The 72,089-nt window shown below is 50.1% G+C and overlaps 1 protein-coding gene and 2 long non-coding RNA genes across 4 annotated transcripts in view; 1 reads left to right on the top strand and 2 right to left on the bottom strand.

Annotated features, from left to right (window-relative positions):
- Positions 1-158, top strand: part of LOC122923301 — a 1,918-nt gene extending 1,760 nt beyond the window's left edge. The window contains exon 2 of the long non-coding RNA XR_006387266.1: positions 1-158. This exon is cut by the window's left edge and continues 53 nt beyond it. This is a non-coding gene — a long non-coding RNA (uncharacterized LOC122923301).
- Positions 159-962: 804 nt separating this feature from the next.
- Positions 963-10,186, bottom strand: LOC122923305. The gene is made up of 3 exons (XR_006387267.1): positions 10,048-10,186; positions 5,657-5,749; positions 963-1,154 (listed from the first exon to the last, which is right to left on the bottom strand). It is a non-coding gene; the product is annotated as an uncharacterized LOC122923305 (long non-coding RNA).
- A 5,714-nt stretch (positions 10,187-15,900) lies between these two features.
- On the bottom strand, positions 15,901-31,127 carry PPP1R35 (protein phosphatase 1 regulatory subunit 35). Of its 2 annotated transcripts, none has more exons than XM_044274085.1 (5): positions 30,971-31,127; positions 21,230-21,407; positions 20,566-20,755; positions 16,244-16,356; positions 15,901-16,147 (listed from the first exon to the last, which is right to left on the bottom strand). In XM_044274085.1, the coding sequence occupies exons 2-5, from the start codon at positions 21,404-21,406 to the stop codon at positions 15,974-15,976; spliced, it is 654 nt and encodes a 217-aa protein (XP_044130020.1). In that variant the 5' UTR covers position 21,407; positions 30,971-31,127; the 3' UTR covers positions 15,901-15,973. The 2 variants fall into 2 exon arrangements, with proteins under 2 accessions (XP_044130020.1, XP_044130021.1); XM_044274086.1 differs by having other exon boundaries at positions 30,966-31,094.
- Between the last annotated feature and the right edge of the window lie 40,962 nt (positions 31,128-72,089).

Here is a 72,089-nt window from a genome sequence, read left to right as displayed (position 1 = left end):
CCGCCATCCGCGCCTCTCCAGGGTTAGAGGACTTTGTTTTTTTTACCGCGCTCCCCTTTTATTTTGTATTGTTTCGGTGGGTGGGACAGAGTTTATTTTTTTGCATTTTCTGGGGTTTTGACCTTTGCCTGTTGCAGAATACAAGCTGTTATATGATGCTGGCTCGTCTCTTTATTGTCTCCTCTTCTGGCTTGTCAATAAAGTTTATTGAAATGCAGCAGAGTAGTGAGTGCTCTGCACACGCCTCCTTTCTTCAATAAGCTTTATTGACAAAAAAACAGACACTTGTGTGAGAATTAGTATCAGGAGTTTCCAGTGCCCTAAAGCATGCTGGGATACATGACCCCAAATGGCTCTGGGTACTGAGCGCGCCTCAACCAGTGTGCGATGTAAGCGGCTGATAACTGCGCACACTAGCGGAGCGGTAAGTGCACCGCCCCGGCGGCCATCTTTCTTGGAAAGGGAATGTCATGTGTATATGAGGCTGTAACGTTCTGTGTGCCTCTTCAATCTCAATATTACTGCTTGCTGTCAGGTAATGGAGGCATGTCCTGTTCACACAGCTGAGGGTTTGTTACATAGTATTAATTTTCAGCAGCACAAATCCCTGTTTTGTGCTGACAGTTTGTTACAGTGTATCAGTTGGAAGCCCAGGAGGTGTGCACTGGAAACAGACTCTCAGCAGTGAGAAGTATTAGGCTGGTCGAAGGTACCAGTCACTGACAGGAAGCAGAGATCTGAGCCAGTCAGGGGGTGGCGCATGTCCACAGCTGCTGTACACCGCCATCTGGAGCCCAGGAGGGAGAACTGCAGCTGTGGGACCATGTGCACAGGGTGTTGTCTGGTCAGCAGGGTGTGCTGCTGCTGACATCTGGTGGCCGCTGTGAGAACTACATCTACTGCTCCAGACACGTGGAAAGCAGCTGGTAACGTAGAGCAGAGACAAGTGCAGCAGACAGGGGTGCAGCAGGATCAACTTTATTACTGTCCGGTGCCGCAATCCAGCCCCAGCCCTGCCCCCGCACTGACGGATCCAATCCACTGCAAACCATTTCATGTTCAGTACGACACCCCAAACCGGGCCGGGGTCACTGAGTACACCCCGCAAAAGCTTCAGACAAGAGGGCGAGACGACACTGGAACTGCATCCACACCTGCAGAGAGACAAACACCCGTCAGAACACCCCCGACAAGTAAACGACCCACAGCATAACATGTACGACCCTGCAGGGGGCGGAGCAGGCTCATAGCTCTCTTCTGTCTGTATCACCCTGCAGGAGGAGGGGCAGGCTCATAGCTCTCTTCTGTCTGTATCACCCTGCAGGGGGAGGGGCAGGCTCATAGCTCTCTTCTGTCTGTATCACCCTGCAGGGGGCGGGGCAGGCTCATAGCTCTCTTCTGTCTGTATCACCCTGCAGGAGGAGGGGCAGGCTCATAGCTCTCCTCTGTCTGTATCACCCTGCAGGGGGCGGAGCAGGCTCATAGCTCTCTTCTGTCTGTATCACCCTGCAGGAGGAGGGGCAGGCTCATAGCTATCCTCTGTCTGTATCACCCTGCAGGGGGAGGGGCAGGCTCATAGCTCTCTTCTGTCTGTATCACCCTGCAGGAGGAGGGGCAGGCTCATAGCTCTCTTCTGTCTGTATCACCCTGCAGGGGGAGGGGCAGGCTCGTAGCTCTCTTCTGTCTGTATCACCCTGCAGGGGGAGGGGCAGGCTCATAGCTCTCTTCTGTCTGTATCACCCTGCAGGAGGAGGGGCAGGCTCATAGCTCTCTTCTGTCTGTATCACCCTGCAGGGGGTGGGGCAGGCACATAGCGCTCCTCTGTCTGTATCACCCTGCAGGAGGAGGGGCAGGCTCATAGCTCTCTTCTGTCTGTATCACCCTGCAGGAGGAGGGGCAGGCTCATAGCTATCTTCTGTCTGTATCACCCTGCAGGAGGAGGGGCAGGCTCATAGCTCTCTTCTGTCTGTATCACCCTGCAGGGGGCGGGGCAGGCTCATAGCTCTCTTCTGTCTGTATCACCCTGCAGGAGGAGGGGCAGGCTCATAGCTCTCTTCTGTCTGTATCACCCTGCAGGGGGCGGGACAGGCACATAGATCTCTTCTGTCTGTATCGCCCTGCAGGCGGAGGGGCAGGCTCATAGCTCTCTTCTGTCTGTGTCACCCTGCAGGAGGAGGGGCAGGCTCATAGCTCTCTTCTGTCTGTATCACCCTGCAGGAGGAGGGGCAGGCTCATAGCTCTCTTCTGTCTGTATCACACTGCAGGGGGAGGGGCAGGCTTATAGCTCTCTTCTATCTGTATCACCCTGCAGGGGGAGGGGCAGGCTCATAGCTCCCCTCTGTATCACCATGCAGGAGGAGGGGCAGGCTCATAGCTCTCTTCTGTCTGTATCACCCTGCAAGGGGCGGGGCAGTCTCATAGCTCTCTTCTGTCTGTACCACCCTGCAGGGGGCAGGCTCATAGCTCTCTTCTGTCTGTATCACCCTGCAGGAGGATGGGCAGGCTCATAGCTCTCTTCTGTCTGTATCACCCTGCAGGAGGAGGGGCAGGCTCATAGCTCTCCTCTGTCTGTATCACCCTGCAGGGAGAGGGGCAGGCTCATAGCTCTCTTCTGCCTGTATCACCCTGCAGGAGGAGGGGCAGGCTCATAGCTCTCTTCTGTCTGTATCACCCTGCAGGAGGAGGGGCAGGCTCATAGCTCTCCTCTGTCTGTATCACCCTGCAGGGGGCGGGGCAGGCTCATAGCTCTCTTCTGTCTGTATCACCCTGCAGGAGGAGGGGCAGGCTCATAGCTCTCTTCTGTCTGTATCACCCTGCAGGAGGAGGAGGGGCAGGCTCATAGCTCTCTTCTGTCTGTATCACCCTGCAGGTGGCGGGGCAGGCTCATAGCTCTCTTCTGCCTGTATCACCCTGCAGGAGGAGGGGCAGGCTCATAGCTCTCTTCTGTCTGTATCACCCTGCAGGAGGAGGAGGGGCAGGCTCATAGCTCTCTTCTGTCTGTATCACCCTACAGGAGGAGGGGCAGGCTCATAGCTCTCTTCTGTCTGTATCACCCTGCAGAGGGAGGGGCAGGCTTATAGCTCTCTTCTGTCTGTATCACCCTGCAGGCGGAGGGGCAGGCTCATAGCTCTCTTCTGTCTGTATCACCCTGCAGGAGGAGGAGGGGCAGGCTCATAGCTCTCTTCTGTCTGTATCACCCTGCAGGAGGAGGAGGGGCAGGCTTATAGCTCTCTTCTGTCTGTATCACCCTGCAGGCGGAGGGGCAGGCTCATAGCTCTCTTCTGTCTGTATCACCCTGCAGGAGGAGGAGGGGCAGGCTCATAGCTCTCTTCTGTCTGTATCACCCTGCAGGAGGAGGAGGGGCAGGCTCATAGCTCTCTTCTGTCTGTATCACCCTGCAGGGGGAGGGGCAGGCTCATAGCTCTCCTCTGTCTGTATCACACTGCAGGGGGAGGGGCAGGCTCATAGCTCTCTTCTGTCTGTATCACCCTGCAGGGGGCGGGGCAGGCACATAGATCTCTTCTGTCTGTATCACCCTGCAGGAAGGGGGGCAGGCTCATAGCTCTCCTCTGTCTGTATCACCCTGCAGGGGGAGGGGCAGGCTCATAGCTCTCTTCTGTCTGTATCACCCTGCAGGAGGAGGGGCAGGCTCATAGCTCTCTTCTGTCTGTATCACCCTGCAGGTGGCGGGACAGGCACATAGCTCTCTTCTGTCTGTATCACCCTGCAGGGGGCGGGGCAGGCTCATAGCTCTCTTCTGTCTGTATCACCCTGCAGGAGGAGGGGCAGGCTCATAGCTCTCTTCTGGCTGTATCACCCTGCAGGAGGAGGAGGGGCAGGCTCATAGCTCTCTTCTGTCTGTATCACCCTACAGGAGGAGGGGCAGGCTCATAGCTCTCTTCTGTCTGTATCACCCTGCAGGGGGAGGGGCAGGCTTATAGCTCTCTTCTGTCTGTATCACCCTGCAGGGGGAGGGGCAGGCTCATAGCTCTCTTCTGTCTGTATCACCCTGCAGGAGGAGGGGCAGGCTCATAGCTCTCTTCTGTCTGTATCACCCTGTAGGAGGAGGGGCAGGCTCATAGCTCTCTTCTGTCTGTATCACCCTGCAGGAGGAGGGGCAGGCTCATAGCTCTCTTCTGTCTGTATCACCCTGCTGGAGGAGGGGCAGGCTCATAGCTCTCTTCTGTCTGTATCACCCTGCTGGAGGAGGGGCAGGCTCCTAATTCTCTTCTGTCTGTATCACCCTGCAGGGGGCGGGGCAGGTTCATAGCTCTCTTCTGTCTGTATCACCCTGCAGGAGGAGGGGCAGGCTCATAGCTCTGTACTGTCTGTATCACCCTGCAGGGGGAGGGGCAGGCTCATTGCTCTCTTCTGTCTGTATCACCCTGCAGGGGGAGGGGCAGGCTCAGAACTCTCCTCTGTCTGTATCACCCTGCAGGAGGAGGGGCAGGCTCAGAACTCTCCTCTGTCTGTATCACCCTGCAGGAGGAGGGACAGGCTCATAGCTCGCTTCTGTCTGTATCACCCTGCAGGAGGAGGGGCAGGCTCATAGCTCTCTTCTGTCTGTATCACCCTGCAGGAGGAGGGGCAGGCTCATAGCTCTCTTCTGTCTGTGTCACCCTGCAGGAGGAGGGGCGGGCTCATAGCTCTCTTCTGTCTGTATCACCCTGCAGGAGGAGGGGCAGGCTCATAGCTCGCTTCTGTCTGTATCACCCTGCAGGGGGAGGGGCAGGCTCATAGCTCTCCTCTGTCTGTATCACCCTGCAGGAGGAGGGGCGGGCTCATAGCTCTCTTCTGTCTGTATCACCCTGCAGGGGGAGGGGCAGGCTCATAGCTCTCTTCTGTCTGTATCACCCTGCAGGGGGAGGGGCAGGCTCATAGCTCTCCTCTGTCTGTATCACCCTGCAGGAGGAGGGGCGGGCTCATAGCTCTCTTCTGTCTGTATCACCCTGCAGGGGGCGGGGCAGGCTCATAGCTCTCTTCTGTCTGTATCCCCCTGCAGGGGGAGGGGCAGGCTCATAGCTCTCTTCTGTCTGTATCCCCCTGCAGGAGGAGGGGCAGGCTCATAGCTCTCTTCTGTCTGTATCACCCTGCAGGAGGAGGGGCAGGCTCATAGCTCTCTTCTGTCTGTATCACCCTGCAGGGGGAGGGGCAGGCTCATAGCTCTCCTCTGTCTGTATCACCCTGCAGGGGGAGGGGCAGGCTCATAGCTCTCTTCTGTCTGTATCACCCTGCAGGAGGAGGGGCAGGCTCATAGCTCTCTTCTGTCTGTATCACCCTGCAGGGGGAGGGGCAGGCTCATAGCTCTCTTCTGTCTGTATCACCCTGCAGGAGGAGGGGCAGGCTCATAGCTCTCCTCTGTCTGTATCACCCTGCAGGGGGAGGGGCAGGCTCATAGCTCTCTTCTGTCTGTATCACCCTGCAGGAGGAGGGGCAGGCTCATAGCTCTCTTCTGTCTGTATCACCCTGCAGGGGGAGGGGCAGGCTCATAGCTCTCTTCTGTCTGTATCACCCTGCAGGGGGCGGGGCAGGCTCATAGCTCTCTTCTGTCTGTATCACCCTGCAGGGGGAGGGGCAGGCTCATAGCTCTCTTCTGTCTGTATCACCCTGCAGGAGGAGGGGCAGGCTCACAGCTCTTCTGTCCGGTGGTACCTACCTCTGAAACTTTCTCCGTCTCTCTGGTCGTCTCTCCCCAGGCTTGCAGGTTGCGGTTTAGGGTGGACATAAGTTTAGCGGCTTCCTCCAGACCCTGACAAAGGATACACAGATTAATGGGAAGAGCATTCTATACTACAGGAGGTTGGGGTGACATGTAGCGCAGCAGTGTATCCTATAGCACCAGGGTGACATGTAGTGCAGCAGTGTATCCTATAGCACCAGGGTGACATGTAGCGCAGCAGTATATCCTATAGCACCGGGGTGACATGTAGTGCAGCAGTGTATCCTATAGCACCGGGGTGACATGTAGCGCAGCAGTGTATCCTATAGCACCGGGGTGACATGTAGTGCAGCAGTGTATCCTATAGCACCGGGGTGACATGTAGTGCAGCAGTGTATCCTATAGCACCAGGGTGACATGTAGTGCAGCAGTGTATCCTATAGCACCGGGGTGACATGTAGCGCAGCAGTGTATCCTATAGCACCGGGGTGACATGTAGCGCAGCAGTGTATCCTATAGCACCGGGGTGACATGTAGTGCAGCAGTGTGACATGTAGTGCAGCAGTGTATCCTAGCACCGGGGTGACATGTAGTGCAGCAGTGTATCCTATAGCACCGGGGTGACATGTAGTGCAGCAGTATATCCTATAGCACCAGGGTGACATGTAGTGCAGCAGTGTATCCTATAGCACCGGGGTGACATGTAGTGCAGCAGTGTATCCTATAGCACCGGGGTGACATGTAGTGCAGCAGTGTATCCTATAGCACCGGGGTGACATGTAGTGCAGCAGTGTATCCTATAGCACCGGGGTGACATGTAGTGCAGCAGTGTATCCTATAGCACCGGGGTGACATGTAGTGCAGCAGTGTATCCTATAGCACCAGGGTGACATGTAGTGCAGCAGTGTATCGTATAGCACCGGGGTGACATGTAGTGCAGCAGTGTATCCTATAGCACCGGGGTGACATGTAGTGCAGCAGTGTATCCTATAGCACCGGGTGACATGTAGCGCAGCAGTGTATCCTATAGCACCGGGGTGACATGTAGCGCAGCAGTGTATCCTATAGCACCAGGGTGACATGTAGTGCAGCAGTGTATCCTATAGCACCAGGGTGACATGTAGTGCAGCAGTGTATCCTATAGCACCAGGGTGACATGTAGTGCAGCAGTGTATCCTATAGCACCGGGGTGACATGTAGTGCAGCAGTGTATCCTATAGCACCGGGGTGACATGTAGCGCAGCAGTGTATCCTATAGCACCGGGGTGACATGTAGTGCAGCAGTGTATCCTATAGCACCGGGGTGACATGTAGTGCAGCAGTGTATCCTATAGCACCAGGGTGACATGTAGTGCAGCAGTGTATCCTATAGCACCGGGGTGACATGTAGCGCAGCAGTGTATCCTATAGCACCGGGGTGACATGTAGCGCAGCAGTGTATCCTATAGCACCGGGGTGACATGTAGTGCAGCAGTGTATCCTATAGCACCGGGGTGACATGTAGTGCAGCAGTGTATCCTATAGCACCGGGGTGACATGTAGTGCAGCAGTGTATCCTATAGCACCGGGGTGACATGTAGTGCAGCAGTATATCCTATAGCACCAGGGTGACATGTAGTGCAGCAGTGTATCCTATAGCACCGGGGTGACATGTAGTGCAGCAGTGTATCCTATAGCACCGGGGTGACATGTAGTGCAGCAGTGTATCCTATAGCACCGGGGTGACATGTAGTGCAGCAGTGTATCCTATAGCACCAGGGTGACATGTAGTGCAGCAGTGTATCCTATAGCACCGGGGTGACATGTAGTGCAGCAGTGTATCCTATAGCACCGGGGTGACATGTAGTGCAGCAGTGTATCCTATAGCACCGGGGTGACATGTAGTGCAGCAGTGTATCCTATAGCACCGGGGTGACATGTAGTGCAGCAGTGTATCCTATAGCACCAGGGTGACATGTAGTGCAGCAGTGTATCCTATAGCACCAGGGTGACATGTAGTGCAGCAGTGTATCCTATAGCACCAGGGTGACATGTAGTGCAGCGGTGTATCCTATGTCACCGGGGTGACATGTAGCGCAGCAGTGTATCCTATAGCACCGGGGTGACATGTAGTGCAGCAGTGTATCCTATAGCACCAGGGTGACATGTAGTGCAGCAGTGTATCCTATAGCACCAGGGTGACATGTAGTGCAGCAGTGTATCCTATAGCACCGGGGTGACATGTAGTGCAGCAGTGTATCCTATAGCACCGGGGTGACATGTAGTGCAGCAGTGTATCCTATAGCACCAGGGTGACATGTAGCGCAGCAGTGTATCCTATAGCACCGGGGTGACATGTAGCGCAGCAGTGTATCCTATAGCACCGGGGTGACATGTAGTGCAGCAGTGTATCCTATAGCACCGGGGTGACATGTAGTGCAGCAGTGTATCCTATAGCACCGGGGTGACATGTAGTGCAGCAGTGTATCCTATAGCACCGGGGTGACATGTAGTGCAGCAGTGTATCCTATAGCACCGGGGTGACATGTAGTGCAGCAGTGTATCCTATAGCACCGGGGTGACATGTAGTGCAGCAGTGTATCCTATAGCACCGGGGTGACATGTAGTGCAGCAGTATATCCTATAGCACCGGGGTGACATGTAGCGCAGCAGTGTATCCTATAGCACCAGGGTGACATGTAGTGCAGCAGTGTATCCTATAGCACCGGGGTGACATGTAGCGCAGCAGTATATCCTATAGCACCGGGGTGACATGTAGTGCAGCAGTGTATCCTATAGCACCAGGGTGACATGTAGTGCAGCAGTGTATCCTATAGCACCGGGGTGACATGTAGTGCAGCAGTGTATCCTATAGCACCGGGGTGACATGTAGTGCAGCAGTGTATCCTATAGCACCAGGGTGACATGTAGTGCAGCAGTGTATCCTATAGCACCAGGGTGACATGTAGCGCAGCAGTGTATCCTATAGCACCAGGGTGACATGTAGTGCAGCAGTGTATCCTATAGCACCAGGGTGGCATGTAGCGCAGCAGTGTATCCTATAGCACCAGGGTGACATGTAGTGCAGCAGTGTATCCTATAGCACCGGGGTGACATGTAGTGCAGCAGTGTATCCTATAGCACCGGGGGTGACATGTAGTGCAGCAGTGTATCCTATAGCACCGGGGTGACATGTAGTGCAGCAGTGTATCCTATAGCACCGGGGTGACATGTAGTGCAGCAGTGTATCCTATAGCACCAGGGTGACATGTAGTGCAGCAGTGTATCCTATAGCACCGGGGTGACATGTAGTGCAGCAGTATATCCTATAGCACCGGGGTGACATGTAGTGCAGCAGTGTATCCTATAGCACCGGGTGACATGTAGTGCAGCAGTGTATCCTATAGCACCGGGGTGACATGTAGTGCAGCAGTGTATCCTATAGCACCAGGGTGACATGTAGCGCAGCAGTGTATCCTATAGCACCAGGGTGACATGTAGTGCAGCAGTGTATCGTATAGCACCGGGGTGACATGTAGTGCAGCAGTGTATACTATAGCACCAGGGTGACATGTAGTGCAGCAGTGTATCCTATAGCACCAGGGTGGCATGTAGTGCAGCAGTGTATCCTATAGCACCAGGGTGGCATGTAGTGCAGCAGTGTATCCTATAGCACCAGGGTGACATGTAGTGCAGCAGTGTATCCTATAGCACCGGGGTGACATGTAGTGCAGCAGTGTATCCTATAGCACCGGGGTGACATGTAGTGCAGCAGTGTATCCTATAGCACCGGGGTGACATGTAGTGCAGCAGTGTATCCTATAGCACCGGGGTGACATGTAGCGCAGCAGTGTATCCTATAGCACCAGGGTGACATGTAGTGCAGCAGTGTATCCTATAGCACCAGGGTGACATGTAGTGCAGCAGTGTATCCTATAGCACCAGGGTGGCATGTAGTGCAGCAGTGTATCCTATAGCACCAGGGTGACATGTAGTGCAGCAGTGTATCCTATAGCACCAGGGTGACATGTAGTGCAGCAGTGTATCCTATAGCACCGGGGTGACATGTAGTGCAGCAGTGTATCCTATAGCACCGGGGTGACATGTAGTGCAGCAGTATATCCTATAGCACCAGGGTGACATGTAGTGCAGCAGTATATCCTATAGCACCAGGGTGACATGTAGTGCAGCAGTATATCCTATAGCACCGGGGTGACATGTAGTGCAGCAGTGTATCCTATAGCACCGGGGTGACATGTAGTGCAGCAGTGTATCCTATAGCACCGGGGTGACATGTAGTGCAGCAGTGTATCCTATAGCACCGGGGTGACATGTAGTGCAGGGCGCTGCATTGCACAGGAGAGCAGAATGTGGTGCAGCAGTACATTACATCCCGTCACGTGATTCACCTCCCGGATCCTGTCCACGTGATTCTCCCGCTGGGTCTCGTAGTCGCCGCGCTCCATCTTTCCCGCCAAACCACAACTCTCGGCGCTCAGCCGCACACTGACTGGAGGCGTACTGACGCAGGCGCAGTCAGGACCAAGTGTCAACACGATATAACTCCCTGCTCCCTCTAGCGGCTGCTGGGAGGTAATACAGTGTCTATAAGTAATACCTAATATGTGCTCTTCTGTCACCTAGTGGCCGGCCGAGGGTACTGCTACTTGTACATCCTTTCCTTACAGGGTCTGTACAGTTCCTCTATCCTCAGTGTTGCCTTCCATTAAAAAGAATGGGAGGGCTGCCCGCGTCATTTTAGAGCAGTGTCCACAGTAAGGCCTCATGCACACGACCGTTGTGTGCTTCCGTGGCCGTTGTTCTGTTTTCCGTGATTTTCTGCGGACCCATTGACTTTCAATAGGTCCGTTGAATACTCGGAAGATGCACCGTTTGTCATCTGTGTCCGAGATCCGTGTTTCCTGTCCGTCCAAAAAATATGACCTCTCCTATTTTTTTGACAGACAGCGGTTCACGTACCTATTCAAGTCAATGGGTCCGTGAAAAAACACGGATGCACACAAGATTGCCGTCCGTGGCCGTAGGCTACTTTAGCACAGACGGATCCGCAGGTCCGCTGCATACAGCTTTTTCAGAGCTCAGTTTTCACATCGTGAAAACTCAGATCCGACAGTATATTCTAACACAGAGGCGTTCCCATGGTGATGGGGACGCTTCAAGTTAGAATATACTAAGAACTGTGTACATGACTGCCCCCTGCTGCCTGGCAGCACCTGATCTCTTACAGGGGGCTGTGATCCGCACAATTAACCCCTCAGGTGCCACACAATTAACCCCCCCCCCCATCATTAGTGGCAGTGGAGAGTTCCGATTGGAGTCCCAGTTTAATCGCTGGGGCGCCGATCGGTAACCATGGCAACCAGGACGCTACTGCAGTCTTGGCTGCCATGGTTTCTTAGCAATATGAGAAGCATTATACTTACCTGCGCTGTCTGGGACCGGCTGGGCGCTCCTCTTACTGGTAAGTGACAGGTCTGTGCGGCGCATTGCTTATAGCACAGACCTGTCACTTACCCGTTGGAGGAGCGCCCGGCCGGTCACAGACATCGCAGCTCGCAGGTAAGTATAATGCTTCTGGCCACCAATGAATGTAATACTGGGGAGGGAGGGGGGCCGCACTGGCCACCAATGAATGTAATACTGGGGAGGGAGGGAGGGAGGGGGGGCCGCACACTGGCCACCAATGAATTTAAAACTGGGGAGGGAGGGGGGGTCTGCCCCCTGCTGCCTGACAGCACCTGATCTCTTACAGGGGGCTATGATACGCACAATTAACCCCTCAAGTGCGGCACCTGAGGGGTTAATTGTGCTGATCACAGCCCCCTGTAAGAGATCGGGTGCTGCCAGGCAGCAGGGGGCAGTCATGTACACAGTTCTTAGTATAGTCTAACTTGAAGCGTCCCCATCACCATGGGAACGCCTCTGTGTTAGAATATACTGTTGGATCTGAGTTTTCACGATGTAACGCAAATCCAATGGTATATTCTAACAGAGGCGTTCCCATGGTGATGGGGACGCTTCAAGGTAAAATATACCATTGGATTGGAGAAAACTCCGATAGGGACTCCTGACTTTACATTGAAAGTCAATGGGGGACGGATCCGTTTGCAGTTGCACCATATTGTCATCGGCACAGGCGCATTGAGGGAGTGCTGAGGAGGCGAGCCTCCTTCTCACAGAGCGCCTGCGCCGAATCAACCCAGGCACGTGATTTTTGAAATGCTGACAGGGCCGGCCGGAGGAGGAGATCGCGGCTGCCCCTGTCAATCAATAGGAGGAGGGGGCGGTTTTCTGCGGCTGCTACCAGCAAGTAGACGCCCTACTTGCTGGTAGACAGGGAATTAGCATATTATAAAAGTACGTTTTTTGCTAAATCTACTGAATGAAAATTATTAATAACATAATGTATGGCAATATGGCAGGATCGGGATTATAAGTAGACAAAAAAATAATGAGTTTAGTGGGTGACGGGAGCCCTTTAAGGGCCTTATCCAGAGTGTTGCTGAGAGGGGGCGGAGTCTGATTAACCAATACCCGATCACTCCGGTGTTTTACACCTTACCAAAAGTACACAATTCTACGACCACCCCCCCCAGGGCGTCCCATTGTGGCGTCGACTGACTCCATCCTCTCTCGCCCAGCAGTCTTTTAGAAGGTATTGACCCCTCTGACCCAGACATCACCATCATACATACGTGACAGCTGATAGGACGCACACGTGTGCAGTCTCTATACTTCCATAACGCATGAGAAGGGACTTGCAGCGGTTGCAGAACTGTTAGGCCCCTTTCACACGGGCGAGTATTCCGCGCGGATGCGATGCGTGAGGTGAACGCATTGCACCCGCACTACATCCCGACCCATTCATTTCTATGGGGCTCTGCACACGAGCAGTGATTTTTACGCATCACTTATGCGCTGCGTGAAAATCGCAGCACGCTCTATATTATCCGATTTTCACGTAACGCAGGCCCCATAGAAATGAATGGGGCTGCGTGAAAATCGCAAGCGTGCGGATGCGGTGCGATTTTCACGCACGGTTGCTAGGAGACGATCGGGATGGGGACCCGACCATTATTATTTTCCCTTATACCATGGTTATAAGGGGAAATAATAGCATTCTGAATATAGAATGCATAGTACAATAGCGCTGGAGGGGTTAAAAAAATAAAAATTATAATTTGACTCCCCTTAGTCCACTTGATCGCGCAGCCGGCATCTCCTTCTGTCTCTTTGCTGAACAGGACCTGTGGTGACGTCACTCCGGTCATCACATGGTCTGTCACATGATCTTTTACCATGGTTATGGACCATGTGCTGACCGGAGTGACGTCACCACAGGTCCTGTTCCTGCACACAGCACAGAAGAGATGCCGGCTGCGCGATCAAGTGGACTAAGGGGAGTCAAATTATTATTATTATTTTTAACCCCTCCAGCGCTGTTGTACTATGTATTCTGTATTCAGGATGCTATTCTTTCCCCTTAAAACCATGTTATAAGGGAAAATAATACAATCTACACAACACCGATCCCAGACCTGAACTTCTGTGAAGAAGTTCGGGTTTGGGTACCAAACATGCGCGATTTTTCTCACGCGAGTGCAACGCATGACAATGTTTTGCACTCGCGCTGAAAAATCGCGCATGTTCCCGCAACGCACCAGCGCTTTTTCCCGCAACGCCCGTGTGAAAGAGGCCTTAGTGGTTAGTTCATATGAAGCTAAAGAAAATAATTTTCCCATCACTTGAGTGTAGTACTTGAAGAGAACTATTTTCTATTCCAAGATTCCTTTTACCAACAGCGCCGCGGGACCGCGATGGGATGGAATGTCGCACCGCCGTGCGCCAATAGCTATATGTCATATTTTGAGAGTCATTTTGTTTATTCTGACCCATTGTACACGCAGCATAGTATCTTCTGGCGTCGTTTTATCGACGACGTTTTTTGCGTAGTGCAGGGCGACATTCCATCCCTCACGGAGTTTGCTACGCACCTGAACTCAATCTGGGCGGAGCTACAGTTGGTCACGCACCATGACAGGGATAGCATTTCCTTTCTAGACACATGGGTGGGTTGTGTACTGACGAGACGGATCGCGGTAGCCTTCTCGCATTCTCCCGCAGTCATCCGGTCCCTACAAAAATATCCATCCCCTTCTCTCAATTTCAGCGAGTCAGGAAAATTGTCAGCGATACGGCGGTCCGTGAAACCAGGTTACAGGAAAAGGAGGATACGTTTCTAGCCAGAGGATATCCTAGGCCACTTCTACAAGAACAGGAACTATCAGGACAGAGAAGCCACCGCGCATCCCACCGGTGGTCAAACATCACCCACTGGGGGGCACGGTCAATAAACACTGGCACACGGTGTCCAAAGCCTATCCTCAGACTGAGGAGTTCCAGAGACCCCCAGCAGTACACGGGATGTGAGACAGAGGGCTATCCTCTCCCAGGCGGGGCACATTCCCCCGTCTGAACTGTGTGATCAGGGGACTCATTCCTCACACCCGCATTCCGGGGAGAGAACCCCCATAAGAGGCGCATTCACGTGCAACAGCAGATTTTTCGCTTACATTTTGAAATGTCCGTGTGGACTGTTATACGGGGGGGGGGGAACCTCTATGAGGATAAAGGACACAGATCTATTACTGCTGACAACCTGCCTGTATATCCTGTCTGAGAGGTAGTCACAGCCCCGCCCCCTGCTGATGACATCACTGATATAATGCCATGTGATCATACATGAGATCACACACCTTATACTACAGGAACATCTATTACTGCTGACAACCTGCCTGTATATACTGTCTGAGAGGTAGTCACAGCCCCGCCCCCTGCTGATGACATCACTGATATAATGACATGTGATTAGACATGAGATCACACACCTTATACTACAGGAACATCTATTACTGCTGACAACCTGCCTGTATATCCTGTCTGAGAGGTTGTCACAGCCCCGCCCCCTGCTGATGACATCACTGATATAATGACATGTGATCAGACATGAGATCACACACCTTATACTACAGGAACATCTATTACTGCTGACAACCTGCCTGTGTATCCTGTCTGAGAGGTAGTCACAGCCCCGCCCCCTGCTGATGACATCACTGATATAATGACATGTGATCAGACATGAGGTCACACACCTTATACTACAGGAACATCTATCACTGCTGACAACCTGCCTGTGTATCCTGTCTGAGAGGTAGTCACAGCCCCGCCCCCTGCTGATGACATCACTGATATAATGACATGTGATCAGACATGAGATCCACACCTTATACTACAGGAACATCTATTACTGCTGACAACCTGCCTGTATATCCTGTCTGAGAGGTAGTCACAGCCCCGCCCCCTGCTGATGACATCACTGATATAATGACATGTGATCAGACATGAGCTCACACACCTTATACTACAGGAACATCTATTACTGCTGACAACCTGCCTGTGTATCCTGTCTGAGAGGTAGTCACAGCCCCGCCCCCTGCTGATGACATCACTGATATAATGACATGTGATCAGACATGAGATCACACCTTATACTACAGGAACATCTATTACTGCTGACAACCTGCCTGTATATCCTGTCTGAGAGGTTGTCACAGCCCCGCCCCCTGCTGATGACATCACTGATATACTGACATGTGATCAGACATGAGATCACACACCTTATACTACAGGAACATCTATTACTGCTGACAACCTGCCTGTATAGCCTGTCTGAGGGGTAGTCACAGCCCCGCCCCCTGCTGATGACATCACTGATATAATGACATGTGATCAGACATGAGATCCACACCTTATACTACAGGAGCATCTATTACTGCTGACAACCTGCCTGTGTATCCTGTCTGAGAGGTAGTCACAGCCCCGCCCCCTGCTGATGACATCACTGATATGACATGTGATCAGACATGAGATCACACACCTTATACTACAGGAACATCTATTACTGCTGACAACCTGCCTGTATATCCTGTCTGAGAGGTAGTCACAGCCCCGCCCCCTGCTGATGACATCACTGATATAATGCCATGTGATCAGACATGAGATCACACACCTTATACTACAGGAACATCTATTACTGCTGACAACCTGCCTGTATATCCTGTCTGAGAGGTAGTCACAGCCCCGCCCCCTGCTGACAACCTGCTTGTGTATCCTGTCTGAGAGGTTGTCACAGCCCCGCCCCTTGTCACTGACAACCCGTTTCTGACTTTCTCCTCATGGAGTCGGAGGTTATAAATATCTTTATTTATTGTGTCCTGTACAGATTCCCCTCCCCCGCTCCTGGTTTCGGAGTCACTAGGACGCCCACTGTCCCAGCTTATGGAACATGTCAAACACAGTATGAGCGGGCCGGGATCGTGGCCGGAGGGGGAGGGGCGGCAGTCCTTCTACTTTCAGGTGGGGGGTCTCTGTGTATCTTTCACAAGGATCTGAGAAAGCGAAGACATCAGGTCCCTCTATGTGCGGCACCTGTGATGGGGGAGGGGAAAGAAAAGTCATGTGATCCATATACAGTCAGCAGGGGATGGTACCCCCAATCTCTGCATGTACCCCCATCATCCTCACCTCTCTGTGCTCAGGCCGCCTCTGCCGCGCTGTAAGCCTCTGCATCTGCTCAGCCGGGGGCTCCACACTCACAAGACCCCGATACAGGTTGTGCACCCGGCACACATTGAGCGCTGCGGAGGGAGCAAAGAATCAGTAGCTATTCTCACCTGTCCACAGCAGCCATCCTCCTCCTCACCTGTCCACAGCAGCCATCCTCCTCCTCACCTGTCCACAGCAGCCATCCTCCTCCTCCTCCTCACCTGTCCACAGCAGCCATCCTCCTCCTCCTCCTTCTCACCTTTACACAGCAGCCATCCTCCTCCTCCTCCTTCTCACCTTTACACAGCAGCCATCCTCCTCCTCCTCCTCCTTCTCACCTTTACACAGCAGCCATCCTCCTCCTCCTCCTTCTCACCTTTACACAGCAGCCATCCTCCTCCTCCTCCTCCTCACCTTTACACAGCAGCCATCCTCCTCCTCCTCCTCACCTTTACACAGCAGCCATCCTCCTCCTCCTCACCTGTACACAGCAGCCATTCTCCTACTCACCTGTACACAGCAGCCATTCTCCTCCTCACCTGTACACAGCAGCCATTCTCCTCCTCACCTGTACACAGCAGCCATTCTCCTCCTCACCTGTACACAGCAGCCATTCTCCTCCTCCTCCTCACCTGTACACAGCAGCCATCCTCCTCCTCACCTGTACACAGCAGCCATCCTCCTCCTCACCTGTACACAGCAGCCATCCTCCTCCTCACCTGTACACAGCAGCCATCCTCCTCCTCACCATGATCACAGCAGCCATCCTCCTCCTCACCTGTACACAGCAGCCATCCTCCTCCTCACCTGTACACAGCAGCCATCCTCCTCCTCCTCCTCCTCACCTGTACACAGCAGCCATCCTCCTCCTCCTCCTCCTCACCTGTACACAGCAGCCATCCTCCTCCTCCTCCTCACCTGTACACAGCAGCCATCCTCCTCCTCACCTGTACACAGCAGCCATCCTCCTCCTCCTCCTCACCTGTACACAGCAGCCATCCTCCTCCTCACCTGTACACAGCAGCCATCCTCCTCCTCACCTGTACACAGCAGCCACCCTCCTCCTCCTCCTTCTCACCTTTACACAGCAGCCACCCTCCTCCTCCTCCTTCTCACCTGTACACAGCAGCCACCCTCCTCCTCCTCCTTCTCACCTTTACACAGCAGCCATCCTCCTCCTCCTCCTCACCTGTCCACAGCAGCCATCCTCCTCCTCCTCCTCACCTGTACACAGCAGCCATCCTCCTCCTCACCTGTCCACAGCAGCCATTCTCCTCCTCACCTGTACACAGCAGCCATCCTCCTCCTCACCTGTACACAGCAGCCATCCTCCTCCTCACCTGTACACAGCAGCCATCCTCCTCCTCACCTGTACACAGCAGCCATCCTCCTCCTCACCTGTACACAGCAGCCATCCTCCTCCTCACCTGTACACAGCAGCCATCCTCCTCCTCACCTGTACACAGCAGCCATCCTCCTCCTCACCTGTACACAGCAGCCATCCTCCTCCTCACCTGTACACAGCAGCCATCCTCCTCCTCACCTGTACACAGCAGCCATCCTCCTCCTCACCTGTACACAGCAGCCATCCTCCTCCTCACCTGTACACAGCAGCCATCCTCCTCCTCCTCCTCACCTGTACACAGCAGCCATCCTCCTCCTCACCTGTACACAGCAGCCATCCTCCTCCTCCTCCTCCTCACCTGTACACAGCATCCATCCTCCTCCTCCTCCTCACCTGTACACAGCAGCCATCCTCCTCCTCACCTGTACACAGCAGCCATCCTCCTCCTCACCTGTACACAGCAGCCATCCTCCTCCTCACCTGTACACAGCAGCCATCCTCCTCCTCACCTGTACACAGCAGCCATCCTCCTCCTCACCTGTACACAGCAGCCATCCTCCTCCTCACCTGTACACAGCAGCCATCCTCCTCCTCACCTGTACACAGCAGCCATCCTCCTCCTCACCTGTACACAGCAGCCATCCTTCTCCTTCTCACCTGTACACAGCAGCCACCCTCCTCCTTCTCCTCCTCACCTGTACACAGCAGCCATCCTCCTCCTCACCTGTACACAGCAGCCATCCTCCTCCTCACCTGTACACAGCAGCCATCCTCCTCCTCACCTGTACACAGCAGCCATCCTCCTCCTCACCTGTACACAGCAGCCATCCTCCTCCTCACCTGTACACAGCAGCCATCCTCCTCCTCACCTGTACACAGCAGCCATCCTCCTCCTCACCTGTACACAGCAGCCATCCTCCTCCTCACCTGTACACAGCAGCCATCCTCCTCCTCACCTGTACACAGCAGCCACCCTCCTCCTCACCTGTACACAGCAGCCACCCTCCTCCTCACCTGTACACAGCAGCCACCTCCTCCTCACCTGTACACAGCAGCCACCCTCCTCCTCACCTGTACACAGCAGCCACCCTCCTCCTCACCTGTACACAGCAGCCACCCTCCTCCTCCTCTGTACACAGCAGCCATCCTCCTCCTCCTCCTCCTCCTCCTCCTCTGTACACAGCAGCCATCCTCCTCCTCCTCACCTGTCCACAGCAGCCATCCTCCTCTCTCCTCACCTGTACACAGGCATCCTCCTCACTGTCCACAGCAGCCATCCTCCTCACCTGTCCACAGCAGCCATCCTCCTCACCTGTCCACAGCAGCCATCCTCCTCACCTGTCCACAGCAGCCATCCTCCTCACCTGTCCACAGCAGCCATCCTCCTCACCTGTCCACAGCAGCCATCCTCCTCACCTGTCCACAGCAGCCATCCTCCTCCTCCTCACCTGTACACAGCAGCCATCCTCCTCCTCCTCACCTGTACACAGCAGCCATCCTCCTCCTTCTCCTCACCTGTACACAGCAGCCATCCTCCTCCTCCTCCTCCTCCTCTGTACACAGCAGCCATCCTCCTCCTCCTCCTCCTCCTCTGTACACAGCAGCCATCCTCCTCCTCCTCCTCCTCACCTGTACACAGCAGCCATCCTCCTTCTCCTTCTCACCTGTACACAGCAGCCATCCTCCTTCTCACCTGTACACAGCAGCCATCCTCCTCCTCACCTGTACACAGCAGCCATCCTCCTCCTCCTTCTCACTGTACACAGCAGCCATCCTCCTCCTCCTTCTCACTGTACACAGCAGCCATCCTCCTCCTCCTCCTCCTCACCTGTACACAGCAGCCATCCTCCTCCTCCTCCTCACCTGTACACAGCAGCCATCCTCCTCCTCCTCCTCACCTGTACACAGCAGCCATCCTCCTCCTCCTCCTCTGTACACAGCAGCCATCCTCCTCCTCCTCCTCCTCACCTGTACACAGCAGCCATCCTCCTCCTCCTTCACACTGTACACAGCAGCCATCCTCCTCCTCCTCACCTGTACACAGCAGCCATCCTCCTCCTCCTCACCTGTACACAGCAGCCATCCTCCTCCTCCTTCTCACTGTACACAGCAGCCATCCTCCTCCTCCTCCTGCTCCTCCTCACCTGTCCACAGCAGCCATCCTCCTCCTCCTCCTCACTGTACACAGCAGCCATCCTCCTCCTTCTCACCTGTACACAGCAGCCATCCTCCTCCTCCTCCTCACTGTACACAGCAGCCATCCTCCTCCTTCTCACCTGTACACAGCAGCCATCCTCCTCCTCCTTGTCACCTGTACACAGCAGCCATCCTCCTCCTCCTCACCTGTACACAGCAGCCATCCTCCTCCTCCTCCTCACCTGCACACAGCAGCCATCCTCCTCCTCCTCCTCACCTGTACACAGCAGCCATCCTCCTCCTCCTCCTCACCTGTACACAGCAGCCATCCTCCTCCTTCTCACTGTACACAGCAGCCATCCTCCTCCTTCTCACTGTACACAGCAGCCATCCTCCTCCTTCTCACTGTACACAGCAGCCATCCTCCTCCTCCTCCTCCTCCTCACCTGTCCACAGCAGCCATCCTCCTCCTCCTCCTCCTCACCTGTCCACAGCAGCCATCCTCACCTGTCCACAGCAGCCATCCTCCTCACCTGTCCACAGCAGCCATCCTCCTCCTCACCTGCCCACAGCAGCCATCCTCCTCCTCACCTGCCCACAGCAGCCATCCTCCTCCTCACCTGCCCACAGCAGCCATCCTCCTCCTCACCTGCCCACAGCAGCCATCCTCCTCCTCACCTGCCCACAGCAGCCATCCTCCTCCTCACCTGCCCACAGCAGCCATCCTCCTCCTCCTCACCTGTACACAGCAGCCATCCTCCTCCTCACCTGTACACAGCAGCCATCCTCCTCACCTGTACACAGCAGCCATCCTCCTCACCTTTGGCCGCCTCGCTCTCCACACCGCGTCTCACAGTAAACGATCGCAGCAGCTCAGTCCGCACAGCCATTTCTGGGTCGAACTCCTGCTGAGCCTCCCGCCGCACCTCACTTCTCAGCGCTGCACTGCTGTGAACTCGAGGGGCTGCCAGTGGTCGGCCGGATCCCCCGTCACCTACATCAAAGCGCACCTGGCGGGGAAAGGAGGCACTACTAACCCGTGCACTAGGCTGAAGCTCTGTTCACACTGGCATCATGATTTCCAGCCTTACAACATACATGACACATGTGACGTACCTCTTGTGACCCATTGAGATTAGACTGTTTTACAGTTAACCCCTTCTTGGACTGCAACAATTCTGGAACTTCCTAATGTATTTTTTTTATCTCTGCTGTCTGCAATGAATGGGGACATTTTTCTTTACATTCAGTCTGAAAACCTGCACAGACCTCGCACTCCTCGCAGCTGACAGTTTGTTACAATTGTATTCAATCTAGACAATCCCCTGACTGTCAGCTCAGAATTGTTCAATTTATTGACAGCAAGCAGAGATCTAAAAAGAGTGATAAGTAACAACACAGTCTGTCCCAAAGCTGCAGAATAAAGTTGCAGTTTAGGAAAGGGTTAAAGGGGTGACAAGCTGCAGGCCTAATATCGTCCTCACCTGCCGCTGCCCCTTTCTGCGTTCTGCAGTCTCCCTGCGCAGGATTCCGCCACCTTTCTCCGGTGTCAGGGAGATGTCCAGTAGTGGGTGCGCTTCTGCCTGATATGGGGCCGGCGTCAACGGCTGGGGGACATAATGAGCCGGGAGCGTGTGTTCCTCCTCACCTGCAAGAGACATCCTGCAAGCAAAAGAGACCACTGTCTTCAGTACAAAAGCAGATGACCCCCACTTCCTGGGCCACAGGAGGTGGCCATTAAAGCAGATGACCCCCTCATCGAAGGACACAGGAGCCGGCCGCTACAGGAGAGGACCCCCACATCTGGTGATACAGGAGCCAGCTATTAAAGCAGATGACCCCCTCATTGAAGGACACAGGAGCCGGCCGCTACAGGAGAGGACCCCCACATCTGGTGATACAGGAGCCAGCCATTAAAGCAGATGACCCCTCATCGAAGGGCACAGGAGCCATTAAGGCAGATGACCCCCACATCCTGGGAAACATGAGCCGGCCATTACAGCAGATGACTACCACATCCCGGGACACAAGAGCAAGCCATTACAGCAGGTGACCCCCAAATCCCAGAACAACGGCCACAGTGAAAAGCAGGGTGTTCTAGTGATAGATAATCAGTCCTCATCTCTCCTGTGTTCTCTCCTGTCCTTCTACTATACACAGTGATAAGCTGGGTGTTCTAGTGATGATAGATAATCAGTCCTCACCTCTCCTGTGTTCTCTCCTGTCCTTATACTATACACAGTGATAAGCAGGGTGTTCTAGTGATGATAGATAATCAGTTCTCACCTCTCCTGTGTTCTCTCCTGTCCTTATACTATACACAGTGATAAGCAGGGTGTTCTAGTGATAGATAATCAGTCCTCACCTCTCCTGTGTTCTCTCCTGTCCTTATACTATACACAGTGATAAGCAGGGTGTTCTAGTGATAGATAATCAGTCCTCACCTCTCCTGTGTTCTCTCCTGTCCTTATACTATACACAGTGATAAGCAGGGTGTTCTAGTGATGATAGATAATCAGTTCTCACCTCTCCCGTGTTCTCTCCTGTCCTTATACTATACACCGCGATAAGCAGGGTGTTCTAGTGATGATAATCAGTTCTCACCTCTCCTGTGTTCTCTCCTGTCCTTATACGATACACAGTGATAAGTAGGGTGTTCTAGTGATGATAGATAATCAGTTCTCACCTCTCCTGTGTTCTCTCCTGTCCTTATACTATACACCGCGATAAGCAGGGTGTTCTAGTGATGATAATCAGTCCTCACCTCTCCTGTGTTCTCTCCTGTCCTTATACGATACACAGTGATAAGTAGGGTGTTCTAGTGATGATAGATAATCAGTCCTCACCTCTCCTGTGTTCTCTCCTGTCCTTATACTATATACAGTGATAAGCAGGGTATTCTAGTGATAGATAATCAGTTATCTCCTTTCTTGTGTTCTCTCCTGTCCTTATACTATATACAGTGATAATCAGTTCTCACCTCTCCTGTGTTCTCTCCTGTCCTTATACTATACACCACGATAAGCAGGGTGTTCTAGTGATAGATAATCAGTTCTCACCTCTCCTGTGTTCTCTCCTGTCCTTATACTATATACAGTGATAAGCAGGGTATTCTAGTGATAGATAATCAGTTATCTCCTTTCTTGTGTTCTCTCCTGTCCTTATACTATATACAGTGATAAGCAGGGTGTTCTAGTGATGATAATCAGTTCTCACCTCTCCTGTGTTCTCTCCTGTCCTTATACTATACACCACGATAAGCAGGGTGTTCTAGTGATAGATAATCAGTTCTCACCTCTCCTGTGTTCTCTCCTGTCCTTATACTATATACAGTGATAAGCTGGGTGTTCTAGTGATGATAATCAGTTCTCACCTCTCCTGTGTTCTCTCCTGTCCTTATACTATACACCACGATAAGCAGGGTGTTCTAGTGATAGATAATCAGTTCTCACCTCTCCTGTGTTCTCTCCTGTCCTTATACTATATACAGTGATAAGCAGGGTATTCTAGTGATAGATAATCAGTTATCTCCTTTCTTGTGTTCTCTCCTGTCCTTATACTATATACAGTGATAAGCTGGGTGTTCTAGTGATGATAATCAGTTCTCACCTCTCCTGTGTTCTCTCCTGTCCTTATACTATATACAGTGATAAGCAGGGTGTTCTAGTGATGTTAGATAATCAGTCCTCACCTCTCCTGTGTTCTCTCCTGTCCTTATACTATACACCGTGATAAGCAGGGTGTTCTAGTGATGATAATCAGTTCTCACCTCTCCTGTGTTCTCTCCTGTCCTTATACTATACACCACGATAAGCAGGGTGTTCTAGTGATGATAGATAATCAGTTCTCACCTCTCCTGTGTTCTCTCCTGTCCTCATACTATATACAGTGATAAGCAGGGTGATCTAGTGATGATAATCAGTCCTCACCTCTCCTGTGTTCTCTCCTGTCCTTATACTATATACACTACGTGCAGAATTATTAGGCAAATGAGTATTTTGACCACATCATCCTCTTTATGCATGTTGTCTTACTCCAAGCTGTATAGGCTCGAAAGCCTACTACCAATTAAGCATATTAGGTGATGTGCATCTCTGTAATGAGAAGGGGTGTGGTCTAATGACATCAACACCCTATATCAGGTGTGCATAATTATTAGGCAACTTCCTTTCCTTTGGCAAAATGGGTCAAAAGAAGGACTTGACAGGCTCAGAAAAGTCAGAAATAGTGAGATATCTTGCAGAGGGATGCAGCACTCTTAAAATTGCAAAGCTTCTGAAGCGTGATCATCGAACAATCAAGCGTTTCATTCAAAATAGTCAACAGGGTCGCAAGAAGCGTGTGGAAAAACCAAGGCGCAAAATAACTGCCCATGAACTGAGAAAAGTCAAGCGTGCAGCTGCCAAGATGCCACTTGCCACCAGTTTGGCCATATTTCAGAGCTGCAACATCACTGGAGTGCCCAAAAGCACAAGGTGTGCAATACTCAGAGACATGGCCAAGGTAAGAAAGGCTGAAAGACGACCACCACTGAACAAGACACACAAGCTGAAACGTCAAGACTGGGCCAAGAAATAGCTCAAGACTGATTTTTCTAAGGTTTTATGGACTGATGAAATGAGAGTGAGTCTTGATGGGCCAGATGGATGGGCCCGTGGCTGGATTGGTAAAGGGCAGAGAGCTCCAGTCCGACTCAGACGCCAGCAAGGTGGAGGTGGAGTACTGGTTTGGGCTGGTATCATCAAAGATGAGCTTGTGGGGCCTTTTCGGGTTGAGGATGGAGTCAAGCTCAACTCCCAGTCCTACTGCCAGTTTCTGGAAGACACCTTCTTCAAGCAGTGGTACAGGAAGAAGTCTGCATCCTTCAAGAAAAACATGATTTTCATGCAGGACAATGCTCCATCACGCGCGTCCAAGTACTCCACAGCGTGGCTGGCAAGAAAGGGTATAAAAGAAGAAAATCTAATGACATGGCCTCCTTGTTCACCTGATCTGAACCTCATTGAGAACCTGTGGTCCATCATCAAATGTGAGATTTACAAGGAGGGAAAACAGTCCACCCCTCTGAACAGTGTCTGGGAGGCTGTGGTTGCTGCTGCACGCAATGTTGGTGGTGAACAGATCAAAACACTGACAGAATCCATGGATGGCGGCTTCTGAGTGTCCTTGCAAAGAAAGGTGGCTATATTGTCACTGATTTGTTTTTGTTTTTGAATGTCAGAAATGTATATTTGTGAATGTTGAGATGTTATATTGGTTTCACTGGTAAAAAAATAAATAATTGAAATGGGTATATATTTGTTTTTTGTTAAGTTGCCTGATAATTATGCACAGTAATAGTCACCTGCACACACAGATATCCCCCTAAAATAGCTAAAACTAAAAACAAACTAAAAACTACTTCCAAAAATATTCAGCTTTGATATTAATGAGTTTTTTGGGTTCATTGAGAACATGGTTGTTGTTCAATAATAAAATGAATCCTCAAAAATACAACTTGCCTAATAATTCTGCACTCCTTGTAGAGGGATAAGCTGGGTGTTTTAGTGATGATAGATAATCAGTTCTCACCTCTCCTGTGTTCTCTCCTGTCCTTATACTATACACAGTGATAAGCAGGGTGTTCTAGTGATAGATAATCAGTTCTCCCCTCTCCTGTGTTCTCTCCTATCCTTATACTATACACAGTGATAAGCAGGGTGTCCTAGTGATAGATAATCAGTTCTCCCCTCTCCTGTGTTCTCTCCTATCCTTATACTATACACAGTAATAAGCAGGGTGTTCTAGTGATAGATAATCAGTCCTCACCTCTCCTGTGTTCTCTCCTGTCCTTATACTATACACAGTGATAAGCTGGGTGTTCTAGTGATAGATAATCAGTCCTCACCTCTCCTGTGTTCTCTCCTGTCCTTATACTATACACAGTGATAAGCAGGGTGTTCTAGTGATGATAGATAATCAGTTCTCACCTCTCCTGTGTTCTCTCCTGTCCTTATACTATACACAGTGATAAGCAGGGTGTTCTAGTGATGATAGATAATCAGTTCTCACCTCTCCTGTGTTCTCTCCTGTCTTTATACTATACACAATGATAAGCTGGGTGTTCTAGTGATGATAGATAATCAGTTCTCACCCCTCTGCCCTTATACCATGAACAGTGATAAGCTGCACGTCTCAAAGGGCATCTGTCGCCAGATTTGTCCCTATGACACTGGTAGACTTTTCACATGTGCGCTTGGCAGCTGAAGGCATCTTCGTTGGCCCCATCTTCATACATGCTCGTATCGCTGAGGAAAATGATGTTTTAATATATGCAAATGAGCCTCTAGGAGCAATGGGGGAGTTACCATTACACCTAGAGGCTCTGCTCTCCCTGCATCTGCTGAGCCCTCCGTACTTTGATTGACAGGTAGTGAAAACATGATCATACCTGGCCCTGAAAATCAAAGTGCAGGGGCACAGAGCCTCTAGGTGTAACAGTAACGCCTCCGTTGCTCCTAGAAGCTCATTTGCATACAGCAAAACAATTTTTCTCAGCAATGCTCAGGGTTAGTATTATGGTTAGTATTACAGTCATGGTTATTAGCGTTAGTATTAGGGATAGTATAAGGGTCGGGTTAGTATTAGGGATAGTATTATGGTCAGGGTTAGTATTAGGGATAGTATTACAGTCAGGGTTAGTATTACAGTCATGGTTATTAGTGTTAGTATTAGGGTCAGAGTTAGTATTAGGGATAGTATTACAGTCATGGTTATTAGCGTTAGTATTAGGGTCGGGGTTATTATTATGGTTAGTATTAGGGTAGGGTTAGTATTAGGGTCGGGGTTAGTATTATGGTTAGTATTAGGGTAGGGTTAGTATTAGGGTCGGGGTTAGTATTAGGGTCGGGGTTAGGGTTGGGGTTAGTATTAGGGTCGGTGTTAGTATTAGGGTCGGGGTTAGTATTAGGGTTAGTAGTAGGGTCAGGGTTAGTATTAGGGTCGGGGTTAGTATTATGGTTAGTATTAGGGTCGGGGTTAGTAGTAGGGTTAGTATTATGGTTAGTATTAGGGTCGGGGTTAGTAGTAGGGATAGTATTAGGGTCGGGGTTAGTATTAGGGTCGGGGTTAGTATTAGGGTCGGGGTTAGTATTATGGTTAGTATTAGGGTCGGGGTTAGTATTAGGGTTAGTAGTAGGGTCGGGGTTAGTATTAGGGTCGGGGTTAGTATTATGGTTAGTATTAGGGTCAGGGTTAGTATTATGGTTAGTAGTAGGGTCGGGGTTAGTAGTAGGGATAGTATTAGGGTCGGGGTTAGTATTAGGGTCGGGGTTAGTATTAGGGTCGGGGTTAGTATTAGGGTCGGGGTTAGTAGTAGGGTCGGGGTTAGTAGTAGGGTCGGGGTTAGTAGTAGGGTCGGGGTTAGTAGTAGGGTCGGGGTTAGTAGTAGGGTCGGGGTTAGTAGTAGGGTCGGGGTTAGTAGTAGGGTCGGGGTTAGTAGTAGGGTCAGGGTTAGTAGTAGGGTCAGGGTTAGTAGTAGGGTCAGGGTTAGTATTAGGGTCGGGGTTAGTATTATGGTTAGTAGTAGGGTCGGGGTTAGTAGTAGGGTTAGTAGTAGGGTCGGGGTTAGTATTATGGTTAGTAGTAGGGTCGGGGTTAGTATTAGGGTGGGGGTTAGTATTAGGGTGGGGGTTAGTAGTAGGGTCAGGGTTAGTATTAGGGTCGGGGTTAGTAGTAGGGTTAGTAGTAGGGTCGGGGTTAGTATTATGGTTAGTAGTAGGGTCGGGGTTAGTATTAGGGTCGGGGTTAGTATTAGGGTCGGGGTTAGTATTAGGGTCGGGGTTAGTATTAGGGTCGGGGTTAGTATTAGGGTCGGGGTTAGTATTAGGGTCGGGGTTAGGGTCGGGGTCAGTATTAGGGTCGGGGTCAGTATTAGGGTCGGGGTCAGTATTAGGGTCGGGGTCAGTATTAGGGTCGGGGTCAGTATTAGGGTCGGGGTCAGTATTAGGGTCGGGGTCAGTATTAGGGTCGGGGTCAGTATTAGGGTCGGGGTCAGTATTAGGGTAGGGTTAGTATTAGGGTAGGGTTAGTATTAGGGATTAGTATTAGGGTCAGGGTTAGTATTAGGGTGGGGGTTAGTATTAGGGTCGGGGTTAGTATTAGGGTAGGGGGTTAGTAGTAGGGTTAGTATTAGGGTAGGGGGTTAGTAGTAGGGTTAGTATTAGGGTCGGGGTTAGTATTAGGGATTAGTATTTGGGTCAGGGTTAGTATTAGGGTCGGGGTTAGTATTAGTGTCGGGGTCAGTATTAGGGTCGGGGTCAGTATTAGGGTCGGGGTCAGTATTAGGGTGGGGGTTAGTATTAGGGTCAGGGTTAGTATTAGGGTCAGGGTTAGTATTAGGGTCGGGGTTAGTATTAGGGTTAGTAGTAGGGTGGGGGTTAGTAGTAGGGTGGGGGTTAGTAGTAGGGTCAGGGTTAGTATTAGGGGTTAGTATTAGGGTTAGTAGTAGGGTCGGGGTTAGTAGTAGGGTCGGGGTTAGTATTAGGATCGGGGTTAGTATTAGGATCGGGGTTAGTATTAGGATCGGGGTCAGTATTAGGGTCGGGGTCAGTATTAGGGTCGGGGTCAGTATTAGGGTCGGGGTCAGTATTAGGGTCGGGGTCAGTATTAGGGTCGGGGTCAGTATTAGGGTCGGGGTCAGTATTAGGGTTAGTAGTAGGGTCAGGGTTAGTATTACGGTCGGGGTTAGTATTAGGGTCGGGGTTAGTAGTAGGGTTAGTATTATGGTTAGTAGTAGGGTCGGGGTTAGTAGTAGGGTTAGTATTATGGTTAGTAGTAGGGTCGGGGTTAGTAGTAGGGTTAGTATTAGGGTCGGGGTTAATATTAGGGTGGGGGTTAGTATTAGGGTGGGGGTTAGTATTAGGGTGGGGGTTAGTATTAGGGTGGGGGTTAGTATTAGGGTTGGGGTTAGTATTAGGGTTGGGGTTAGTATTAGGGTCGGGGTTAGTATTAGGGTCGGGGTTAGTATTAGGGTGGGGGTTAGTATTAGGGTTAGTAGTAGGGTCGGGGTTAGTAGTAGGGTCGGGGTCAGTATTAGGATCGGGGTCAGTATTAGGATCGGGGTCAGTATTAGGGTCGGGGTCAGTATTAGGGTCGGGGTCAGTATTAGGGTCGGGGTCAGTATTAGGGTCGGGGTCAGTATTAGGGTTAGTAGTAGGGTCAGGGTTAGTATTAGGGTCGGGGTTAGTATTATGGTTAGTATTAGGGTCGGGGTTAGTAGTAGGGTTAGTATTATGGTTAGTAGTAGGGTCGGGGTTAGTAGTAGGGTTAGTATTAGGGTGGGGGTTAGTATTAGGGTGGGGGTTAGTAGTAGGGTCAGGGTTAGTATTAGGGTCGGGGTTAGTATTAGGGTTAGTAGTAGGGTGGGGGTTAGTAGTAGGGTCAGGGTTAGTATTAGGGTCGGGGTTAGTATTAGGGTCGGGGTTAGTATTAGGGTCGGGGTTAGTATTAGGGTCAGGGTTAGTATTAGGGTCAGGGTTAGTATTAGGGTCAGGGTTAGTATTAGGGTCAGGGTTAGTATTAGGGTCGGGGTTAGTAGTAGGGTTAGTAGTAGGGTCGGGGTCAGTATTAGGGTCGGGGTCAGTATTAGGGTCGGGGTTAGTATTAGGGTCGGGGTCAGTATTAGGGTCGGGGTCAGTATTAGGGTCGGGGTCAGTATTAGGGTCGGGGTCAGTATTAGGGTCGGGGTCAGTATTAGGGTTAGTAGTAGGGTCAGGGTTAGTATTAGGGTCGGGGTTAGTATTATGGTTAGTATTAGGGTCGGGGTTAGTAGTAGGGTTAGTATTATGGTTAGTAGTAGGGTCGGGGTTAGTAGTAGGGTTAGTATTAGGGTCGGGGTTAGTAGTAGGATCGGGGTTAGTAGTAGGATCGGGGTTAGTAGTAGGGTCAGTATTAGGGTCGGGGTCAGTATTAGGATCGGGGTTAGTATTAGGATCGGGGTTAGTATTAGGATCGGGGTTAGTAGTAGGGTCAGTATTAGGGTCGGGGTCAGTATTAGGGTCGGGGTTAGTAGTAGGGTCAGTATTAGGGTCGGGGTTAGTATTAGGGTCGGGGTCAGTATTAGGGTCGGGGTCAGTATTAGGATTGGGGTTAGTATTAGGATCGGGGTTAGTAGTAGGGTCAGTATTAGGGTCGGGGTTAGTATTAGGGTCGGGGTTAGTATTAGGATCGGGGTTAGTATTAGGATCGGGGTTAGTATTAGGATCGGGGTTAGTATTAGGGTCGGGGTCAGTATTAGGGTCGGGGTCAGTATTAGGGTCGGGGTCAGTATTAGGGTCGGGGTCAGTATTAGGGTCGGGGTTAGTAGTAGGGTCAGTATTAGGGTCGGGGTCAGTATTAGGGTCGGGGTCAGTATTAGGATCGGGGTTAGTATTAGGATCGGGGTTAGTATTAGGGTAGGGGTTAGTATTAGGGTAGGGGTTAGTAGTAGGGTCAGTATTAGGGTCGGGGTCAGTATTAGGGTGGGGGTTAGTATTAGGGTCGGGGTTAGTATTAGGGTAGGGGTTAGTATTGGGGTCGGGGTTAGTATTGGGGTTAGTATTAGGGTAGGGGTTAGTAGTAGGGTCAGTATTAGGGTCGGGGTCAGTATTAGGGTCGGGGTCAGTATTAGGGTCGGGGTCAGTATTAGGGTCGGGGTCAGTATTAGGGTCGGGGTCAGTATTAGGGTCGGGGTCAGTATTAGGGTCGGGGTCAGTATTAGGGTCGGGGTCAGTATTAGGGTCGGGGTCAGTATTAGGATCGGGGTTAGTAGTAGGGTCAGTATTAGGGTCGGGGTCAGTATTAGGATCGGGGTTAGTATTAGGATCGGGGTTAGTAGTAGGGTCAGTATTAGGGTGGGGGTTAGTATTAGGGTAGGGGTTAGTATTAGGGATTAGTGTTGAGAGAACTTTGTGCTTCACGTCCTGGTTGAGAATTCCGTGATGATCCCGCCACACCTTACATGGTCCGTTATAGCGGAATCCATGATACTTCTTAGATAACAGGAATCTTGTACGCCAAACACAAAGTTCGCTCACCCCGATGAGGGGCAGTATTAGGGTACTAGGTGGGGGGGCCTCCTTTTACCCACTCCATTCTAGTCTCAACCCTGCGCCCAATCCAAAGCCACGGCGGCAGGGACTACAAGTCTCAGCATGGGTGGTTCCCCTGGCCCTCCCTCTCACACAATGTTACTCTACATACCTCACCTCTCAGCCCGGGCCGTTACTGCCACACGTCTGGAAAGAACACCAGGCCGCCGTCATGGTAACCACCAGCCGCCATGTTTCTACCCCCAGCGCGCAGCCTCAGTGTGATCGCTCAGAACAGAGCGGGGAGACCATGTTTGTACTCCCACGATCCTAGTGACCGTCACAAGAGGCCGCACTGCGCGACACCCGCAGACCCAGCGCCATCCTCTTTTCACTTATATTTAGGCGCCGTTAACCTCTAAGAAAATGGCGGCACTCACGCAAAAGAGTCGGGTGTAAGTGACGTTCCGGAATTCCGGACACCGTATCTCACATTCGCTGGAGAATCCGCTTACAGCCGCTGCGAACGAGACGCCATTGTTCAGAAGCCCAAATAAAGTAGGACCCAATGAGGGGACTGGAAAAGTGTGATAGCTGATGACGTCACCGAGAAGGCGGGGCAGTGCGGCTGTGTGATGTCACTGGGAATAAAACATGGCCGCACATGACGTAACGGACTGTTACTTGGCGTCATTAATGCCACGATAGAGGTGTTCCATTACAGGAGAGCTGAGGCCCCTGCCAATCATTAACCACTTCACATCCGGGCCGAATTTAGCAAGTCTGACACCTCACTTTATGTGGTAATAACCTTTACTTATCCGAGTCATTCAGAGATTGTCTTCTCCTGACACATTGTACTTCATGATAGTCATACATTTGAGTCAATATATTTCACCTTTAATTATGAAAAAATCCCAAATTTACCAAAAAAATGAAAAATTTGCAATTTTTAAATTAATTTCTCTGCTTTTAAAACAGAAAGTGATTCCTCATAAAATATTTCTGACTTTACATTCCCCACACGTACTTTATGTCGGCGTCATTTTGGAAATGTCATTTTATTTTTTTAGGACGTTAGAAGTTTAGAAGCTTTTCTTCTCATTTTTAAGAAAATTACCCAAACCCACTTTTTAAGGACCAGTTCAGGTCTGAAGTCCCTTTGTGGGGCCTACATAGTGGAAACCCCCATAAATGACCCCATTGTAGAAACTACACCCTCAAGTTACTTAAAACTGATTTTACAAACTTTGTTAACCCTTTAGGCGTTCCACAAGAATTAAAGGAAAATTAAGATCACATTTTTAAATTTCACTTTTTATTGCAGATTTTCCATTTTAATCCAATTTTTTCTTTAACACATCGATGGTTAACAGCCAAACAAAACTCAATATTTATTACCCAGATTCTGCGGTTTACAGAAACATCCCACATGTGGTCATAAACTGCTGTACGGGCACACGGCAGGGCGCAGAAGGAAAGGAGCGCCCCCTGATGCCCCCTTACAGTAGAAACTCCCAAAAAGTGACCGCATTTTGGAAACTAGGGGATAAGGGGACAGTTTTTATTGGTACCATATTTGGGTAAATATGAATTTTGACAATTCATTATAACACTTTATGGGGCAAGGTGACCACAAAATTGGTTGTTTTAGCAGTTTTTATTTATTTATTTTTACAGCGTTCACCTGAGGGGTTCGGTCAAGTGACATTTTTATATAGCAGATCGTTACGGACGTGGCGATACCTAATATGTATACTTTTTTATATTTATTTAAGTTTTACACAATAATAGTATTTTTGAAACAAAAAAAATTATGTTTTAATGTGTCCATGTTCTGAGAGCGATATTTTTTTTTAATTTTTTAAGCGATTTTCTTATGTAGGGGCTCATTTTTTGTGGGATGCGGTGACGGTTTTATTGGTACCATTTTGTTGGACATACGCCTTTGTGATCACTTGGTGTTAGGGGTGCACCGAAATGAAAATTCTGGTCAGAAACCGAAACCGAAAATTCAGGATACCCCTTGACCGAAACCGAAACCGAAACTGCCTTTTTGCCCAAATACTTTTAAAAGACCCCCCACCCCATAACAGTGCCATCCACAGACCCCCCCACCCCATAACAGTGCCATCCACAGACCCCCACCCACCCCATAACAGTGCCATCCACAGACCCCCCCCACCTCATAACAGTGCCATCCACAGACCCCCACCCACCCCATAACAGTGCCATCCACAGACCCCCCCACCTCATAACAGTGCCATCCACAGACCCCCCCACCTCATAACAGTGCCATCCACAGACCCCCCCACCTCATAACAGTGCCATCCACAGACCCCCACCCACCCCATAACAGTGCCATCCACAGACCCCCACCCACCCCATAACAGTGCCATCCACAGACCCCCCCACCTCATAACAGTGCCATCCACAGACCCCCACCCACCCCATAACAGTGCCATCCACAGACCCCCCACCCCATAACAGTGCCATCCACTGACCCCCACCCACCCCATAACAGTGCCATCCACAGACCCCCACCCACCCCATAACAGTGCCATCCACAGACCCCCACCCACCCCATAACAGTGCCATCCACAGACCCCCACCCACCCCATAACAGTGCCATCCACAGACCCCCACCCACCCCATAACAGTGCCATCCACAGACCCCCCCACCTCATAACAGTGCCATCCACAGACCCCCCACCTCATAACAGTGCCCTCCACAGACCCCCACCCACCCCATAACAGTGCCATCCACAGACCCCCCCCCCCCCCCCCCCCATTGTACAATTATTGGAAAATAGCGGGGAGGGACTGGGAGGAGGAGCTGGGGGCCGGTGCGTTCACTGTGCTCCGCCCCCAGCTCCAGTAGTTATAAAAAGTGTGCAATTAATACGGATTCTATTCATGAGGCCCCCTCTGCAGTAGAACAGCCACATCCTACTCACAGGGCTGTTATCGTAATGCTGGCCGGCCGGGCAGACGAGCGGCAGCGTCACGACTGACGTCACATGCCTGCGCCGCCTCCTTCATTCAGAAAGTAGGCCGGGCACATGACGTCAGTCGTGACGCTGCCGCTCGTCTGCCCGGCCGGCCAGCATTACGATAACAGCCCTGTGAGTAGGATGTGGCTGTTCTACTGCAGAGGGGGCCTCATGAATAGAATCCGTATTAATTGCACACATTTTATAACTACTGGAGCTGGGGGCGGAGCACAGTGAACGCACCGGCCCCCAGCTCCTCCTCCCAGTCCCTCCCCGCTATTTTCTGCCGATATGTACAAATATCGGCCAAAATGGATTAGGTGCATTTTCGGCCGATATTTTCGGCTGCCGGAATTTCGGTGCACCCCTACTTGGTGTTGCACTTTTTGTGATGTAAGGTGACAAAAATGGCTTTTTTTTTTACACAGTTTTAATTTTTTATGGTATTTATCGAACTGGGTCGATCATGTGATATATTTATAGAGCCGGCCTTCACGGACGCGGCAATACCAAATATGTCTATTTTTTTTCTATTTTTAGCATTTTTTTTATTCCTTACTTGGGGAATTTTTTTTTACATGTGAAACCTTTTTTTTTTTTTAACACTTTTTTATTTATTTTTTATTTTACACTTTTCGTCCTCCATAAGGTCATACAAGACCTCTGGGGGACATTTAACTTCACATTTTTTTTTTTTCACTGTTAATTTCTCCTGTAACTGGGGCTGACATAGTGGAGGCCGTACAGTAGTATACAGCGCTGTACAGCCTCAGTGCAGGGCTGACATAGTGGCCCCAGTTACTGGGGAAATACACCCCCCAGAGAGGCTGTACAGCAGTATACAGCGCTGTACAGCCTCAGTGCAGGGCTGACATAGTAGCCCCAGTTACAGGAGAAATACCTCCCCCAGAGAGGCTGTACAGCAGTATACAGCGCTGTACAGCCTCAGTGCAGGGCTGACATAGTGGCCCCAGTTACTGGGGAAATACACCCCCCAGAGAGGCTGTACAGCAGTATACAGCGCTGTACAGCCTCAGTGCAGGGCTGACATAGTGGCCCCAGTTACAGGGAAAATACACCCCCCAGAGAGGCTGTACAGCAGTATACAGCGCTGTACAGCCTCAGTGCAGGGCTGACATAGTAGCCCCAGTTACTGGGGAAATACACCCCCCAGAGAGGCTGTACAGCAGTATACAGCGCTGTACAGCCTCAGTGCAGGGCTGACATAGTGGCCCCAGTTACAGGGAAAATACACCCCCCAGAGAGGCTGTACAGCAGTATACAGCGCTGTACAGCCTCAGTGCAGGGCTGACATAGTAGCCCCAGTTACTGGGAAAATACACCCCCCAGAGAGGCTGTACAGCAGTATACAGCGCTGTACAGCCTCAGTGCAGGGCTGACATAGTAGCCCCAGTTACAGGGGAAATACACCCCCCAGAGAGGCTGTACAGCAGTATACAGTGCTGTACAGCCTCAGTGTAGGGCTGACATAGTGGCCCCAGTTACAGGGAAAATACACCCCCCAGAGAGGCTGTACAGCAGTATACAGCGCTGTACAGCCTCAGTGCAGGGCTGACATAGTGGCCCCAGTTACTGGGGAAATACACCCCCCAGAGAGGCTGTACAGCAGTATACAGCGCTGTACAGCCTCAGTGCAGGGCTGACATAGTGGCCCCAGTTACAGGGAAAATACACCCCCCCCCCCAGAGAGGCTGTACAGCAGTATACAGCGCTGTACAGCCTCAGTGCAGGGCTGACATAGTAGCCCCAGTTACTGGGGAAATACACCCCCCAGAGAGGCTGTACAGCAGTATACAGCGCTGTACAGCCTCAGTGCAGGGCTGACATAGTGGCCCCAGTTACTGGGGAAATACACCCCCCAGAGAGGCTGTACAGCAGTATACAGCGCTGTACAGCCTCAGTGCAGGGCTGACATAGTAGCCCCAGTTACAGGAGAAATACCCCCCCCCCCCCCCAGAGAGGCTGTACAGCAGTATACAGCACTGTACAGCCTCAGTGCTCGGCTGACATAGTAGCCCCAGTTACAGGGGAAATACACCCCCCAGAGAAGCCGTACAGTAGTATACAGCGCTGTACAGCCTCAGTGCAGGGCTGACATAGTAGCCCCAGTTACAGGGGAAATACACCCCCCAGAGAGGCTGTACAGCAGTATACAGCACTGTACAGCCTCAGTGCAGGGCTGACATAGTAGCCCCAGTTACAGGAGAAATACACCCCCCAGAGAGGCTGTACAGCAGTATACAGCACTGTACAGCCTCAGTGCTCGGCTGACATAGTAGCCCCAGTTACAGGGGAAATACACCCCCCAGAGAAGCCGTACAGTAGTATACAGCGCTGTACAGCCTCAGTGCAGGGCTGACATAGTAGCCCCAGTTACAGGGGAAATACACCCCCCAGAGAGGCTGTACAGCAGTATACAGTGCTGTACAGCCTCAGTGTAGGGCTGACATAGTGGCCCCAGTTACAGGGGAAATACACCCCCCAGAGAGGCTGTACAGCAGTATACTGCGCTGTACAGCCTCAGTGCTCGGCTGACATAGTAGCCCCAGTTACAGGGGAAATACACCCCCCAGAGAAGCCGTACAGTAGTATACAGCGCTGTACAGCCTCAGTGCAGGGCTGACATAGTAGCCCCAGTTACAGGGGAAATACACCCCCCAGAGAGGCTGTACAGCAGTATACAGTGCTGTACAGCCTCAGTGTAGGGCCGACATAGTAGCCCCAGTTACAGGGGAAATACACCCCCCAGAGAGGCTGTACAGCAGTGTAACGGATCACCTGGCACCCCGACCGGGTACCTCCGTTGCTGGATGCTCCTAGCGTTTCCTGAGGTCTCCAAGCACTCTAGCAGACACCACCATCACCGAACCGAAGAAGCAGATAAATCCTCTCAAACATATGAATGCTGTAGACAGTGGAATAGGAAACCATACGAATAGGTTTACGCTCCTAGCAGTCAAACTGGAACAGCATACCATAAATCCTCCCCCCAAGAAGGAGACGACACTTTACTTTGAGGGTTAAAACAGGAACTGACTGTACTTCAGGTACAGCCTCTTTTATTCACAAACCACAAACATAGTACTGCCCACAGGGTTTTAAAATACAACCAATCAGTATATTACAACACATACAATGTAAGTACAGCAACCAATCGTTCACGCCCCTAGGGGACCAGAAGGGAGACTGCGACACAGGACAGATATGTAGCAATTCAGGATACAGACACAACACATCCCCACAATTCATCATGGTTTCCTCCTCTCTGCTCTGGAGACACCCGAGGAGCAATCCAATTATCTCTAAGGACAAAGGGAAATCGCCAATACACATGTGGAGACAACAGGACAGAAATCACCATTTAAACACACAATGGGACAATAGAACACACCCAGCATTTTCCTCCCCTCTGTCTATCCACTCAACTATTTCCCAAGCTGACAAGTTACACTTATTATAAATTGTTACAACTTTGTGAGGTTACATTGTACATACACATAACTTACATCAATTTACCCAGTATAACTTGGGGACAAACCTATCCAAAATTCACTTGAATAGGTTCAGGGGTTTAAAAGTTAGTTAAAGTATCTTAAAGGGCCGTAATCCTGAGGCAAGAGGCTGGTAAACAGGCCTCTCCAAAACCCAGTGGCGAGGTTGGTTTCAACACAAGCAGTATACAGCGCTGTACAGCCTCAGTGCAGGGCTGACATAGTAGCCCCAGTTACAGGGGAAATACACCCCCAGAGAGGCTGTACAGCGGTATACAGTGCTGTACAGACTCAGTGCTGGGCTGACATAGTAGCCCCAGTTACAGGAGAAATATACCTACCATAGAGGCCGTACAGCAGTATACTGCGCTGTACAGCCTCGGTGCAGGGCTGACATAGTAGCCACAGTTACAGGGGAAATACACCCCCCAAGAGAGGCTGTACAGCAGTATACAGCGCTGTACAGCCTCAGTGCAGGGCTGACATAGTAGCCCCAGTTACAGGGGAAATACACCCCCCAGAGAGGCTGTACAGCAGTATACAGCGCTGTACAGCCTCAATGCAGGGCTGACATAGTAGCCCCAGTTACAGGGGAAATAGCCCCCCCAAGAGAGGCCGTACAGTAGTATACAGTTCTGTACAGCCTCAGAGCAGGGCTGACATAGTAGCCCCAGTTACAGGGGAAATACACCCCCCAGAGAGGCTGTACAGCAGTATACAGTGCTGTACAGCCTCAGTGCAGGGCTGACATAGTAGCCCCAGTTACAGGGGAAATACACCCCCCAGAGAGGCTGTACAGCAGTATACAGCGCTGTACAGCCTCAGTGCAGGGCTGACATAGTAGCCCCAGTTACAGGGGAAATACACCCCCCAGAGAGGCTGTACAGCAGTATACAGTGCTGTACAGCCTCAGTGCAGGGCTGACATAGTAGCCCCAGTTACAGCGTAAATACATCCCAGAGAGGCTGTACAGCAGTATACAGCGCTGTACAGCCTTAGTGCAGGGCTGACATAGTAGCCCCAGTTACAGGGGAAATACACCCCCCAGAGAGGCTGCACAGCAGTATACAGCGCTGTACAGCCTCAATGCAGGGCTGACATAGTAGCCCCAGTTACAGGGGAAATACCCCCCCCCCCCCCAGAGAAGCCGAGAAGCCGTACAGCAGTATACTGCGCTGTACAGCCTCAGTGCAGGGCTGACATAGTAGCCCCAGTTACAGGGGAAATACACCCCCCAGAGAGGCTGTACAGCAGTATACAGTGCTGTACAGCCTCAGTGCAGGGCTGACATAGTAGCCCCAGTTACAGGGTAAATACATCCCAGAGAGGCTGTACAGCAGTATACAGCGCTGTACAGCCTTAGTGCAAGGCTGACATAGTAGCCCCAGTTACAGGGGAAATACACCCCCCAGAGAGGCTGCACAGCAGTATACAGCGCTGTACAGCCTCAGTGCAGGGCTGACATAGTAGCCCCAGTTACAGGAGAAATCCCCCCCCAGAGATGCTGTACAGCAGATACCACAGTGCAGCACAATATACTGCCCCAGCAGAACCAGACATCACAGTGCAGCACAATATACTGCCCCAGCAGAACCAGAGACCACAGCGCAGCACAATATACCACCCTAGCAGAACCAGATACCACAGTGCAGCACAATATACCGCCCCAGCAGAACCAGATACCACAGCGCAGCACAATATAATGCCCCAGCAGAACGAGATACCACAGCGCAGCATAATATACTGCCCCAGCAGAACCAGATACCACAGTGCAGCACAATATACTGCCCCAGCAGAACCAGATACCACAGCGGAGCACAATATACTGCCCCAGCAGAACCAGATTCCACAGTGCAGCACAATATACTGCCCCAGATACCACAGTGCAGCACAATATACCGCCCCAGCAGAACCAGATACCACAGTGCAGCACAATATACTGCCCCAGCAGAACCAGTTACCACAGTGCAGCACAATATACCGCCCCAGCAGAACCAGATACCACAGTGCAGCACAATATACCGCCCCAGCAGAACCAGATACCACAGTGCAGCACAATATACTGCCCCAGCAGAACCAGATACCACAGTGCAGCACAATATACCGCCCCAGCAGAACCAGATACCACAGTGCAGCACAATATACTGCCCCAGCACGACCAGATACCACAGTGCAGCACATTATACAGCCCTAGCAGAACCAGATACCACAGTGCAGTACATTATACCGCCCCAGCAGAACCAATTACCACAGTGCAGCACAATATACCGCTCCAGCAGAACCAGATACCACAGTGCAGCACAATATACCGCCCCAGCAGAACCAGTTACCACAGTGCAGCACAATATACCGCCCCAGCAGAACCAGATACCACAGTGCAGCACAATATACTGCCCCAGCAGTACCAGATACCACAGTGCAGCACAATATACTGCCCCAGCAGAACCAGATACCACAGTGCAGCACAATATACTGCCCCAGCAGAACCAGATACCACAGTGCAGCACAATATACCGCCCCAGCAGAACCAGATACCACAGTGAAGCACAATATACCGCCCCAGCAGAACCAGTTACCACAGTGCAGCACAATATACTGCCCCAGCAGAACCAGATACCGTAGTGCAGCACAATATACTGCCCCAGCAGAACCAGATACCAGAGTGCAGCACAATATACTGCCCCAGCAGAACCAGATACCACAGTGCAGCACAATATACTGCCCCAGCAGAACCAGATACCACAGTGCAGCACAATATACTGCCCCAGCAGAACCAGATACCACAGTGCAGCACAATATACATCGGTCCACCGGAAAATGTCCTTGAGAGGTCCATGGCCAATCTGTCCCTGGCTCCCTCCTGCAGTACGCTTGTATGTCCTCTGCTCCCTTCTCCTCTATGATGCTGTTTGTACACGGCTATCTCCGGCAGTCCCTGTTTTGCTGTATAATATGTGCAGTGTCGAGTGAATGGGCGGCTGTGGCGCCTCTTTTGGGCAACATGGTCTTTTTTACCCCTTTGTTTGCAATATAGCGGATACCCAGCTGAGATGTCCAGGATCGGAGATGACTCTAGTCCCTGTCATTCAAACCCTCAATAGCAACTATGGTTGTCACCTGGGCGGTATTACCAGCAGGAGGCCGGTGCCCGTATTTTATTTTTACAAAAATATTGAAGTGGCCGAGGGGGTATGAGATATGTCCTTACTACCAAGGGCCGTATCTCAGGCTGTATAGCAGACAGAGATATGAGACAGCACCTGGATCACGGAGCCAGCATACAGCCGGAGATACAACTCCTAGACTTCAGGAGTGGGGGCTATCCCTGATTTGTAAGGACTCTATGGCATCTACCGCTGTGATCTCTGTAGGTGCCATACAGCCTGAGGCCAGCTGTAGAGGAGGCGAGGGGCGGTAGGCCGCAGGGAGAAGCTCTACCTGTGTAACGGGACATGACTCCCAGGAGGGCTGAGGCTGGGGTTGTACTGCATTTTATTTCCCTTCTGCTTCATAATTGGATCAGAAATATTAACCCCTTAGTGACCACCAATATGCCTTTTTACTGCGGTCACTTAGGCTGAGCGCCTTTTCACGGAGACCTGGTCTAAGCGCCGCACGGGTTCCCTGTACAGCAAAGAACGGGAGCCCAGCTCTCACATGAGAGTGCCGAGCCGGGCTTTTTAATTCCTTACATGCTGCGGGCAATGGCGCCCGCCGCATCTAAGTGGTGGCAGAGGGAGCGCACTCCCTCTGTCTCCCATCGGCACCCCGCAAATGCGATTGCAGGGTGCCGATGTGTGTAAAGGCTGGCTGGGGTCAGATATAGGCCCCAAGCCAGCCCTGAGTGTTTAACAGCAGGCTGTACCTCTCTGGCGCCGCCTGCTGGTCAATGTCAATAAAGCACTATAAGGACGGTGCATTGCATTAGTGCCTGTTATAGTCCCCTTGTGGGACTATTAAGTGGTTAAAAAAAAAGTTTTAAAAAAATTCCAATAAAAAAATAAATACACTTTTCAATGAAAAAAATGCAAAAATAAAATCTAATAGATAAATGAGTGGTTGGCTCACCACCTAGTGGCTATGACGGGTGCTACTAACTCAGAAATCGGGTGCCCAACCCAATGAAAATGGTAATGGGTAACATGGGAGTGAGCACTCACAACTTCTGGACCGTAGGGTGCAATGTTAATATTCATTCAGATAGGACCTATCAGGTCCAATAAGTATTTAAAAAACAATCACAGACTCCAAATCACATACAATATAAAATGGTACCAATAAATGAAAATATAAATCTTGTTCATCAATCCTATATAGGAAAAACACTTGAGAAAACCGCATACAATAATAATATTGTGTCACAATCTGCAGTCCATAATATTATATCCTTGCTAGAGGTGGACAGTCACAAATAGTGTAGGTGCTGGCACTGTTCGCTGTGCCGCACACCGCAACTTGTTTGCAATGTCTCAGTGATATATACAATAAATCACTCCAAGTGGCGGTTTAAATACTGACCAGTTCCAGCATTATAATATAATGAATCGCTCCAGATGTACTCCTCTTCTTTATCGTTGGTATAACTGTCCTGAGCGGTAAGTTCACTGGTATTCAAACCTCACAGTTCAGGTTCTTACCTAGATCCTGGCGCTGCGTCCCGCTGCCAGACCTCCCAGCGTTTCCACGAGGTGCATACAAGGTTTGTAGCTTTCGGCGTCCTGCCTTGCTTGTCTCAGGCAAATGACGTCACGATATCGCGGTGCTGGATGCACAGGATCAGTGCTTGTGCAATAAGGTCCGTATCGAAGCGGTATATTGCAGCGGTAGTTATACCTGAAGAGTCTTCTATCGTATAGTGGATGTTAGATGGGCGCTTCTTCCTGACACCAGACGCGTTTCGGGGCGTCCACACCCCTTCCTCAGTGGTTGAAGCGCTCTACATCCCACCCCTCCTTTTATACTACGTTCAGTCATCTGGAATTTCCGGATTCTGGATCATTTCAGCAAAATTTGTTTCATTGCGATTTTGGTGCGGTATAGTTGCGTTTTTTCCGGTTTAAATGCGTTTTTGTTAAAAATGTGACTAACATATTATAAAACTATGTCCTAATTAATTTTTGGACATAAAAAACATTTTATTACAAAGATATTTAAAAAATATATAAAAAATCACAATGTAAAAATATAAATAAATAAATATATTGGAACCCATAGGTCCCCTCTGTGGGGGAAAGTTGCAGAAATATGGAGAAGGGTAAATGGGAGGAATCATAATAGAAAGGAAGTTTGGGGGTGGTGGTCCCTACTCCGAGGGGGGGACTCAGGGCCGATAGACGGCCCTCTGGGGCCCTCCATCAGAGACGGGACCAACACCCTACAAGAAGCCGAAGATCTCCAAATCCGAATTCAGGCCTGCCGGTAATAAGCAGCCAAATTCATAAATATGTTTGGATTCGGCCCTGGACATCCTCTTGATAAAGTCATCCAATGTTTGTTGATCTTTTCCAGGGCAACAAAAAATAGCTTGGACGGATCTCTACATGGACTTCATCATAATGTTTGGACAGTGAATGTTTGGCGTATCCCTTTGTAATATTTGAGACATGTTCACCGATTCTAGTCTTTAATAGCCTTTTTGTCCTGCCCATGTATTGGCGTTTGCATGGACACTGTATCAAATAAATGACTCCAGCGAGTTACATGTAAGGCAGTCGTCAATCTCCCAAGTGAACGAGTTAGGAGCTGAATGTATTGTGGTTATTTTCCTTTCTTGCACGCTCATTTTACACCCCATACATCGCCCACATTTAAAAAACCCTTTGAGATTCAAAGAAGAGCCTAAGTGTGTTGTTGTGGGTCTTATCTCCCCAGTGGATGGGGCTAGTTTAAGTTTCAAACTTGGGGCCTTGGTATATACTATTTTAGGTGTATTCGGCAATTGTGAACCAATTACTTTGTCACTTAGTATATGAAACCAGTGTTTGGTTATAATATTTTTTATCTTTTTATAGTTCCCATTAAAAGGAAAAATCTTTTTGATGTCCATTTTGGATTCTTCGAATGTCTCCGCTACTTTTTTATCTACAAAGAAGGATTCTCTTTCAAGCTTCCTCACCTGGTTTAAAGATTCATCCAAAACGGTAATTGGATACTTCTTGTCTAGAAACTGGGCTTTCGTCTTATTAGCCTCTTCTTCGAATTTCTCCTGTTCCGTACAATTTCTTTTAACCCTACGAAATTGTCCCAAAGGGACATTCAGTAGCCACCTGGGCAGGTGACAACTGTTGAAGAGGATAAAGCCATTCCTGGCAGTTGGTTTCTGATAAGTACTGCAGGAATAGCGATTATCCTCTCTCCTTATCAGTAGGTCCAAAAATTTGGTTTCTTCCTTAATATTCGATGTAAAAACTAAATTAACATTATTTCTATTGATCTCCTCCAAAAATTCTGATAGTTTTGACTGTCCCCCTCTCCAAATAAATATTACATCGTCAATGTAGCGCCGCCATAGGACCAGATTGGCCCCAAGTCTGGGTCCAATGATGGTCGATTCCCACTCTGCCAAAAAAAAAAAAGATTGGCATAACTTGGGGCAAATCTGGTCCCCATGGCGGTGCCACATTTCTAAAAAATAAAATCTGCTCCACATGTTTGGTATCGCCGCGTCCGTAATGACCTGCACTACACAAATATCAAGGAAATTATCCCCTACGGTTTATGCTGTAAAAAAATAAATAAAGGCAAAATTGCTCATTTACTCTTAATCACCACCGAAAAAACGTAATGAAAACTACAAGTTGTCCTGCAAAAAGCAAACCTCGCACAACTCCATGAAAGAAAAAGAAAAATGTTATGGGTTTTGGAAAGCAGCAATGCCAAAAGATTTTCCGTTTAAAAAAAGTGGGTTTATTGCATAAAAGTAGTAAAACGCACAAAGACGACATGTATTTGGAATCGCTGTAATCCTACTGACCCAGAGAATACAGATACCCTGTTATTTATACAAAAAATAAAAAAACGCTGTAAAATTTATGATGTAAAATCTCAGTGGCTGTATTGCAGTTTTTTTCCCATCTCCCTCCCAGTTTATAAAAGTTAATCTACCCCAAAATGACGTCATTAAAAACTCCAATTTCTCCCGTAAAAAACAAGCCCTCGTACAGCTCTATAGTCGCAAAGATAAAAGTTATAGCCCTTGGAAGGCGACAATGAAAAAAGGAAGAAAAACGCCCAAAACTTGCCGGTCAGTAAGGGGTTAAAATAATGAAATTGGCAAACCAGCAAATGATGGCAGAGACCGCCACCTGACAGAGCACACGGGTGGCGGTATTGGCGGTCTCCAATACAGATGTGAACTGAGACTAACTAATCCCCCCATCAGCACAGCATGCCGGTTTCTAATGGTCACATATGGCGGTCTTTTATCCAGATCAGTAGTGAGAAGACGATCGCTCGCCATCTAATCCCCTCTGACGGCAGGGGCGGACTGGGCCGGGGGGCAGGGGGGCAATTGCCCCCCGGGCCTCCCTGGCTTGCTGTCCCGGCCGGCCGGGCCGGAATAAACAGCCGCTTTATGTCAGGGACGCTTTATGCCAGGGACGAGACGGGGAGCAGGGGAGCAGTGCGCCGGTCCGGCGGCCTAACTGCCGTAAAGTGATTGCATCTCTGTGCTGGCTGGAGGCGGGAGTCCAGAGAAGCAGGGAGGTAAGTATGTCTGACTGACTTTTTTTTTTTTTCTCTTTATTTCTGTCCCTATCTGGCTACTACTGGGCTGGCACTTTATGAGGGGGGTGGGGGGCAGGGGGCACAATCTGGCTAGTGGTGGCTACTCCTGGCACATTATAGGGGGGCCCCCCTAATCTGGCTACTACTGGGCTGGCACTTTATGAGGGGGGTGGGGGGCAGGGGGCACAATCTGGCTAGTGGTGGCTACTCCTGGCACATTATAGGGGGGCCCCCCTAATCTGGCTACTACTGGGCTGGCACTTTATGAGGGGGGTGGGGGGCATGGGGGCACAATCTGGCTAGTGGTGGCTACTCCTGGCACATTATAGGGCCCCCCCCCCCAATCTGGCTACTACTGGGCTGGCACTTTATGAGGGGGGTGGGGGGCAGGGGGCACAATCTGGCTAGTGGTGGCTACTCCTGGCACATTATAGGGGGGCCCCCCCTAATCTGGCTACTAGGCTGGCACTTTATGAGGGGGGTGGGGGGCAGGGGGGCACAATCTGGCTACTCCTGGCACATTATAGAGGGGCCCCTATCTGGCTACTCCTGGCACATTAGTGGGGGGGGGGCCCTATCTGGCTACTGGCACATTAGTGGGGGGCCTATGGCTACTGGCAGATTATAGGGGGGCCTATGGCTACTGGCACATTATGGGGGACCTATGGCTACTGGCACATTATGGGGGGGCATATGGCTACAGGCACATTATAGGGGGGCCCTATGTGGCTACTGGCACATTATAGGGGGGCCCTATGTGGCTACTGGCACATTATAGGGGGGCCCTATGTGGCTACTGGCACATTATAGGGGGGCCCTATGTGGCTACTGGCACATTATAGGGGGGCCTATGGCTACTGGCAGATTATAGGGGGGCTAATGGCTACTGGCAGATTATAGGGGGGGGGCTATGGCTACTTGCACATTATATGGGGGGCTATGGCTACTGGCACATTATATGGGAGGCCTATGGCTACTGGCAGATTATAGGGGGGCCTATGGCTACTGGCAGATTATAGGGGGGGCTATGGCTACTGGCAGATTATAGGGGGGGCTATGGCTACTGGCAGATTATAGGGGGGGCTATGGCTACTGGCAGATTATAGGGGGGGCTATGGCTACTGGCAGATTATAGGGGGGCTATGGCTACTGGCAGATTATAGGGGGGCTATGGCTACTGGCAGATTATAGGGGGGCTATGGCTACTGGCAGATTATAGGGGACCTATGGCTACTGGCACATTATGGGGGGGGCATATGGCTACAGGCACATTATAGGGGGGCCCTATGTGGCTACTGGCACATTATAGGGGGGCCCTATGTGGCTACTGGCACATTATAGGGGGGCCCTATGTGGCTACTGGCACATTATAGGGGGGCCCTATCTGGCTACTGGCACATTATAGGGGGCACTATGGGTGTCACGAACTATGGATCCGACCGCTCCGGATCCCACAGCTCTGACGTAGTGGTCTGTGACGGAGTCTGCGCACCCACAGAGACCTCACGTGACCGGGGTATTACCATCCGGCTAACACCCCCCACTATACTTCGGTACCTGCCACCACGTGGGTTCCCGGTCCACGAGCCGACGATCCGGGTCATTCACTATCACACAGATCAGTGGATGAACCGGATATCACTTACTGACCAACCACAGTCAATCACCCCCAACTACAATTCCTAAATGCAATTAACTAACTACCTGGTAACGTCTCCTCAAAGGCAAGGTACGTTGTCCAGCAGCTTAGAATATGGAAGACTTGGCCACTTAGATTTTATAATCTTTAATAAGCGGTAAAAAGCAGTGCAGACAAGTCTAATGACAATGACTATAAATCTACAGAATAATAATAACAATATAAATAATCACGACAGTTCAAATGAAAGGGAAAAAGATGAAAGACTACTTAGTTTCTCTGGAGGGTTTCAGATGGTCGTTCATATGTCCTTTTTGAATCCTTGCAAACCCCGTTCAGTATGTATCAGGGGAGGCCCTCAAAGTTCTTCTGATACAGGGATCTGCCGTCAATGTCCAATTAAGTGTCTGGTGATGTTCCATGGGTCTCTCTCCTCTGTCCTTGTGCACGGATTTTTATGAACTCTCCCATGGGCAGGAGACTTACTCCTGTCAGCCAATGGCAGCAGAGTGACTGTGAAGCCTAGGGATTGGCCTCCAAGTGTTTTATGACCCCATCAAAGTTCAGTTCCTACAATGAGGATTATACTTAAGCCCGTATCTCCCTGATACATCGGCATATTTTTATACAGAATACATATTTGCGATCCTTATTTATTTACCTACAGAATGAGACCACACACGGTAATGCTGGGACCTGTAGTTCTTCTACCACCCATAGGTCAGCTAAGGAATCACATCCTCTAGTCATATTTGATACCCAATTAACCACAATAGTCTGTAGAGCCTGGATCTGGTGTCAGAAAGGGCATAAGTTGATTCATAAATGAAATATGAAAGTGGACTGGTTTTATGCCCAGAGCTAATTAAGGGCTATTAGCTCTCCTCAAACCAGACCTGGAAATTAATGACGTCACGCTCCAGCCAGGCTTGACAGCGAGCTGATCTTGGACAGGATGAGCTGGGCCTGGTGTAGCCTTTATGACCTTTTATTGCTGGCCTCAAAGAGTAGTGGTAATAAAAGTGTCCATCTATATCATAGGTAACCCAGGCTTCAAGAAGATGAGAGTTCACTGGTTTTCTACATAGGCCAGAAGCATATAAGATGGCTACCCAGAGGAATTATGTATGTATGCCGGCACACCTCCCTCTTTTAAAAGGTTGCCTGGGGAAATGGCCACAAGCCTATTCCACAGCAACCCAGCCGTCTCCGGCCGATTCTCCCTGCCGCGACAACCCGTCGGCATTTCCATGTAAACTACCTTTTCTGTGCTGCACGGTGAAGTTGTACTGCTGCAAAATCAGGCTCCATCTCAGCAGTTTCGCATTGTCTCCTGCGAGACGTGCCAACCAGCTGAGGGGATTGTGATCAGTGACCACCGTGAAATTGCGTCCATACAGGTAGTGTTGTAGCTTTTGCAGGGACCACACAATAGCTAAACACTCCTTCTCTATTGTGGAGTAGCTGGTCTCCCTGGCCAGTAACTTACGGCTCAGGTATAGTACAGGATGCTCCTCCCCGGCCTGGTTCACCTGACTCAGGACTGCACCCAGACCAAAGGCGGAAGCATCCGTGTGGACCACAAACTTCCGAGTGAAATCTGGGGCCTGAAGCACAGGAGCACTGGCTAGTGCATCCTTCAGGGCCTGGAAGCCTTGCTCACATTCCGGCGTCCATGACACCATCCTGGGCAGCTTCTTCTTGGTCAAGTCTGTCAGAGGCTTGGCCAGGGCGCTATAGTTCGGGATGAACTTCCTATAGTACCCGGCCGTTCCCAAGAAAGACATGACCTGCTTCTTGGTGAGAGGTGTTGGCCATCTCGTAATGGCTTTCACCTTCTCTATTTCCGGCCTCAGTGTGCCTCCTCCTACTCTGTGGCCTAAGTAAGTGACCTCATTCATGCCCAGCTGGCACTTGCTAGGCTTAACAGTTAGTCCAGCCGCAGCAAGTTTGTCCAGTACTTGCGACAGGTGCACCAGATGCTCCTTCCACGTGGGGCTATACACGGCAATGTCGTCTAAATAGGCGACAGCACATTCTTCTAGTCCTTCCAGCAAGTCATTCACAAGCCTTTGAAAGGTGGCTGGCGCATTCTTCATCCCAAACGGCATTACAGTAAATTCGTATAAGCCGAAAGGGGTGATGAAGGCCGACTTCTCCTGAGCCTCCGAGGTCAGGGGAATCTGCCAATACCCCCTGCTCAGGTCCATGATTGTCAGGTAGCTGGCTCCTGCCAACTTATCTAACAGTTCATCAATCCTGGGCATGGGGTAAGCATCCGAGGTTGTGATGGCATTCAGTTTCCGATAATCCACACAGAACCTGGTTGTCTGATCTTTCTTCGGGACCAGAACCACCGGTGAGGCCCAAGCGCTGTGGGATTTCTGAATGACCCCGAGCTGCTTCATCTCCTCGATCTCTCTCCTGAGGTCTGCCTGGACCTCCAGTGAGACACGGTAGGCGGACTGCTTTGTGGGAGCATGTGTACCTGTGTCCACATGATGGACTGCAAGGTGTGTTCTCCCGGGTTTCCCTGTAAAAGTGTCACGGTGAGCCGTCAACACTTCTAAGAGCTGAGATCTCTGCTGGGACGAGAGTTGAGGGTTGAGGGTTAAGTCCACCTCCAACTCTCGAGTGTCAGCTAGCAGATCTAGTAGGGGGTCGGCCTCCTCCCTTTCGGGCAGGCTGCAAACCGGCATAACATGTGGCGTTCTCTCGTGATGCTCCTTGAGCATGTTGACATGAAACGTCTTCTGTCTCCTACCTCCCTCTCCAAGGCCCACCACATAATTTACCTTACTCAGACATTTGACAATGGGGTACGGCCCTTCCCATGCAGCTTGCAGTTTGTTTTGCCGCATTGGCAGCAGGACATAGACCTTCTGCCCCTCCTGGTAGATTCTCTCTCGGGCAGTGCGGTTATACCACTGCTTCTGTTTGCTTTGGGCCTGTACCATATTCTCCTGTACCAGACCTACCAGCGACTCCATTTTGTCTCGGAACCTGAGGACATAGTCTACTACAGAGACTTCAGTTCTGACAACCTTGCCTTCCCAAGACTCTCTGATTAGGTCTAGGGGACCTCTTACTCGTCGACCATACAGGAGTTCGAAGGGCGAAAACCCGGTTGACTCCTGGGGAACCTCTCTGTAGGCAAATAGCAGGTGAGGTAGATATCGTTCCCAGTCCTTCCCTTGCGCCTCCACAAACGTCTTCAGCATCTGCTTCAACGTCCCGTTGAAGCGCTCACAGAGGCCGTTTGTTTGTGGGTGGTAAGGGCTGGCTACGATATGGTTCACCTGTATTTTCCTACAGAGCCCCTGCATTAGTTCAGACATGAACTGAGGTCCTTGGTCGCTGAGAAGCTCAGCTGGGAACCCCACTCTCGTGAAGATCCCCAGCAGGGCGTCTGCAACCTTGTCCGCCCTAATGGAGGATAACGCCACTGCTTCCGGGTAGCGCGTCGCGTAATCCACCAGGGTTAATATGAACCGTTTACCCGAACTGCTGGGGATGGCCAGTGGACCAATGATGTCCACGGCCACCCTCCTGAAGGGTTCATCAATTATTGGTAAGGGATTCAATGGAGCTCGGTGACGGTCTCCTGCTTTGCCAACTCGCTGACAGATGTCGCAGGACCTGCAGTACTTGGCGACATCTGCCCCGAGGCCAGGCCAGAAAAAATTCTGCATCACCCGGGACTTTGTTTTGGTTATTCCCAGGTGACCAGCTAAGGGGATCTCATGAGCCACTTGCAGTAATTGTTCCCTGAACTGCACAGGTACAATGAGCTGCCTCTTGAGTGGCCCCACCCTACTGTCACTGTGGGAGATGTCCTCCTTATACAGTTTCCCATTGTCCCAACACATTCGGTATTTGTCTCCCTCAGTGGGAGGGCTGGCAGCTAACCCTCTTAGCTGCTCCAAGGTAGGGTCATCTCGCAGGGCCTGCTCAAAGGCGGCACTACAAGTCCCAGCCAGCTGTCCTGTGGCGAACAGGGACAGTGGCTGAGGCTCTGACGCGGTTAAGTCCACAGGGTCCGAACCGGTGGAAGGGGACACTTCCACTTGCTCTTCCCCAATGGAGCGTTCCGCTTCGGCTTTTGCAGCCCTGCGAGTGACGGGCAACACAGGCACAATAATGTCATCACATTTAACATTTGCACAACTTGAATCAGTTAAACACATGTTTGCTACCTGTGTACATACACCCGCCATCCCCTCTACATCTCCTGTCATTGGAGAACTGCTCCCACACACCCCACCTCCCACCTCCCGCGGTCCATCCCCAAGGTTATCTGATGTTACGCAAACATCCTTGCACAGTACCTCGGGATGTCCAGGGACCTCCATAGGGACGGGTGAGTCCTGTGTGCTTCCAGGGGGCACGTAGCACAAGACCAATCGTCCTAGGTCAGTGCCTAATAAAACATTTGTGGGGATCTCCGCAGAGACTCCCACCTCCCTTACTCCACTCCCAGCCCCCCAATCAAGGAAAACACGAGCTAGGGGAACATTAGGGCTCACCCCCCCCAACTCCCGTGATGGTGAGGCTTTTGCCGGGAATAAGGTCTGCGTCATCCACTAGTTCAGGCCGAACGAGTGTGACTTCGGCTCCTGTATCGCGGAAGCCTGTGGTGCACCGGTTGCCCACAGTAACCGACTGTAGGTTGTCTGCGGTGTGTCTTGCAGCTCCATTCACTAACAGCACAGATGATGGGTTGCGGGCAAGCTTGCCAGGAGGTGCTGTCTTCTTCTCCGGGCACGAGTGGCTGAGGTGTCCTGGCTTGCCGCACGCATAGCACTTGCGCGCGTCTGTCGGTGCTGGCTTGACTCCTTCCGGTCTTTGTGCAGGCCTGTGAAAGGGTCGCTGGACAGGAACCGACAAAGCTGGCCGGGAGGAAGAAGCAGATGAAGTGGTTCCTCCCAGGCGGGACAGAGTGTCTTTGAATGCCCGAGTGCTGGGCATGGCGACATATTCATCGGCTAGCTCGGCCGCCTCTCGCGCACTCTTCGGCTTGTGCTCACATACATATTTTTGCACATCTGTGGGGCAATTGGAGACACACTGTTCTCGGACCATCAGATCCGCCAGGGACTGCTTGGTGTCCTCTGTGAGGGGATCAGACCACTGTTGGAAGGTGGTCTGCAACTTGCCCAGATGGTCCATAAAAGTATCTCCGGGCCCTCTCCGCAGGGACCGGAACCGTAAACGGTAAGTCTCTGGAGTCAGCTGGTACTTGACCAGAATAGCCTTTTTGATGACCGCGTAACTGGTACGCTCTGCTAATGGTAGTCCGACCAGGGCCTCCATAGCTTTGCCCTTCAGTGCGGACATTAGATGTCCCGCCCACTGTGGCTCTGGTACCTGGTACTGCTGGCATGAGGTTTCAAAAGCATGCAGGAAAAGATCAATGTCACAGTTCTCAGACTCCATCACAGGCAGTTTTGGCTTGACCATCAGGGATGGGCCTGTGGATGTGGCATGCCGGTCGGTCCCCTGAAGCTGTACTCGGGCCATGTCCAGTTCATGCCTGCGGACAGCTTCCCGTTCTCGTTCGGCAGCCTCGGGCTCAGCCTTGCGCTCTGCACGACGTGCCTCCAGCAGCCGAAAATATAAGTCCGGGTTACTGAGCACTAGTTGGTCCAGACCATTTTGGGATGGCATAGAGACAGAGTTATGTCCAGCTAGAGGACTGCAAGCCCCAGCAGGCTGTCCTCCTCCCAGTTCATCATCCTCATTCTGGAAGGGGTCACCTGGCTCAGGGGCCCCAGAGTCTCCTCCATTCTCTGAATCCTGCAGGGATGACTCTTGACTCCTCCGTGCACATAACTCCTGGATAAGGACAGTCTTATTTTTCCCATATACTTGGATGCCTTTGTGCTCACACAGAGCTGTGATATCAGCCACGCTCAGGGCGTCATAATTCACGGATTCGGACATTATTGCCAAATAAAAGATAGGACAGAAAACAAGAGAGAGGGGAGAGCACTGTCGTGAATTATTATTCTATCAAAACTAATGCACTGTGCTTCATCTTCCAGAATTTTTCAATCCTTTAGTACAGAGTTATGGACATAACTTCATGCACTAATATTCTAAGCATACAGAATCCCGTAAGCTGCCACCAGAAAAATGTCACGAACTATGGATCCGACCGCTCCGGATCCCACAGCTGTGACGTAGTGGTCTGTGACGGAGTCTGCGCACACACAGAGACCTCACGTGACCGGGGTATTACCACTCGGCTAACACCCCCCACTACACTTCGGTAACTGCCACCACGTGGGTTCCCGGTCCACGAGCCGACTATCCGGGTCATTCACTATCACACAGATCAGTGGATGAACCGGATATCACTTACTGACCAACCACAGTCAATCACCCCCAGCTACAATTCCTAAATGCAATTTAACTAACTACCTGGTAACGTCTCTTCAAAGGCAAGGTCCGTTGTTCAGCAGCTTAGAATATGGAAGACTTGGCCACTTAGATTTTATAATCTTTAATAAGAGGTAAAAAGCAGTGCAGACAAGTCTAATGAAAATGACTATAAATCTACAGAATAATAATAACAATATAAATAATCACGACAGTTCAAATGAAAGGGAAAAAGATGAAAGACTACTTAGTTTCTCTGGAGGGTTTCAGATGGTCGTTCATATGTCCTTTTTGAATCCTTGCAAACCCCGTTCAGTATGTATCAGGGGAGGCCCTCAAAGTTCTTCTGATACAGGGATCTGCCGTCAATGTCCAATTAAGTGTCTGGTGATGTTCCATGGGTCTCTCTCCTCTGTCCTTGTGCACGGATTTTTATGAACTCTCCCATGGGCAGGAGACTTACTCCTGTCAGCCAATGGCAGCAGAGTGACTGTGAAGCCTAGGGATTGGCCTCCAAGTGTTTTATGACCCCATCAAAGTTCAGTTCCTACAATGAGGATTATACTTAAGCCCGTATCTCCCTGATACATCGGCATATTTTTATACAGAATACATATTTGCGATCCTTATTTATTTACCTACAGAATGAGACCACACACGGTAATGCTGGGACCTGTAGTTCTTCTACCACCCATAGGTCAGCTAAGGAATCACATCCTCTAGTCATATTTGATACCCAATTAACCACAATACTCTGTAGAGCCTGGATCTGGTGTCAGAAAGGGCATAAGTTGATTCATAAATGAAATATGAAAGTGGACTGGTTTTATGCCCAGAGCTAATTAAGGGCTATTAGCTCTCCTCAAACCAGACCTGGAAATTAATGACGTCACGCTCCAGCCAGGCTTGACAGCGAGCTGATCTTATCTCATAGGACAGGATGAGCTGGGCCTGGTGTAGCCTTTATGACCTTTTATTGCTGGCCTCAAAGAGTAGTGGTAATAAAAGTGTCCATCTATATCATAGGTGACCCAGGCTTCAAGAAGATGAGAGTTCACTGGTTTTCTACATAGGCCAGAAGCATATAAGATGGCTACCCAGAGGAATTATGTATGTATGCCGGCACAATGGGGACATTAGCTCAACTGGGGATATTACAAGGGGGTATTTTGTGCACTGTCTATTATAAGGAGAATTATTTCTACTGGGGGGGTGGGGCATTATGGTGGGCTTTATTACTCCCCCATGGTATGACCCCCTAGTAGCAGCACCAGCCTCTCTCTGCTCTGCTATCCCTCTGCCCCTTCTCCAAATCTTTATTATGAAATCTTTCTCATTAGGATAAAACACATCAGCTCCGCCGAGCCCCCGGCCAAAGTGTGGAAGTGGCGTCCGAGATCCCCAAGGGCCAAGTAACTGTAAGTTTTCAAATGAAATATGTTTATGTTATACAGTCATCAAGTGTCATGGGGGGGGACACAGAGCAGCGCCCAGCGGGGAGGAGAGAATACACGGATGCAACACTGTATCAGCCAGAAAATGACACTTTCGGCATTATACCAAAAATGCAATTTTCGGCTGATGTGTTTCGGCGGCCGATATATCGGAGCATGCCTAGTTTATTTTGTTTTACGGTGTTCTAATTTACATGGCTGATGAAAGTGGGGGGGGGGGGGGGGGGGGGGGGGCTCAGTGGGCCTCTGGGTGTTACTTGCCCCCTGGGCCAAAAGTTGCCAGTCAGCCCCTGTCTGACGGTCACATATGGCGGTCTTTTATCCAGATCAGTAGTGAGAAGACGATCGCTCTCCATCTAATCCCCTCTGACGGTCACATATGGCGGTCTTTTATCCCCATCAGTAGTGAGAAGACAATCGCTCGCCATCTAATCCCCTCTGACGGTCACATATGGCGGTCTTTTATCCCCATCAGTAGTGAGAAGACGATCGCTCTCCATCTAATCCCCTCTGATGGTCACATATGGCGGTCTTTTATCCAGATCAGTAGTGAGAAGACGATCGCTCTCCATCTAATCCCCTCTGATGGTCACATATGACGGTCTTTTATCCAGATCAGTAGTGAGAAGACGATCGCTCGCCATCTAATCCCCTCTGACGGTCACATATGGCGGTCTTTTATCCCCCATCAGTAGTGAGAAGACGATCGCTCTCCATCTAATCCCCTCTGACGGTCACATATGGCGGTCTTTTATCCAGATCAGTAGTGAGAAGACGATCGCTCTCCATCTAATCCCCTCTGACGGTCACATATGGCGGTCTTTTATCCAGATCAGTAGTGAGAAGACGATCGCTCTCCATCTAATCCCCTCTGACGGTCACATATGGCGGTCTTTTATCCCCCATCAGTAGTGAGAAGACGATCGCTCGCCATCTAATCCCCTCTGACGGTCACATATGACGGTCTTTTATCCAGATCAGTAGTGAGAAGACGATCGCTCTCCATCTAATCCCCTCTGATGGTCACATATGGCGGTCTTTTATCCAGATCAGTAGTGAGAAGACGATCGCTCTCCATCTAATCCCCTCTGACGGTCACATATGACGGTCTTTTATCCAGATCAGTAGTGAGAAGACGATCGCTCCCCATCTAATCCCCTCTGATGGTCACATATGGCGGTCTTTTATCCAGATCAGTAGTGAGAAGACGATCGCTCTCCATCTAATCCCCTCTGATGGTCACATATGGCGGTCTTTTATCCAGATCAGTAGTGAGAAGACGATCGCTCTCCATCTAATCCCCTCTGACGGTCACATATGGCGGTCTTTTATCCCCATCAGTAGTGAGAAGACAATCGCTCGCCATCTAATCCCCTCTGACGGTCACATATGGCGGTCTTTTATCCCCATCAGTAGTGAGAAGACGATTGCTCTCCATCTAATCCCCTCTGATGGTCACATATGGCGGTCTTTTATCCCCATCAGTAGTGAGAAGACGACCGCTCTCCATCTAATCCTCTCTGATGGTCACATATGGCGGTCTTTTATCCAGATCAGTAGTGAGAAGACGATCGCTCTCCATCTAATCCCCTCTGATGGTCACATATGGCGGTCTTTTATCCAGATCAGTAGTGAGAAGACGATCGCTCTCCATCTAATCCCCTCTGATGGTCACATATGGCGGTCTTTTATCCAGATGAGTAGTGAGAAGACGATCGCTCTCCATCTAATCCCCTCTGACGGTCACATATGGCGGTCTTTTATCCCCATCAGTAGTGAGAAGACGATCGCTCTCCATCTAATCCCCTCTGACGGTCACATATGGCGGTCTTTTATCCAGATCAGTAGTGAGAAGACGATCGCTCTCCATCTAATCCCCTCTGACGGTCACATATGGCGGTCTTTTATCCCCATCAGTAGTGAGAAGACAATCGCTCGCCATCTAATCCCCTCTGACGGTCACATATGGCGGTCTTTTATCCCCATCAGTAGTGAGAAGACGATCGCTCTCCATCTAATCCCCTCTGACGGTCACATATGGCGGTCTTTTATCCCCATCAGTAGTGAGAAGACGACCGCTCTCCATCTAATCCTCTCTGATGGTCACATATGGCGGTCTTTTATCCAGATCAGTAGTGAGAAGACGATCGCTCTCCATCTAATCCCCTCTGATGGTCACATATGGCGGTCTTTTATCCAGATCAGTAGTGAGAAGACGATCGCTCTCCATCTAATCCCCTCTGATGGTCACATATGGCGGTCTTTTATCCAGATGAGTAGTGAGAAGACGATCGCTCTCCATCTAATCCCCTCTGACGGTCACATATGGCGGTCTTTTATCCCCATCAGTAGTGAGAAGACGATCGCTCTCCATCTAATCCCCTCTGATGGTCACATATGGCGGTCTTTTATCCAGATCAGTAGTGAGAAGACGATCGCTCTCCATCTAATCCCCTCTGATGGTCACATATGGCGGTCTTTTATCCCCCATCAGTAGTGAGAAGACGATCGCTCTCCATCTAATCCCCTCTGACGGTCACATATGGCGGTCTTTTATCCAGATCAGTAGTGAGAAGACGATCGCTCTCCATCTAATCCCCTCTGACGGTCACATATGGCGGTCTTTTATCCCATCAGTAGTGAGAAGACGATCGCTCTCCATCTAATCCCCTCTGACGGTCACATATGGCGGTCTTTTATCCAGATCAGTAGTGAGAAGACGATCGCTCGCCATCTAATCCTCTCTGACGGTCACATATGGCGGTCTTTTATCCAGATCAGTAGTGAGAAGACGATCGCTCTCCATCTAATCCCCTCTGACGGTCACATATGGCGGTCTTTTATCCAGATCAGTAGTGAGAAGACGATCGCTCTCCATCTAATCCCCTCTGATGGTCACATATGGCGGTCTTTTATCCAGATCAGTAGTGAGAAGACGATCGCTCTCCATCTAATCCTCTCTGACGGTCACATATGGCGGTCTTTTATCCCCCATCAGTAGTGAGAAGACGATCGCTCTCCATCTAATCCCCTCTGATGGTCACATATGGCGGTCTTTTATCCAGATCAGTAGTGAGAAGACGATCGCTCTCCATCTAATCCCCTCTGATGGTCACATATGGCGGTCTTTTATCCAGATCAGTAGCGAGAAGACGATCGCTCGCCATCAAATCCCCTCTGACGGTCACATATGGCGGTCTTTTATCCAGATCAGTAGTGAGAAGACGATCGCTCTCCATCTAATCCCCTCTGACGGTCACATATGGCGGTCTTTTATCCAGATCAGTAGTGAGAAGACGATCGCTCTCCATCTAATCCCCTCTGACGGTCACATATGGCGGTCTTTTATCCAGAACAGTAGCGAGAAGACAATCGCTCTCCATCTAATCCCCTCTGATGGTCACATATGGCGGTCTTTTATCCAGATCAGTAGCGAGAAGACGACCGCTCGCCATCTAATCCTCTCTGATGGTCACATATGGCGGTCTTTTATCCAGATCAGTAGTGAGAAGACGATCGCTCTCCATCTAATCCCCTCTGACGGTCACATATGGCGGTCTTTTATCCCCATCAGTAGTGAGAAGACGATCGCTCTCCATCTAATCCCCTCTGACGGTCACATATGGCGGTCTTTTATCCAGATCAGTAGTGAGAAGACGATCGCTCTCCATCTAATCCCCTCTGACGGTCACATATGGCGGTCTTTTATCCAGATCAGTAGTGAGAAGACGATCGCTCTCCATCTAATCCCCTCTGACGGTCACATATGGCGGTCTTTTATCCAGATCAGTAGTGAGAAGACGATCGCTCGCCATCTAATCCCCTCTGACGGTCACATATGGCGGTCTTTTATCCAAATCAGTAGTGAGAAGACGATCGCTCTCCATCTAATCCCCTCTGATGGTCACATATGGCGGTCTTTTATCCCTATCAGTAGTGAGAAGACGATCGCTCTCCATCTAATCCCCTCTGACGGTCACATATGGCGGTCTTTTATCCCCCATCAGTAGGGAGAAGACGATCGCTCTCCATCTAATCCTCTCTGATGGTCACATATGGCGGTCTTTTATCCCCCATCAGTAGTGAGAAGACGATCGCTCTCCATCTGAACCCCTCTGACGGTCACATATGGCGGTCTTTTATCCAGATCAGTAGTGAGAAGACGATCGCTCTCCATCTAATCCTCTCTGATGGTCACATATGGCGGTCTTTTATCCAGATCAGTGTGGGAAGACGATCGCTCGCCATCTAATCCCCTCTGACGGTCACATATGGCGGTCTTTTATCCAGATCAGTGTGGGAAGACGATCGCTCTCCATCTAATCCCCTCTGATGGTCACATATGGCGGTCTTTTATCCAGATCAGTAGTGAGAAGACGATCGCTCTCCATCTAATCCCCTCTGACGGTCACATATGGCGGTCTTTTATCCAGATCAGTGTGGGAAGACGATCGCTCGCCATCTAATCCCCTCTGACGGTCACATATGGCGGTCTTTTATCCAGATCAGTAGCGAGAAGACGATCGCTCTCCATCTAATCCCCTCTGATGGTCACATATGGCGGTCTTTTATCCCCATCAGTAGTGAGAAGACGATCGCTCTCCATCTAATCCCCTCTGACGGTCACATATGGCGGTCTTTTATCCCCCATCAGTAGTGAGAAGACGATCGCTCGCCATCTAATCCCCTCTGATGGTCACATATGGCGGTCTTTTATCCCCCATCAGTAGTGAGAAGACGATCGCTCTCCATCTAATCCCCTCTGACGGTCACATATGGCGGTCTTTTATCCAGATCAGTAGTGAGAAGACGATCGCTCGCCATCTAATCCCCTCTGATGGTCACATATGGCGGTCTTTTATCCCCCATCAGTAGTGAGAAGACGATCGCTCTCCATCTAATCCCCTCTGACGGTCACATATGGCGGTCTTTTATCCAGATCAGTAGTGAGAAGACGATCGCTCTCCATCTAATCCCCTCTGATGGTCACATATGGCGGTCTTTTATCCAGATCAGTAGTGAGAAGACGATCGCTCTCCATCTAATCCCCTCTGATGGTCACATATGGCGGTCTTTTATCCAGATCAGTAGTGAGAAGACGATCGCTCTCCATCTAATCCCCTCTGATGGTCACATATGGCGGTCTTTTATCCAGATCAGTAGTGAGAAGACGATCGCTCTCCATCTAATCCCCTCTGACGGTCACATATGGCGGTCTTTTATCCCCATCAGTAGTGAGAAGACGATCGCTCTCCATCTAATCCCCTCTGATGGTCACATATGGCGGTCTTTTATCCAGATCAGTAGTGAGAAGACGATCGCTCTCCATCTAATCCCCTCTGACGGTCACATATGGCGGTCTTTTATCCCCCATCAGTAGTGAGAAGACGATCGCTCGCCGTCTAATCCCCTCTGACGGTCACATATGGCGGTCTTTTATCCAGATCAGTAGTGAGAAGACGATCGCTCTCCATCTAATCCTCTCTGATGGTCACATATGACGGTCTTTTATCCAGATCAGTAGTGAGAAGACGATCGCTCTCCATCTGAACCCCTCTGATGGTCACATATGGCGGTCTTTTATCCAGATCAGTAGTGAGAAGACGATCGATCGCCATCTAATCCCCTCTGACGGTCACATATGGCGGTCTTTTATCCCCATCAGTAGTGAGAAGACGATCGCTCGCCATCTAATCCTCTCTGATGGTCACATATGGCGGTCTTTTATCCCCATCAGTAGTGAGAAGACGATCGCTCGCCATCTAATCCCCTTTGATGGTCACATATGGCGGTCTTTTATCCAGATCAGTAGTGAGAAGACGATCGCTCGCCATCTAATCCCCTCTGATGGTCACATATGGCGGTCTTTTATCCAGATCAGTAGTGAGAAGACGATCGCTCGCCATCTAATCCTCTCTGACGGTCACATATGGCGGTCTTTTATCCAGATCAGTAGTGAGAAGACGATCGCTCTCCATCTAATCCTCTCTGACTGTCACATATGGCGGTCTTTTATCCCCCATCAGTAGTGAGAAGACGATCGCTCGCCATCTAATCCCCTCTGACGGTCACATATGGCGGTCTTTTATCCCCATCAGTAGTGAGAAGACGATCGCTCTCCATCTAATCCCCTCTGATGGTCACATATGGCGGTCTTTTATCCAGATCAGTAGTGAGAAGACGATCGCTCGCCGTCTAATCCCCTCTGATGGTCACATATGGCGGTCTTTTATCCAGATCAGTAGTGAGAAGACGATCGCTCTCCATCTAATCCCCTCTGACGGTCACATATGGCGGTCTTTTATCCAGATCAGTAGTGAGAAGACGATCGCTCTCCATCTAATCCTCTCTGACGGTCACATATGGCGGTCTTTTATCCAGATCAGTAGTGAGAAGACGATCGCTCTCCATCTAATCCTCTCTGACGGTCACATATGGCGGTCTTTTATCCCCATCAGTAGTGAGAAGACGACCGCTCTCCATCTAATCCCCTCTGATGGTCACATATGGCGGTCTTTTATCCAGATCAGTAGTGAGAAGACGATCGCTCGCCATCTAATCCTCTCTGATGGTCACATATGGCGGTCTTTTATCCCCCATCAGTAGTGAGAAGACGATCGCTCTCCATCTAATCCCCTCTGACGGTCACATATGGCGGTCTTTTATCCAGATCAGTAGTGAGAAGATGATCGCTCTCCATCTAATCCCCTCTGATGGTCACATATGGCGGTCTTTTATCCAGATCAGTAGTGAGAAGACGATCGCTCTCCATCTAATCCTCTCTGACGGTCACATATGGCGGTCTTTTATCCCCATCAGTAGTGAGAAGACGACCGCTCTCCATCTAATCCCCTCTGATGGTCACATATGGCGGTCTTTTATCCAGATCAGTAGTGAGAAGACGATCGCTCGCCATCTAATCCTCTCTGATGGTCACATATGGCGGTCTTTTATCCCCCATCAGTAGTGAGAAGACGATCGCTCTCCATCTAATCCCCTCTGACGGTCACATATGGCGGTCTTTTATCCAGATCAGTAGTGAGAAGACGATCGCTCGCCGTCTAATCCCCTCTGATGGTCACATATGGCGGTCTTTTATCCCCATCAGTAGTGAGAAGACGATCGCTCGCCATCTAATCCCCTTTGATGGTCACATATGGCGGTCTTTTATCCAGATCAGTAGTGAGAAGACGATCGCTCGCCATCTAATCCCCTCTGATGGTCACATATGGCGGTCTTTTATCCAGATCAGTAGTGAGAAGACGATCGCTCGCCATCTAATCCTCTCTGACGGTCACATATGGCGGTCTTTTATCCAGATCAGTAGTGAGAAGACGATCGCTCTCCATCTAATCCCCTCTGACGGTCACATATGGCGGTCTTTTATCCCCCATCAGTAGTGAGAAGACGATCGCTCGCCATCTAATCCCCTCTGACGGTCACATATGGCGGTCTTTTATCCCCCATCAGTAGTGAGAAGACGATCGCTCGCCGTCTAATCCCCTCTGATGGTCACATATGGCGGTCTTTTATCCAGATCAGTAGTGAGAAGACGATCGCTCTCCATCTATTTATTGGTGCCATGAACGCAGAGTGAGACACACAGACATCAGTTCAGTCTCCATGTTATACCGCCCCCCGTCCTTACTGGATCTTGCGGAGCGCTTCTCCAGTGACGCCGGTGATACTGCAGTAATGGCGACTATCAGATTTCTGACAGACGGAGGAGGATTGAGCTTTACACAACACACCAGGGCACAGTGGGCTCCGGCATAGAGCCGCGGGGTCGGGGGCCGCACTGGAACAGCTGGAGGCTAAGAGCTCGCTCATCACACATGAGGCAGTGCAGCATTTTATATTAAAAATAACAGGATAAAATGGTGCAAAATCCCCAAAATGATGAAACCACTGGTGTCAGATAACACCACGCATAAAGCCACGTCCCCAAACCACACCGTGTACATTGCTGGGACAGGTGACACCCCAGCTGCAGGTTATATCCATTGAAGCCAATATGGCGGCACACAACCCATGATGTCACAGCTCACCATCCACACCACGTCCTGGATTTCCCGGTTCCTCTCCTGTGGAGTATTCTACTGACAAAGACAAAAAACGGAACGGTTACTGGTTAAATCTGGAGGAGGATAATTCCCATCTTCCCAGCAGGGGGCGGCAGCGTCCATTGTGTGCCGTCTGTGCAGAGGACTTCGTCAGGCTGAGAATCCTGAAGATAATCGCTAATGGTTGTTCATAGGAAAGCTCGTTAGCGATTATCTGGCGGTGTAAATCTACCAACGATAACACCGCTGTATTTTACCGCCCTCCTGTGCACTTGTATATAACACCGCTGTATTATACCGCCCTCCTGTGCACATGTATATAACACCGCTGTATTATACCGCCCTCCTGTGCACATGTATATAACACCGCTGTATTATACCGCCCTCCTGTGCACATGTATATAACACTGCTGTATTATACCGCCCTCCTGTGCACATCTATATAACACCGCTGTATTATACCGCCCTCCTGTGCACATCTATATAACACCGCTGTATTATACCGCCCTCCTGTGCACATCTATATAACACCGCTGTATTATACCGCCCTCCTGTGCACATGTATATAACACCGCTGTATTATACCGCCCTCCTGTGCACATCTATATAACACCTCTGTATTATACCGCCCTCCTGTGCACATGTATATAACACCGCTGTATTATACCGCCCTCCTGTGCACATGTATATAACACCGCTGTATTATACCGCCCTCCTGTGCACATGTATGTAACAGCGCTGTATTATACCGCCCTCCTGTGCACATGTATATAACACCGCTGTATTATACCGCCCTCCTGTGCACATGTATATAACACCGCTGTATTATACCGCCCTCCTGTGCACATGTATATAACACCGCTGTATTATACCGCCCTCCTGTACACATGTATATAACACTGCTGTATTATACCGCCCTCCTGTACACATGTATATAACACTGCTGTATTATACCGCCCTCCTGTGCACATGTATATAACACCGCTGTATTATACCGCCCTCCTATGCACATCTATATAACACCTCTGTATTATACCGCCCTCCTGTGCACATGTATATAACACCGCTGTATTATACCGCCCTCCTGTGCACATGTATATAACACCGCTGTATTATACCGCCCTCCTGTGCACATGTATGTAACACCGCTGTATTATACCGCCCTCCTGTGCACATCTATATAACAGCGCTGTATTATACCGCCCTCCTGTGCACATGTATATAACACCGCTGTATTATACCGCCCTCCTATGCACATCTATATAACACCTCTGTATTATACCGCCCTCCTGTGCACATGTATATAACACCGCTGTATTATACCGCCCTCCTGTGCACATGTATGTAACACCGCTGTATTATACCGCCCTCCTGTGCACATGTATATAACACCGCTGTATTATACCGCCCTCCTGTGCACATGTATATAACACCTCTGTATTATACCGCCCTCCTGTGCACATCTATATAACACCCTGTTCTCCCGCCAGGTCTGTACTGGGGTGTGAATGCGTCCCAGGTCCTGGAGTAACCCTCTGCCCCTCAGGGGTTAACCGACGTCCCAGAGACAGTTTATTGTCCTCCTCCAGGCTTCCTGTTCATGCGCCATAAAAGCTGGGATTAGTTTACCTTCCAGTCTCTACACAGGCACTTCAAACACCGTCACCTCATTACAGCACCAGATACTACAACCCCCAACATCTACAACTCTGTTATACTGTGTATGTAGAATAGTACAACCCCCAACATAACTCAACCACTGAACACGACCATAATACAATTCTGTTATAGTCATAGAATACTACAACTCCCAACATAACTCAGTCACTGAACACGACCATAATACAATTCTGTTATAGTCATAGAATACTACAACTCCCAGCATGACCCAATCATAATACAATTCTACAATATGTAGCATACTATGACTCCCAACATGTTAGCGGTGACGGCGAGCCCATCTGGTCTGGGCCCAAAATGAAGCTACTATTATGGCCAGTGTCTGGACGCCCAGGACTTAGAGGGGGGGGTCCGGACATGAAGCCACAGCAATGGAAGAAGGAGGCCTGGTGTGATGGATCATGTTACATCATGGACGGCCGGGTGTGTGTGCATCACTTACCTGGAGAAGAGATGGCACCAGGTGCACTATGGGAAGAAGGAGGCCTGGTCTGATGGATCATGTTACATCATGGACGGCCGGGTGTGTGTGCATCACTTACCTGGAGAAGAGATGGCACCAGGTGCACTATGGGAAGAAGGAGGCCTGGTCTGATGGATCATGTTACATCATGGACGGCCGGGTGTGTGTGCGTCACTTACCTGGAGAAGAGATGGCACCAGGTGCACTATGGGAAGAAGGCGGCCTGGTCTGATGGATCATGTTACATCATGGACGGCCGGGTGTGTGTGCATCACTTACCTGGAGAAGAGATGGCACCAGGTGCACTATGGGAAGAAGGAGGCCTGGTCTGATGCATCATGTTACATCATGGACGGCCGGGTGTGTGTGCATCACTTACCTGGAGAAGAGATGGCACCAGGTGCACTATGGGAAGAAGGAGGCCTGGTCTGATGGATCATGTTACATCATGGACGGCCGGGTGTGTGTGCATCACTTACCTGGAGAAGAGATGGCACCAGGTGCACTATGGGAAGAAGGAGGCCTGGTCTGATGGATCATGTTACATCATGGACGGCCGGGTGTGTGTGCGTCACTTACCTGGAGAAGAGATGGCACCAGGTGCACTATGGGAAGAAGGAGGCCTGGTCTGATGCATCATGTTACATCATGGTCGGCCGGGTGTGTGTGCGTCACTTACCTGGAGAAGAGATGGCACCAGGTGCACTATGGGAAGAAGGAGGCCTGGTCTGATGCATCATGTTACATCATGGATGGCCAGGTGTGTGTGTGTCACTTACCTGGAGAAGAGATGGCACCAGGTGCACTATGGGAAGAAGGAGGCCTGGTCTGATGCATCATGTTACATCATGGACGGCCGGGTGTGTGTGCGTCACTTACCTGGAGAAGAGATGGCACCAGGTGCACTATGGGAAGAAGGAGGCCTGGTCTGATGGATCATGTTACATCATGGACGGCCGGGTGTGTGTGCATCACTTACCTGGAGAAGAGATGGCACCAGGTGCACTATGGGAAGAAGGAGGCCTGGTCTGATGGATCATGTTACATCATGGACGGCCAGGTGTGTGTGCGTCACTTACCTGGAGAAGAGATGGCACCAGGTGCACTATGGGAAGAAGGAGGCCTGGTCTGATGGATCATGTTACATCATGGACGGCCAGGTGTGTGTGTGTCACTTACCTGGAGAAGAGATGGCACCAGGTGCACTATGGGAAGAAGGAGGCCTGGTCTGAGGAATCATGTTACATCATGGACGGCCGGGTGTGTGTGCGTCACTTACCTGGAGAAGAGATGGCACCAGGTGCACTATGGGAAGAAGAAGACGGCCTGGTCTGATGAATCATGTTACATCATGGACGGCCGGGTGTGTGTCACTTACCTGGTGAGGAGATGGCACCAGGTGTGCTATGTGTAGAGCTGGTGGAGGCAGTGTGATACTCTGGGCAATGATCTGCTGGAACGCTTGGGTCTTGGCATTGTGGATGTGACATGTACCACCTACCTAACATTTTACAGAGAAGTCCCCCTATAATGGCAGCCTTGCCCCTGATGGCAATGCCCTCTTTCAGCAGGATAATGCCACGGCCACAGTGAGGAACATGACAAAGAGATAGAAATGGTGACTTGTTTCCAAATTCCCACATCTCAATTTGATCATCATCTGTGGGGTCTATGGAGGCAGCATTCAGCAACTTACAGGATCTGCTGCAGATACCACAAGAGACCTCAGAGGTCTGGTGGAGTCCATGGCAGGTCAGAGAGAGAGAGATACAGATTAGGTTTTAATGTTATGGCTGTTGTATAGGGGGTGAATATTTCTACAATGGTTCTATGCATGAGTTGACATCCTCTTGTTAATGGTGTAATGGAGATAACAGTGTAAGGCCTCATCTATGGGGCTGGAGATTAGTAGGTATTGGTGGGTGAGATGCGAATACCAGACTGAATGTCCATAGACCAGTTTTTCAGGTTGTTCAGGTACATGGGACGGGTTTATTTTATGATTTGCCCAGTAATTCTTGATGTCCACAGGAAGGCTGTATAAGGTAATCAGGGCCTTGGGGGTGGTATAGTCACTTTTCTATCTCAGGGTGGATGGTCACTTCTCTATCTCAGGATGTATGGTCACTTTTGTGTCTCAGGGTAGATGGCCACTTTTCTATCTCAGGGTGGATCGTCACTTCTCTATCTCAGGATGAATGTTCACTTCTCTATTTCAGGGTGGATCATCACTTCTCTATCTCAGGGTGGATAGTCCTTTCTCTATCTCAGGGTGGATGGTCACTTTTGTGTCTCAGGGTGGATGGTCACTTTTGTGTCTCAGGGTGGATGGTCACTTTTGTGTCTCAGGGTGGATGGTCACTTTTCTGTCTCAGGGTGCATGGTCACTTTTCTCTCAGTTTGGATGGTCGATTCTCTATGTCAGGGCCTCAGAGGCAGATGGTCGGTTCTCTATGTCAGGGCCGCAGAGGCAGATTGTCACTACTCTGTCTCAGGGTGGATGGTCACTTCTCTATGTCAGGGTGGATGGTCACTTCTCTATCTCAGGGTGGATGGTCACTTCTCTATCTCAGGGTGGATTGTCACTTCTCTATCTCAGGGTGGATGGTCACTTCTGTATCTCAGGGTGGATGGTCACTTTTCTATCTCAGGGTGGATGGTCATTTTTCTGTCTCAGGGTGGATGGTTACTTTTCTCTCTCAGGGCGGATTGCTACTTTTCTATTTCAGTGTGGATGGTCACTTCTCTATCTCAGGGTGGATGGTCACTTCTCTATCTCAGGGTGTATGGCCACTTTTCTGTCTCAGGGTGCATGGTCACTTTTCTATCAGTTTAGATGGTCGATTCTCTATGTCAGGGCCTCAGAGGCAGATGGTCGGTTCTCTATGTAAGGGCCTCATAGGCAGATGGTCACTACTCTGTCTCAGGGTGGATGGTCACTTCTCTATCTCAGGGTGGATGGTCACGTCTCTATCCCAGGGTGGATTGTCACTTCTCTATCTCAGGGTGGATGGTCACTTCTGTATCTCAGGATGTATGGTCACTTTTCTATCTCAGGGTGGATGGTCATTTTTCTGCCTCAGGGTGGATGGTTACTTTTCTCTCTCCGGGTGGATGGCTACTTTTCTATTTCAGTGTGGATGGTCACTTCTCTATCTCAGGGTGGATGGCCACTTTTCTGTCTCAGGGTGCATGGTCACTTTTCTATCAGTTTAGATGGTCGATTCTCTATGTCAGGGCCTCAGAGGCAGATGGTCGGTTCTCTATGTAAGGGCCTCATAGGCAGATGGTCACTACTCTGTCTCAGGGTGGATGGTCACTTCTCTATCTCAGGGTGGATGGTCACGTCTCTATCCCAGGGTGGATGGTTACTTCTCTATCTCAGGGTGGATGGCCACTTTTCTGTCTCAGGGTGGATGGCCACTTTTCTGTCTCAGGGTGGATGACCACTTTTCTGTCTCAGGGTGCATGGTCACTTTTCTATCAGTTTAGATGGTCGATTCTCTATGTCAGGGCCTCAGAGGCAGATGGTCGGTTCTCTATGTCAGGGTGGATTGTCACTTCTCTATGTCAGGGTGGATGGCCACGTCTCTATCCCAGGGTGGATGGTTACTTCTCTATCTCAGGGTGGATGGTCACTTCTCTATCTCAGGGTGGATGGTCACGTCTCTATCCCAGGGTGGATGGTCACTTCTCTATCTCAGGGTGGATGGCCACTTTTCTGTCTCAGGGTGCATGGTCACTTTTCTATCAGTTCAGATGGTCGATTCTCTATGTCAGGGCCTCAGAGGCAGATGGTCGGTTCTCTATGTAAGAGCCTCATAGGCAGATGGTCACTACTCTGTCTCAGGGTGGATGGTCACTTCTCTATCTCAGGGTGGATGGTCACTTCTCTATCTCAGGGTGGATAGTCATTTCTCTATCTCAGGGTGGATTGTCACTTTTCTTTCTCAGGGTGCATGGTCACTTTTCTATCTCAGGGTGGATGTTCACTTCCCTATTTCAGGGTGGATGGTCATTTCTCTATCTCAGGTTGGATGGTCACTTTACTATTTCAGGGTGGATGGTCACTTCTCTATCTCAGGGTGGATGGTCACTTCTGTATCTCAGGATGGATTGTCACTTTTCTATCACAGGGTGGATGGTCACTTCTCTATCTCAGGATGGATGTTCACTTCTTTATTTCAGGGTGGATCATCACTTCTCTATTTCAGGGTGGATGGTCATTTCTCTATCTCAGTGTGGATGGTCATTTTTTTATCTCAGGGTCACTTTTCTATCTCAAGGGGGATGGTCACTTCTTTATCTCAGGGTGGATGGCCACTTTTCTGTCTCAGGGTGCATGGTCACTTTTCTATCAGTTTGGATGGTCGGTACTCTATGGCAGGGCCTCAGAGGCAGATGGTCGGTTCTCTATGTCAGGGCCGCAGAGGCAAATGGTCACTACTCTGTCTCAGGGTGGATGGTCACTTCTCTATCTCAGGGTGGATGGTCACGTCTCTATCCCAGGGTGGATGGTTACTTCTTTATCTCAGGGTGGATGGTCACTTCTCTATCTCAGGGTAGATGGCCACTTTTCTGTCTCAGGGTGCATGGTCACTTTTTTATCAGTTTAGATGGTCGATTCTCTATGTCAGGGCCTCAGAGGCAGATGGTCGGTTCTCTATGTCAGGGTGGATTGTCACGTCTCGATCCCAGGGTGGATGTTCACTTCTCCATTTCAGGGTGGATCATCACTTCTCTATCTCAGGGTGGATGGTCATTTCTCTATCTCAGGTTGAATGGTCACTTTTCTTTCTCAGGGTCCATGGTCACTTTTCTATCTCAGGGTGGATGTTCACTTCCCTATTTCAGGGTGGATCATCACTTCTCTATCTCAGGGTGGATGGTCATTTCTCTATCTCAGGGCGGATGGTCACTTTTCTATCTAAGGGTACATGTTCACTTTTCTGTCTCAGGTTGGATGGTCACTTTTCTTTTTCAGGGTGGATGGTCATTTCTCTATCTCAGGGTGGATGGTCACTTCTGTATCTCAGGGTGGATGGTCACTTTTATGTCTCAGGTTGGATGGTCACTTTTCTATTTCAGGGTGGATGGTCACTTCTCTATCTCAGGGTGGATGGTCACTTCTCTATCTCAGGATGGATGGTCACTTTTATGTCTCAGGTTGGATGGTCACTTTTCTATTTCAGGGTGGATGGTCACTTCTCTATCTCAGGGTGGATGGTCACTTCTCTATCTCAGGGTGGATGGTCACTTCTGTATCTCAGGATGGATGGTCACTTTTCTGTCTCAGGTTGGATGGTCACTTCTCTATCTCAAGATGGATGGTCACTTTTCTATCCCAGGGTGGATGGTCACTTCTCTATCTCAGGATGGATGGTCACTTCTCTATCTCAGGATGGATGGTCACTTTTCTATCTCAGGGTGGATGGTCATTTTTCTGTCTCAGGGTGGATGGTATGTAGAAAATATTTTAGATCTTTGAGTTCAGCTCATGCAGAATGGGAGCAAAGCCGAAAGTGTTGCGTTTATATTTTTGTTCAGTGCATATATACTACAGAGGACAGTATACTAATATATATACTGCAGAGGATAGTATACTGTATATATACTACAGAGGGCAGTATACTGTATATATATACTACAGAGGGCAGTATACTGTATATATATACTACAGAGGGCAGTATACTGTATATATATACTACAGAGGACAGTATAGTGTATATATACTACAGAGGACAGTATAGTGTATATATACTACAGAGGACACTATACTGTATATATACTACAGAGGACACTATACTGTATATATACTACAGAGGACACTATACTGTATATATACTACAGAGGACACTATACTGTATATATACTACAGAGGACAGGATACTGTATATATACTACAGAGCACAGGATACTGTATATATATACTACAGAGGACAGGATACTGTATATATATACTACAGAGGACAGGATACTGTATATATACTACAGATATATCAGGGGTCAGTACAGAGATGACTCCCATCATCTATTTATCCCCAGGACTGTGACTGTGACGAGGGGACATCCTCTGCGTCTGGAGGAAAGAAGGTTTGTACACAAACATAGAAGAGGATTCTTTACGGTAAGAGCAGTGAGACTATGGACTCTTTACTGTAAGAGCAGTGAGACTATGGACTCTATACTGTAAGAGCAGTGAGACTATAGACTCTATACTGTAAGAGCAGTGAGACTATGGACTCTATACTGTAAGAGCAGTGAGACTATGGACTCTTTACTGTAAGAGCAGTGAGACTATGGACTCTATACTGTAAGAGCAGTGAGACTATGGACTCTATACTGTAAGAGCAGTGAGACTATGGACTCTATACTGTAAGAGCAGTGAGACTATGGGCTCTGTACTGTAAGAGCGGTGAGACTATGGGCTTTATACTGTAAGAGCAGTGAGACTATGGACTCTATACTGTAAGAGCAGTGAGACTATGGACTCTATACTGTAAGAGCAGTGAGACTATGGGCTCTGTACTGTAAGAGCGGTGAGACTATGGGCTTTATACTGTAAGAGCAGTGAGACTATGGACTCTTTACTGTAAGAGCAGTGAGACTATGGACTCTATACTGTAAGAGCAGTGAGACTATAGACTCTATACTGTAAGAGCAGTGAGACTATGGACTCTGTACTGTAAGAGCAGTGAGACTATGGGCTCTGTACTGTAAGAGCGGTGAGACTATGGGCTTTATACTGTAAGAGCAGTGAGACTATGGACTCTATACTGTAAGAGCAGTGAGACTATGGACTCTTTACTGTAAGAGCAGTGAGACTATGGACTCTTTACGGTAAGAGCAGTGAGACTATGGACTCTATACTGTAAGAGCAGTGAGACTATGGACTCTATACTGTAAGAGCAGTGAGACTATGGACTCTTTACTGTAAGAGCAGTGAGACTATGGACTCTATACTGTAAGAGCGGTGAGACTATGGACTCTATACTGTAAGAGCGGTGAGACTATGGACTCTATACTGTAAGAGCAGTGAGACTATGGACTCTATACTGTAAGAGCAGTGAGACTATGGACTCTATACTGTAAGAGCAGTGAGACTATGGACTCTATACTGTAAGAGCAGTGAGACTATGGACTCTTTACTGTAAGAGCAGTGAGACTATGGACTCTATACTGTAAGAGCAGTGAGACTATGGACTCTTTACTGTAAGAGCAGTGAGACTATGGACTCTTTACTGTAAGAGCAGTGAGACTATGGACTCTTTACTGTAAGAGCAGTGAGACTATGGACTCTGTACTGTAAGAGCAGTGAGACTATGGACTCTGTACTGTAAGAGCAGTGAGACTATGGACTCTTTACGGTAAGAGCAGTGAGACTAT

This window comes from Bufo gargarizans, unplaced genomic scaffold (genome assembly GCF_014858855.1).
Source record: "Bufo gargarizans isolate SCDJY-AF-19 unplaced genomic scaffold, ASM1485885v1 original_scaffold_1457_pilon, whole genome shotgun sequence".
In the NCBI taxonomy this organism is placed as follows: Eukaryota; Metazoa; Chordata; class Amphibia; order Anura; family Bufonidae; genus Bufo; species Bufo gargarizans.
Note: the sequence above shows the minus strand (reverse complement) of the source record. Positions and strands in the feature narration are given on the sequence as shown.

Coding starts and splice junctions, on each gene's coding strand:
- PPP1R35 (XM_044274085.1), bottom strand. CDS start 21,406: ATGTCTCTTGCAGGTGAGGAGGAACACACGCTCCCGGCTCATTATGTC. Junction 20,756..21,229: donor GCAGAAAGGGGCAGCGGCAG/GTGAGGACGATA, acceptor TTTCCCCGCCAG/GTGCGCTTTGATGTAGGTGA. Junction 16,357..20,565: donor GGAGAGCGAGGCGGCCAAAG/GTGAGGAGGATG, acceptor CTCCCTCCGCAG/CGCTCAATGTGTGCCGGGTG.